The following is a 72,089-nucleotide window of genomic DNA, read 5'->3' on the forward strand; positions in this document are numbered from 1 at the left end:
GGTACTCCAGGGGGTATTTTCCAACTGGATAACGCTCGCCCACATACCGCTGTTGTAACCCAACGTGCTTTACAGAATGTCGACATGTTGCCTCTATCACCAGATCTGTCTTCGACCGAGCATATTTGGAACATTATTTGACGACAACCTCAGCGTCATCCACAAACAGCAGTAACCGTCTCTGCGTTGACCGATGAACTGCAACGGTCATGAAACTCCACCCCACAAAGTGACATCCGGTACCTCTACAACACAATGCTTGCACATTTGCATGCTTACATTGAATATTCTGGCGGTTACACCAGTTATTAATGTACTGGCGTTTCACGCTCCCATTGACTTATCTCGCACTTACATTAACCGGTGATCTTGCAATATTAATTAATACGAGGGGTGTTTTTTAAGTAAGTACCGTTCTGAAATTAAAAAACGTGCTAAGATATCTCAATAATTTTATTTTTAAATGAAAGCCTGTACCTTACTCTACTTTTTTACATAATTTCCGTCAATATTGAGGCACTTGTCATAACGTTGTACCAATTTTTACATACCCTCGTCAATAGAAGTCTGCCGCCTGACTCGATAACCACTGCATCACCACTGTTTTGACTTCGTCATCGTCTCGAAGATGGTGACCGCCCAGGTGTTTCTACAAGTGCAGGAACAGATGATAGTCACTGGCCGCAATATCGAGGCTGTACGGAGGATGATCTAGAGTTTCCCATCGAAAAGATGTGATGAGATCTTTGGTCTGATTCGCCACATGCGGACAGCCATTGTCTAGCAGCAAAACTATGCCCTTGCTCAACTTCCATGGACTGTTGCTTTGATTCTGGTGTGACGTAGGCCACCCATGTTCCATTTCCCGTAACAATTTGACTTAAGAAATCATCACCGTCCTTGTGGTACCGTTCAAGGAAAGTCAATGCACTGTCTAAACGTTTGGTTTTGTGCACATCCGTCAACATTTTCGGTACCCAACGTGCGCACGATTTTCGGTAATTCAAGTGCTCGGTCACAATGCCATGCAAAACACTACGAGAAACATTAGGAAAGTCATCCCGCAAGGAGGAAATCGTAAATCATCTGTTTTCTGTCACCTTATTGTCCAGTTCCTGCACCAAACTTTCATTAACGACCGAAGGACGCCCGCTCCATTGTTCATCATGCACATTTTGCGAGGTGCCGGGGCTAGCAGTGTATTTAACACTAAATTCTTCTAGAATCTACATATGTAAATGATGCTCTAAGCCCCCCCTATTCTAACTCCGACTTTTGCTGTTGCACAAGGATTAAAAAAAAAGAACGCGAACTGACTCTAATCAACCCTGCCAGTGGAGTAGAAGAGAGTTTGGCACCTGCAATAATTTAATTTGATAAATAAGTTAAATAAACGAAGGTTTCATTAACATAGTGAGGAATGATAGGGTTGCTCTACCGATTAATCGAATGAAAGTTCTGTCCAAAATAACAATATGATTTATTATGACTAAACACAAAATAATAAACAAAAACACATGAAACATTTACAATACATCAAATTGGCTCAAATTGGATACTCAAACAAACGCTGTGAATGTGAAGTTGTCCCTAAACTAGATTGTGAGGATTATGACGAAGTGGTATGTGGAGCCAATTCCTTGCAACTCAAATCTTAAGAGAAGACACATAGCCAACCCAACATTAATTGCTGCTATCCAAGACAGAACAAAGTTAGAAAAAGACGAACAGACGCGCTCTGCTGAGCTCTGATTATCACCTAGGAAAATCCCTGTCTGCCGGTGCTGCGGACATACATTACCAAACTGTCTTCTTAACTGCAAGAACACGATTTGGCGTACCGGAGGCGATGGCTGGTTGCTTCGACGTCCTCGACCGAAAGGCGAGAGCCGACTACCTAGAGCATCCGTACAGGCCGAACACACAACATTCCCGCCCCCACGACAGTGGCCGTGGTTAAACGTTCCAATCAGCAACTCGAAAACCGGCGGAAAATTCCACTCCATTGCCGGAGCACTACCATTCCACCAATGGAGATTCTTGGCGCCAATTTCTGCGCTGATTTTGCTACGTCACGGAGCTATGCCCTGAGCAAGCCAATCCCAGTTACTATTTTGCAGAAAGCGCGGGAATTTTCCCGCCACAACTGCCTGGGTACACAAGCCATTCCCACGCCTCGCTGGTAGCCCGCCAGAAAGTGTTTCCGCTAAGTTTCTGCGAAGTAACGGAACCTCTATCCCAGCCGCTACTTCAGACCCCTCCGGGCATGTCTTTTGACAATGTCGGCGTCTGCAAAGCATTCACTCGACTTCCTCACACCCGTCGGCTTAACCCTTTCCAGATCAGCAGAGCCCGCCTGTCACCGGACCACCCGGGTGACGAGAGACGCTGCGTGAAGTCCGCGTGTGAAGGAATAGCGACTTTTCACTGCATGCAATTAGAGGGGAAAATCGTAAGATAGAAATATGAGAGGGGGCTCATGCCACATCTCAATTTGTGCGGCCATCTTTAAATGCCCTCACCCACTTTCTCACCATTTCATCACTCATAATATTTTCTCCGTAAACTGCACAGATTCACGATGAATATCGATCGCTTTTAGGCCTTTAGCACTAAGAAATCTTATAAGATCCCGTACTTCACAGTCGGCGGTACTCACGGTTATCGGAGGCATCTTAAACACTCAGTGCACAACGTAAACAAGGAAGAATCTTACTGTAATGGCCTCAGTGCGTAGATTAAGGTACAGGCTTTCATGTAAAAATAAAATTATTGAGATATCTTAACACGTCTTTTTTTAATTTGAAAACGGTATTTACTTAAAAAACACGCCTCGCATATAACCCAGATAAGTGTATCTCTGAATTTTCATCACTCGACATTAGATTTTTTTGTTTCGCAGCTTTTTCTCCGTTAATTTATTAATAGGGTGGCCTATTGAAAATGTGCTGATTCCTGTGGACCACCCTGTACGTATTTGTTCTTAAGCTTCAGTTGTTTCGACCTGTAATATGGAGACTGTCTTATAGACTTGCTGCAGTGTGTGGACAAACAGGAGTCCACCAAACAGCTGAGGCAGAATACACTAAGAATACACTAAGAAGCGTATCTGGTGCGGCTGTTGCTCTTCGCAGGACAGGTCTGGCGTGCCTTTTTATGTCGGCAAGTCGTTAGGCAGTTTCTGCTCGTGCCCCGCCCACCACCACCACCACCACAGCGACCGCCTAATGGAAATATACGCGGGCGATATCGCGCAGCCGACGAGTTTCTTGCGAGCGCGGTTTCCGCGGAGTTTCTTCTTCTTTTCTGCGCCAGACGGCGGCCGTGCGGAGTGCGGGGGAGGCGGGCAATGAGTCCGCAGGAATAAATAAGCAGCCGAGGAGCGACGCGAAAAAAACACGAATGCGGAATGTTTTCCTCGCCGAGATCTATCGGCGGAAGCAGCGCCGGCGACTTCCTGTTGATACACTCCAGTCGCTGGAAGGGCTGGAGAGAAAGAGAGAGAGGCAGGAGCGCACGGGCCTGCCCGGTGGCTGGAGGATGGGAGGCAGCGAGGGGTGGAAGCGGACATCGAGGACTCGCTCGGGGGATATTTTGTCCCGCGGCGCTCGTCTCGTCCGGCCGTATCTGTCCCGGCGGTGTTTGCTCGCTTCTACGTCGGCTGCTCGGCTCGTAGGAGCAAATACACGCCGGAACTGAAAGGAAACAGGGATGATGTAGTTGCCTGCAATTATTCTGCAGTGAATTTCATGGCTGCCATGTGGACGTCCTGGGTTCGAATTCCAATAGTAGCTAGGATTTTTACTCCGTGGGAGGACTCGTACAGGGTGCAACCAACCTCACGATGCCATTTGAGGAGCTACCTGATATTTCAGTAGCGGCTCTGCGGTTTCGAAAGACTGCTAAACGCCTGTGAGAGCGTTCTGTCGTGAGGAAGAGCAGATGAATTTGCGCCAGTGTGCATGCCTTTATACGTCAGTTCGTCAAATAAGTTCAAATAACTTACGGGTTTGCTGCCGGGTGACGTCGTCGAACATCGTCGATATTTCGACAGGAGCACACCCTGCCAGTCTCAAGGCGCAAATGCAATGAAGAAAAAATGTGCAAGCAAAGGAAGACTGATGGTACGTTGGGACATTCTGTTTATAGGAAGCCCACCCACTCTGACTTGTATCTACGAGCTGATAGTTGTCACCATCCAGCTCAGCGTGAAGGGGTACATTGCACCTTGGTTCACAGGGCCCACGTTATCTCAGACCCTGAAAGTTTGGCAGCTGAGCTAGCACATCTCGAAGTCACCTTTCGTCAGAATGGTTATAGTGAGAGGCAGATCAAACGTGCGTTGCGCCATCAGCCTTCTGTGCAACGGGTGAGTGACGATAGCAACGAAGTGGCACATAAGTCTATGGCCTTTTTGCCTTACGCAGTAAGCATTTCCAACAGGATTGGCCGTATTTTGCGGAAATATGATGTGAAATGTGTTTTTCGACCACCATCTAAGATTAAGGCCCTGTTGGCGTCCGTAAAAGATGATCTTGGTTTGCGTAAGGCTGGAGTCTATCGTATTCCTTGCAGTTGTGGCATGTCATATATTGGCCAGGCAATCAGGACTGTGGAAGACCGATGTATTGAACATAAGCGTTACACACGCATACAACAGCCGAGCAAATCCGCTATTGCAGAACATTGCCTTGACACCGGTCATCCGATGGAATACAACAACACGGAGATTCTGGCTTGCACGTCCAGCTATTGGGATAGTGTTATTAACGAAGCTGTTGAAATGAGACTATCAAGCAACCTTATTAACAGAGATGATGGATTTTGTTTAAATGCTGCTTGGAATCCGGCTCTGTCTCTCATCAAAAGACAGAGGGACAGAATAAGTGCTACCTCACCTATTGATTAATAGTAACTATCGATATTTCTGATGTTGGTTATCTTTGGTTGTGTTGACACTTGTTCTGTGTGTGGTGTCTTCCTTGTTTCTCCTCTGTGAACCGAGGTATTAAATTTGCTTGCACATTCTTTCTTCCTTGCATTTGTGCCTTGAGAATGGCAGGGTGTGCTCCTGTCGATATATCGGCGGTGATCGACGACGTCACCCGGCAGCAAACCCGTAAGTTATTTGAACATTCGATTCGCCAGGAAAAGTTAAGGTCTCACTCGTCAAATAAGGTTTCGCATGTCACTTACTAGGTTGTAAGATAGTAGTTGTTTGTCCGTGTGGGAAATTTTACATTATTTTTTTTTTCCTGTGTGACTACCTCGTACTTGATGTTCTAATTTCATCTGAGCTCGGATGTTCTGTTCTCGCTATGTCCGAAAAAACTAAGGGCAGATACACGTTCAGGTGGCGCGAGCAGACGATAATAAAGCGGCTGACCCTCTGCAGTTCGACTGAGGTGCAACACGGCGAAAAAGAAACAAATGAAGAACAATCTTTTTACTGTGTAAAGCCTGTGAGTGTGTGGGTTTTATTCTGTCAAGTTGCGCAATGGACTGATCCAACAGTGCCCTTTGGCTCCTACAGAAATCAGACAGACGCTCCTAATGTACCAACAAGAGCTGCTTAAAAAACGTTCAGCAACAAATATCTTCTGGAGTCGTCCGCTGTAAGGAAAAGACACAAAAATATTCTATATTCTTACGTAACTAATGGAATACTTGGGTACTGGAGTATTGCTAGCTAGTGTAAGAAAAACGGTAAACGAACGAAAAATATTTATTGCAAAAATTCTGAGAAATAAAATGAAACTTTCTCTTATATAAAAAATAATGAACTTCTGGGTTCTTTTCGGAACAGTAGATTGCCTCTTATGGATAGGAATGCTATAATTTTACAAAGTATGCAAAGGTTCTTTTCTACCTTTTCTTTAAGAATGTTACTTGGCAGAATGGCTGAGAGCTGCGCCTACGCAACTTGAATAACTTTTCTAGGTACGGTGAAGGCTGTCACGTGAAAAATGTATTGGAGTGTACTGTTATGGAGGACGGATGGGGCTCGCATACACTATAGTGCACAATACAGTGAGCTGCGACGACTGCTGCCTGCTGACAAATAAAGCAACTATCTGTCCTATCTGGATTGACCTTCACCAGTCAAACTCTTCCTACGCCTTGATGAAGTCAAGGACTCCTATCCACCCCTAGTCTAACTATTGGTATGGTACACTGGTCAGATAACCAGTCCACTGCAATGCCACTCGATATTCGCTCGCAGGCGTTTAACTAGTAGTCTGTGCGTGTTCACACTGCACAATAAGTGTGGCGCCCAACACAGTGCACAACGCTTCATCGCGAGCGACTCAATATAGTGTGTCACTCCGATTCGCTAACGACAGAGTTGCTCTCCCAGTGAAGTACTGAGGAGAGACTTTGTTCCTCACTCTTTGCGTACACGTACGAGCGCACTCGCTCTCGTTATGTGTTCCTCCTCCAAGAGCAACAACGGAACGGCTCCTTTTTCTGAAAAAGCTGCAAGGGCATATCATTCGCTGCCTTCCCTCACTCCTCTGGCTCTTTGCATCAGCAATATTCCGCCAATCAGCGTTGCTCTTTTAAATGGGAGAATGACGTTTCGTTTAAGTCGACCAATGCGGAAATCTGTAGCATCTCCATTAGGCATATACTGTCCTCCTGTGAGAACTCCATAACTACGCAGTCGGTCCATGAAAAAATGTGTCTTCTGGGCGCTCCCACACAATGTAGCGGAATATACTTTTAAGTCGAACGTGGGGGTCGTTATCCCTTCGCTCCGGCAAAAGCTGTCTTTTCTCTGGGCAGTCGCTTCGGCCGAAGTAGGTATGTCGTTGACCCAGCCCTCTGACGGGACAGTCTTCCCAGCAGGCTGGTTTCCTCTTTAGAACAAAAATTCCTGCGGCCGTCATGTTGTGTACGCTAGCCTCGAATTTTTTCAATGTCGGTGTGCACTTGCGATTTACTTATTAGATTTGCATATCGCTTACGTGAGTTCATACAAAATTGAGTCTAACTTATCGAGTTTGGGTTCGAATGAAGCGTCTTGATGTGCAGAATACGATTGTGAGGACGGAATATGTAAGAAATGAAGGTCGGGAGACCACGCCACCTTACAAGCCGTAATGAGAACAGCATGGGTGTGTGTGTGTGTGTGTGTGTGTGTGTGTGTGTGTGTGTGTGTGTGTGTGTGTGTGTGTGTGTTGTTCTTAGCATAAGTTAATTTATGTAGTGTGTAAGACTAGGGACGACGACCGAAGCAGTTTGGTCCCTTAGGAATTCACACACAATTGAACAACTGAGCACAGCAGCGCCGCAAAGTAGTACGCTGCATAAACTGACAGCAGATACAAGCAGTACTATACGCTGCGAACTTCAAAATTCTTTCTGTTCGGTGGAGACCGGGAGGGGGGTGGTGGTGGTTGAGACATCAATGGAATGAAACTATAACTCTCATTGACTTAATTTGCTGGCCACAAATACCGCACAGAAAGTAATCAGCATGGGTGATATGCTTTTTTTATCAACCATCCATTAACTCAGTGGATGTAATGTCATTGAGGAGTGTTAAATTCGGAGCAGGCACGTCTTGCCGCAGGCAGCGCCGTTGACAAACGAGCGCTATTAGCAGAGAGGTGGAGGAACAACTGCTGGCTGACAGCGCCTACGGGCAAGGAGTGCGGGAGTTCGCGGGCACACGGGTCCGCTTTAGCGTATTTGCCGACCCCGGTGTGGATACTGCATCTGCACAATACGTAAAATTTCGTTACTTCGAAACCTATCTGGTGCAGTAATGTCAACAGCCAGTAGTGTATATCAGCTGCCACGCAGAACAATCAGTTCACCTTCGTGCTGCTGTGTGCAGCGGCGGACAGGGATGCCACGTGAGGAGGGCCTATGGAGAACAGACGCTGCCTTCCCACAGTACTTCACGTGCTCCGCGCAGGCAGCGGCTATTAATCATGCGGCCAGGTCCGGACGGCCAGGGTCCTGCGTCGCGTGAAGCCGGCGCTACGAGAGACCCAGCCTTTGTCGGGGGCGGCGGAGGCGGAGGAAGCGCCGCATCTCCGGCGGGGGCGGCGTCCATTGTCGCCGAGGCCGGGTCATCCCGCCCGACGCGCCGCGCGCCAGATACATCACGCGCGCTCAATTTCCCACTTTCCTCCTCCGCCGCACCACGCTTCCCTCCAGCTGAAGAGGGACCACGTGGATAGTGCCCGGTGGCCGGTGTCATGAGTGCGCTTCTGTCACTACGTCTCCTGGAGAAGGAGCAGATACGTTTCTTGGACGCAAGTTGACGGTTGAGGCTAAGGGAAACCAGTATTCTTATCACATAATGAAGACTTTTACGACTGGATACCTTACAGGGTGACAGTTATTGAACTATATGAAAAACGTTAATTAATTACCTCAGGAAGCCTAGCATTTGTTTCCTCGGTACGGGATTCCTGAAACAGAGATTTCTGAGCTGGGGACTGGTGAGCGGGACTGTTCAGTACTGCTGAAGTGAAATGAAATGTCGTAAAGCGAGGGCCTCCCGTCGGGTAGACGGGTTGCCTGGTGCGAGTCGTTTTAGTTGACGCCACTTCGGCAACTTGCGAGTCGATGAGGATGAAATGATGACGAAGGCAACACAACTCGCCGTCCCCCAGTGGACAAAATCTCCGACCCAAGCGTCAATCATGGCATTCTGTCTCGCTGACCACTCAGCTATGTGGGCTGACTGAGCGCCGCTAGTTCTCTGTAAGCTCTGGGCGAGCTTCACAACCACCGTGCGTTGCGGTGGCGGAACGTTGTATCTTATAGGGATCGGGATCGTGGCTTAAGAGGATGTGTACTATCTTTTGGTTCGAAATATCGATTTTTTTAAATTGCATTTTTGGATCCATAAAAGTGTTTAAAATCCTGTCCTGAAACCCTTTTTCCGAATACAGAACGGAAATGTTTGTTATTCGCGGTTTAACAAAAAAATGCACCTGTCTGAAATCGGCCTTTTTCACGCACCAGTTTTATTCTTTCGGAGGACGAGTTATTGTACCGGTGCTTGGGAGGAAACACAAAAAATTCAAACGAAGGTTTGAAGGCGTGTGTTTGGAAGTCAGTCCATAAGCATTTGCATTCTGGTGCGTAGACTGTGGAGATTGAAACTTTCCTGGCAGTGAGCAGCTTCAACGAAGGGTATTAAGCAATTACGAAAACCATGACAACGATGGACGTCACCCTGGGACTCTACTCGACGCAGTTCGCCAAGCATTCGGACGACCACCGGATTCGAGCGGCCGAAAACCGCTTGTCACCGGCCATACGAGCGGCTCTGGAGCAGCGCAGGATGGCCCAGATTGAGAAGAACGCCCTCTATGAGGAAGAGGAAGGAGTAGTTTCGGACCCGGAATAGCAGATTGAACGTAAGTTGCATAATATTGCATTTATATGTGATCAAAACTTCAAACGCGTTTTTCTCGAATTGACGTTTTCTTATCGCACGGTATGTTAACTTCAAATCTACTGAACCGATGGGCATGATTCTTTGTTTCCGACGAAGCTAACTAAATTCTCGAGGAGTTTTACCACATTTAATAAATAAATATTTTTACTTGGCCGATGAAGTCGAAAAATCGATGAAAAAACCCTATTTTATTCAAATGGCCGCCATTTTGTTTCCTATTTTCCAAATAACTTAAGCGAGGTAAAACTCCTAAAGAATCTTATATACTTCGCTAACGTCAACTCAATTCTGATTTCAGACGAGCCAGCTGACCTGTGACATACCTCCCGTGCAGATATACATCGAAATTTTGTTTCGTTCCGACGACACTTCCGCCTTTTCTCTTCGACATTTCCGGTCAAAAAAATTCCAATTTGTAGAGGAAATATCAATAAACATTTTGACCAGATTTGACACTGACATCTATAACACATCCCGAGAAAACAAATCTCAAAGAACGTCCTCTTTTCGGGCCACAGTTATAGTAAACCTCCCTTAATCACTCAAACAGCATACATGGTCCAAACTGCTACACAAAAAACCTCAGTCTCGAGGTGTGCTGCGTGTCGATGAGATGTATGGCTTTTTCACTTTAACAGTCATTAGGGGGCAACATCTGGGGAAGCTGCTGCATCTCTGTTGTGTAAGTCTTACCCAAGCATGCAGGACTAAGTCTGGCTGGACCCTTATATTCCTAGCTGATCGTGGGACCTACGTGGAACCCTCGAACTTAACCATTTCACCTCCCAGTGGAATGGTGGTACCGCGGCTGGGCATGAACAACCAACATCACAGGAGGATTCATGTATCTACATCTACATCTACATCTATACTCCGCGAGCCACCTTACGGTGTGTGGCGGAGGGTACTTATTGTACCACTATCTGATCCCCCCTTCCCTGTTCCATTCACGAATTGTGCGTGGGAAGAACGACTGCTTGTAAGTCTCCGTATTTGCTCTAATTTCTCGGATCTTTTCGTTGTGATCATTACGCGAGATATATGTGGGCGGTAGTAATATGTTGCCCATCTCTTCCCGGAATGTGCTCTCTCGTAATTTCGATAATAAACCTCTCCGTATTGCGTAACGCCTTTCTTGAAGTGTCCGCCACTGGAGCTTGTTCAGCATCTCCGTAACGCTCTCGCGCTGACTAAATGTCCCCATGACGAATCGCGCTGGATCATGTCTATCTCTTCTATTAATCCAACCTGGTAAGGGTCCCATACTGATCAGCAATACTCAAGAATCGGACGAACAAGCGTTTTGTAAGCTACTTCTTTCGTCGATGAGTCACATTTTCTTAGAATTCTTCCTATGAATCTCAACCTGGCGCCTGCTTTTCCCACTATTTGTTTTATGTGATCATTCCACTTCAGATCGCTCCGGATAGTAACTCCTAAGTATTTTACGGTCGTTACCGCTTCCAATGATTTACCACCTATGGCATAGTCGTACTGGAATGGATTTCTGCCCCTATGTATGCGCATTATATTACATTTATCTACGTTTAGGGAAAGCTGCCAGCTGTCGCACCATGCATTAATCCTCTGCAGGTCCTCCTGGAGTACGTACGAGTCTTCTGATGTTGCTACTTTCTTGTAGACAACCGTGTCATCTGCAAATAGCCTCACGGAGCTACCGATGTTGTCAACTAAGTCATTTATGTATATTGTAAACAATAAAGGTCCTATCACGCTTCCCTGCGGTACTCCCGAAATTACCTCTACATCTGCAGATTTTGAACCGTTAAGAATGACATGTTGTGTTCTTTCTTCTAGGAAATCCTGAATCCAATCACAAACCTGGTCCGATATTCCGTAAGCTCGTATTTTTTTCACTAAACGTAAGTGCGGAACCGTATCAAATGCCTTCCTGAAGTCCAGGAACACGGCATCAATCTGCTCGCCAGTGTCTACGGCACTGTGAATTTCTTGGGCAAATAGGGCGAGCTGAGTTTCACATGATCTCTGTTTGCGGAATCCATGTTGGTTATGATGAAGGAGATTTGTATTATCTAAGAACGTCATAATACGAGAACACAAAACATGTTCCATTATTCTACAACAGATTGACGTAAGCGAAATAGGCCTATAATTATTCGCATCTGATTTATGACCCTTCTTGAAAATGGGAACGACCTGCGCTTTCTTCCAGTCGCTAGGTACTTTACGTTCTTCCAGCGATCTACGATAAATTGCTGATAGAAAGGGGGCAAGTTCTTTAGCATAATCACTGTAGAATCTTAAGGGTATCTCGTCTGGTCCGGATGCTTTTCCGCTACTAAGTGATAGCAGTTGTTTTTCAATTCCGATATCGTTTATTTCAACATTTTCCATTTTGGCGTCCGTGCGACGGCTGAAGTCAGGGACCGTGTTAAGATTTTCCGCAGTGAAACAGTTTCGGAACACTGAATTCAGTATTTCTGCCTTTCTTCGGTCGTCCTCTGTTTCGGTGCCATCGTGGTCAACGAGTGACTGAATAGGGGATTTAGATCCGCTTACCGATTTTACATATGACCAAAACTTTTTAGGGTTCTTGTTTAGATTGTTTGCCAATGTTTTATGTTCGAATTCGTTGAATGCTTCTCTCATTGCTCTCTTTACGCTCTTTTTCGCTTCGTTCAGCTTTTCCTTATCAGCTATGATTCGACTACTCTTAAACCTATGATGAAGCTTTCTTTGTTTCCGTAGTACCTTGCGTACATGATTGTTATACCACGGTGGATCTTTCCCCTCGCTTTGGACCTTAGTCGGTACGAACTTATCTAAGGCGTACTGGACGATGTTTCTGAATTTTTTCCATTTTTGTTCCACATCCTCTTCCTCAGAAATGAACGTTTGATGGTGGTCACTCAGATATTCTGCGATTTGTGCCCTATCACTCTTGTTAAGCAAATATATTTTCCTTCCTTTCTTGGCATTTCTTATTACACTTGTAGTCATTGATGCAACCACTGACTTATGATCACTGATACCCTCTTCTACATTCACGGAGTCGAAAAGTTCCGGTCTATTTGTTGCTATGAGGTCTAAAACGTTAGCTTCACGTGTTCGTTCTCTAACCATCTGCTCGAAGTAATTCTCGGACAAGGCAGTCAGGATAATGTCACAAGAGTCTCTGTCCCTGGCTCCAGTTCTGATTGCGTGACTATCCCATTCTATACCTGGTAGATTGAAGTCTCCCCCTATTACAATAGTATGATCACGAAACTTCTTCACGACGTTCTGCAGGTTCTCTCTGAGGCGCTCAACTACTACGGTTGCTGATGCAGGTGGTCTATAGAAGCATCCGACTATCATATCTGACCCACCTTTGATACTTAACTTAACCCAGATTATTTCACATTCGCATTCGCTAATAACTTCACTGGATATTATTGAATTCTTTACTGCTATAAATACTCCTCCTGACGCAGGACTTATTCCTCTGTTTGTAGTAACGGAAGACGTGCTGCTGGACAAGCTGTGTTTTTAGTAGTTAGATGAAGGAGGACAGAATTAGAAAGTTTCATCTTTCTCCATTCAAAGGGTTTAGAGGACATTTTCGATTCCCGGCGGGGTCAGGGATTTTCTCTGCCTCGTGATGACTGGGTGTTGTGTGATGTCCTTAGGTTAGTTAGGTTTAAGTAGTTCTAAGTTCTAGGGGACTGATGACCATATATGTTAAGTCCCATAGTGCTCAGAGACATTTGAACCATTTTTTAGAGGACGTTGCTGGCTGGCACTTTAAAATCTGTAAAGGAGTTACGAAATGGGACTCAGTGGGTTAAACTTTCAAGTTCCCAATAAGCGACATATGGAACTGAAACGGCGCCACACAACACCTTGAACTACAGCACAGGCGCTGCGTCATGCAGAGATATTGTTGATATTTCCAAAGAGGAACAGAAAGGCGAATTGGCTCAAGAATGTGTCGTTGATGTGCAAAATATAATGAAGTGCCTAGAAGGTAAGCTGGTCAGATCAGCACTTTGGACACGCCACTTTAGTGTGTAACGGATAAGTCACTTCTGGAAAATATGGTAAGGCCACCTATGAAGTCGTCGTTTGTTCGTGTCCTCTGCAGTGTGTCAACTGGTCTGGGGATCACCCTGTCGAGAGTAGAGAGAGAACGATACAGAAGCTCAAAACAACGAAGTGATCTGTGTGCTCATGCAGATTCCTACTTTCGCTACATTCTTCGCTTGAGCTCTTAAAACCCCTATTTCGAAAGCTGATGCCACCACATAAATGGAGGTTATTCGTGTCAGTACTAGTACCTGCATTTGTCAGTGATGTTATTCCAGAGTCCAAACATTCTCCATAGAACACCAGATAAGGCCGTAGCTACCTATACTGAAGATCTTCTGGCTCCTAAAACGGTAGATGCCAGTGAATACGCCACCACTGTTATTACCACAACTGGAACCGTTGCTTCAGAGCCTCCTCAGGCAAACAACCCAAATGGAAGGCGTCAGCTGCGGAAGAAGACCAAGTGCAAACCATCAAATCATGTATTGTCTCTAACGGTTCTAATGATTAGGTTTTAGAGGCAATGGAACACAAAATCTACCTGGGTCAACCATCTAGCCCCCAGACTAAGTCTCCATCCATCTCAGGACAGGAGCGTCCTCTCTCCTTGTCTTCCCAGGAAAGACATTGTAAACCTCGTGACACCTCTGTGCTACAAGGCTGTGCCCTTCATCGCAACGACGACCTGAAGACAGAAAGGCCCAACTGAAGGGTAGCTGTGTTTTGTGAGTAGCACTTACCACTGTTGTACTCTGTCGCTTATTACTAACCTGCAAGCAGGTACCATTTAAATTCATATGGATCAAAAGCTCACTGCATGCTCTTCCTATTTATCACCAGAGAAAGCGATGGAATTTGAGATTTTCGTAGATCTTATGACCCAACTCCTTCGACCATTTCACCTATTGAGGGACCTAGATACCTGTAACGTGTTACGCTCCTCACATTCAGCTTGCCATAGGGGTTGAGTTTGCGAGACACTCACCAAGTCTCAGGAGTTGTATGTCCTCCACATGGGCAGCCCAACTCATTTCTCTGCTGTTACTGTATTGCGCAGAGCCTTAAACCTAACTTTTTGCTATTCAGCCTCATCGCGCGTCATTTCCATAAAATAATCACTCAAATGATTTATGGAATATGTAACTGACTAATTAAATGGGCCGCGCTGAGTGGCCGTGTGGTTTGAGGCGTCATGTCACGGATTGCGCAGCACCTCCCACCGGAGGTTCGAGTCCTCCCTCGGGCATGGGTGTGTCTGTTGTTCTTAGCACAAGTTAGTTTCAGGAGTATGTAAATCTAGGGACCGATGACATCAGCAGTTTGGTCTCTTAGGAATTCATACACATTTTAATTAACTGGCTGCTCTGTCGTTTCTCCTGACAGTGTCCCCAACATCCGGTTACCTCAGGAATTAACTGTGTTCGATGTCGTGTTACATGCTGTCTTGAGGGCACTGGGGCATATGAGATGTGCAACAAATGCTAAAGTCCTCGTTTGTTCCGACTCCCTGAGAGTCATTACATCTCTACAACACGAGTACTCTGAGGGTAAAATAGTCCAAAACATCCAGAACGCTCTTCACCTACAAAGGCTGGAGAATCAGGAGTCCTTTGTTCTGGGTATCAGGAAATATGTTTATTAAGTGGAAAGAAGTGACAAATTTAGAATCCAAGGAGCCAATGGCCTTACTGCAGTGGTAACACCGGTTCCCGTCATATCAGCGAAGTAGAGCGCTGTCGGGCTGGGCTAGCACTTGGATGGATGACCATCCGGTCTGCCGACCACTGTTGGCAAGCGGGGTGCCCTCAGCTCTTGTGACACAAACTGAAAAGGTAGTTGATTGAGTAGTAGTGGCTGCGGTCTCTTAAACTGACATAAGGGCGGGAGAGCGGTATGCTGACCACGTGCTCCTCCATATCCGCATCCAGGGATGCCTAAGGGCTGAGGATGACACGGCGGCCAGTCGGTACCACTGGGCTTTCATAGCCTGGTCGGGCGGAGTTTTGTTTAGTTGTTTTAGAATCCAAGGAGGCATGTCACGGTAATCAGGTAGTTTAGTGTGCTATCCACTAACTATTGATGTACAGAGGCTCTCGTGTATGGGACTAAGACAGACGCAAATAGTAATGTTCGCATCGTGGCCGTGGCGTACTTCCTTCCCGTTCCGAAAGAACCTTTTCAATTGTCGTCGCGTAGGACATACCCTCTGACTCATACGTTCTTGCTCCGGTGAGAGGACCCTCTCCCAATTTGCAGTGCTTGTGGCATACGGATTACAGCGCGCCACGTTTTATTTGACTGTATTTCGTATTCGGCCGAGAGGGCAGCAGCTAATTATCGGACGGATTTTCCCTCTATTTTAGCTGGCAGTCAAACGTAAGTGGCACGCATTTCATGGTTTGTGAAATGTCCAACTTGTTCCCTAAAATTTTTAGAAGAAATTTTTAATATGCTAGCAGCGTGGATCACTCACCCGCGTTTTACTTTAAATGGTCAGCCAGTCATGTATTACTGTGTATCTGTTTTAATTTTCCTCTTCTCTCACAAATGTTTTAGAACATCTGACCATTTACAGCTATACTGCGGGATGTTGACTGTTGTTATTGTGCGTTTGATCATGAGCGTGATGTGCCTGATTGAACTATTTGATGCAATCAGTATGCGTACAAATTTAAATTTTCGTGGACTTCGGGTATTCGGTTAATGTAACTGGAGCAACTTCGTGAAAGTACCTCTGTGTGTGTGTGTGTGTGTGTGTGTGTGTGTGTGTGTGTGTGTGTGTGTGTGTGTGTGCGCGTGACCAAAATTTGGGCACTTGGGAACGGCGCGATTCCTTGCATGCCAACAGTACAAAAAGTTCCGGAACAAAATTTTGTCCTAGGCTTATTTTTAATAGAAATGAAAATCAAAGAAAGACAACTTGACGGCACTGTAATCACTTGTACGACAAGTATCTTCTTTCAATGCTGTGTAGCTGTGGTGCACACTTGATGCAGTGGCTGGAGATTTTCATGTGAAAATAATTCGACTCTGGTTCTAGTCCTAATTTTTATTTTATAGTGTTTCTAATTTTAACTGCAAAAAGGAAAGTAATGCTGACAGTAGACCGGAAAACAAGGAAGGGTGGTGTGGTTCGAAGAGAACAGAGTACATTAGATATTTAAAGGACAAATACGTTCTTAACTGTCGAATAACAAGACGATTATGCTCTCGTCTATATGCTAATATCGAATAATTGCACGTATTTTTGTACAAGATATTGCTGCAGTTGTTGTATAGCGCTTAATAAGGCAGATACAGTACCACCCAGTTGAAAATTAGAAGATTAAAAAAATTACTGTTGGACTTGATAATGAACTCTCGAACTCCACTATTGTAACGCAGAACTCCACCATCAGCATTAACTGCAGTGCACGGCAAGACAGTATTGAACGACGATACCTGTTGTAAATGTGATTTCCGTGTCGCCAAACTGCCTGTCAATTCTGTCCATTTTGCACCAACAACATGCGTGGGACTAAGTTTTGTTAGAGAGGTTTGTGTGCTGGGAATCGCCCTGTAGTGTCCGGAGGCGCGAATTTTGATTCGTCCTTCGTGTTCTAACATTCTGCGTGGTGTCTGTTGTTCTATGTCGTGTCTCCCTACAACTTTCGCGCAACGATGCTCTGAGCGTGTTTTTTAGGGAATTGACTAGTTTGAACCTGGGACCTGTTGCTGGTAAGGAGACGCCAGACCACACATGACATGTAGAGTTCAGAAGAGTTCAGTGGGACTAGCGATGATATAACCAAATACTTAATGATTTCAGCGTCAGCTCCACTGCACTCCCTGTAAAAGAATCTTAATACTAATTAAATTTAGTGGAAGGGGTTCAAGGCTTTCCTATTTTTAGTTAGCTGGTAAAATAACGTCGAAAAAGCAGTTAAGTTTACCATTGGAATTTTTATTCTACTCACAAAACATTGTTTATAAATTGCGCTATTGATAAAAGGAAATGTTTTAATACAGGATGATAAAAACCAACTGCGTTCAACAAAAATGTGAACGAATATTCCCTGAGTGGGTTTCCAAGTTCTGCAATGGATCGAAGGATGACCTATGCCATATCACATCTATAATCTAGGTTTAAATTAAGTTTCACAAAAGAGAAAACTATCAAAATGGTCTACAGTGACCCTCAATTATCTTTAATTACTTATCTAACCTGTAAATTGCAGTTGCTGATGTGGCTTCTCAATAATTATATAACAGAAAAATCATCGCGTTTCAGATTTTAACTTAGGTAGCAAATGTGAATACCATGAGCTTTAAGTGACGATCGACACTAGTATTACGTAAAAAGGGGATGTAACAGATGAGACTTCTGCAGTTCTGAGTGAAGCTTTATGCGCGCTTATGCGGCATCGCGTGCGTTCACTACCTTGTCGGTGGTTAGTCAGCGTCAGGGAGCGGCGGTCGGCACAGCTCCACGCATCTCGCCGTCTCGGAAGCAACTCCCTTCTAACTTCTCCTCACTACAATTTACCGAAGTTGGTTTAAAAAAAACTATGTGACTGTGTTTTCATCTGACCAATGAGGGTCTCAATGTTAACCTTAAGCTCTGTCTACAAAAATTCTATCTGTCCAATGAGAAACGTTACACTTTTCGTGGTGGGGCAATGTTTTTAACGTTTTCAACATAACAGAGACGCGAAAAAGTCTCACGCTAAAACTTGCGGCTGGTGTGACCCTTTTAGTGTTATCGTAAGATCTATGCTGTTCTTCTCGATGGCTCTAGCTTTTAACATGGGCTGGGGGGTGGTCCTGGTGGTTAGCTGGCGACGTGGGTGTCCGTCCCTTATCGTAGGGCCTTCTAGCTTAACACGGTTCTGCTCTCGGCCTCTGTTCTCGTTTCTCCCCTCGGAACTGCGTCTGTCTCACGGTGGGAAGGTATGACATGCATTTAGGCATTCTTGTGTTAGTCTGTGGTATTCCATTTGCTCACTCGTTACTCGTATTACTTTGGTTAATTTAATATCACGATTTATTCGGAGCTATGTGACATACTACTGGATTTGCTTATCATGTCAGGGTTTTCATGGAAGGTGTTGGATTTGCCTGACACCTTACAGTGTACTGACGTCAGGTACCCAGTAGTGATCGCTTTTGTTTACTCATCGCCCGACAAGTATCTGGCGCACGTGTCCATCAGCAGCGGCTTCTGCTTCACAAGGAATATCTTTCGAAATACATTTATTTCTAGAGTATAATTTTTCGTATTGGTTAATTTAACTGCTGTTTTTAGAGCTTCGTGACTCAGTCGGTAAAAACTCAACCCTGATAGGGTCGTTTGTTGCTCGTCTGCTTGTCCGTCTCTTTACGCACCTTTGTCTCAGGAATGGGAACAGGTATCAAGTAGCAAGTTGTGGCAAATACTAATATCTGCGGTCTCATGGTGGTGTAAAAAATTTAAGCTCCCAAGCCAGTGCAGTCAATAGATACGGTCATGTATGTCACATATTTTAATATTCGTAAGAACACTCACCAAAAGCTTTAGATGAAGTATCTACACGGTGGTCGTAAATTGCCCTTAATTGTAGAGGGGAATGAATAGATAATATTTTGTACCGGAAACCATGTCCGAAAACAGAACTGTTCCGTACTACAGCCATTTGAAAACATGTTGGTAACTCGACCACTGTTACAAGTACCTAATAGGGCGTGACCAAGTACATTACTTGTTTTATTAATAGCTAGAGAAGTTGCTCGTTTACTCGTTGACAGGTTCCCTTCAACAAGATGCAGTACGGCCTCTTCCAAATCGGGTGTGCGGCGTCTCCTTGGAGAACCACGGTCACGCCTGGTGATGGTGAAGGTACCCTATCTCGAAGCCATTGAGTAACTGGGTATGCGATGGAGACGATCTTGATAAGGGCGACGAGCGGTTCTTCCATTGCCGTTAGCTTCGCCATACAGAAGGATTATGTCGGCGTATTGTGTAAATATATAGTCTGCCATGTTGTTGTGACACTTAACCCGCCAGGTTAGCCGAGAGCGCGAATGCGCTGCTTGCTGGACTCGGGTAGGCGCCCCGGCCCCGGATCGAATCGGCCCGGCGGATTACCGACGAGGGCCGGTATGCCGGCCAGCCTGGATGTGGTTTTTAGGCGGTTTTCCACATCCAGCTAGGTGAATACCGGGCTGGTCCCCAAGTTTCGCCTCAGTTACACGACTCACAACATTTGAAAACGTTCGCACTGGGCATCCGGCCACCCTCTGCAATTAACACAGCCAATTCCGTAATAACAAAGCCAACCCCGCGCTGGAGCGGGACAAAGGCCTCGAGAAAGAGATAAAAGAAGAAATTTGTTGTGACACTCACAGAAGCGTTAGTAGGTCTCGAACAAGATCAGAGAGGTAGGACAGAAGTCGAATTACGTCAGCTGATCCGACGTAACTACTCTCCGACATGACTACCCTGTTGCATACCTACCTAGCAAACATATTTTCAAACGGCTGTAGCACGGAAACGGACATAGGCTCCTGTTCAAAATGTTATGTACTCACTCCACTCTACAAGTCGTAGAAGTTTGTAACGGGAATTTCCGAATATCCCGTTTAGATGGAACCCTCACCGCTCAAGTCTTACTTGCACTTGTCCGATTTTAATCATATACGGTAACTTGCCTTACATGATGGTTCCTTAGCGTATTATACTATTGAGTAAGAGGACCGAGCGAGGTGGCGCAGTGGTTAGCACACTGGACTCGCATTCGGGAGGACGACGGTTCAATCCCGTCTCCGGCCATCCTGATTTAGGTTTTCCGTGATTTCCCTAAATCGCTTCAGGCAAATGCCGGGATGGTTCCTTTGAAAGGGCACGGCCGATTTCCTTCCTAATCCTTCCCTAACCCGAGCTTGCGCTCCGTCTCTAATGACCTCGTTGTCGACGGGACGTTAAACACTAATATCCTCCTCCTCCTGAGTAAGAGGTATTCAGTCCTTCTTTCATTCACGCTGTCTTGGCTGCATTTGGAAAATCTGTCTGATACTCGTAGTAGATTGTGAAGTGCAGCGCTCCCACCTCTCCCCGCCTGCAGTGTTTACGTGTGGACAGTCGGCAGTGCGCCCCCCTCCTCCAGTCCGTCCATTCCACACTCAGCCGCACCCCTCAGCCACCCTCGCAAACTCCCCTGCTTGGCTCGTGTCCGGTCACAGCGCGCTGCTAATTGCGGCAGCTTCGCCGCAGCTGTTGCCCGCCCTCGGTCAGAAGGGTTGAAGGGACTCCCGCGCGGCCTGCACGCTGGGATTGGCGTCAGCTCTGCGACGCCCGATTGGTCGCGCTCGCGGCGCGTCAGCCCTGCAGGGCGTCACGCATGCGGCCCTTGTATCCGAAGGGGGAATCCCATAAGCGTGGCCGCACACGGCTGGACGACGGACGGGCTGATCAGATTAGGGCGCTCAAGCCCTGTCTCACGAGGAACGAAACTTCGTGTTTGGCTTATGGAAACTGTATTCCTACTTGTTGCTTGCATAGCTCTGGAAATTGTGGACTTCAGCTTTGAGATATTTTGCTATGAAAACCAGCTTATATTGTGCACAGTGCACAGTTCCCTGGATCGATTCCCGGCGGGGTCAGGGATTTTCTCTGCCTCGTGATGACTGGGTGTTGGGTGATGTCCTTAGGTTAGTTAGGTTTAAGTAGTTCTAAGTTCTAGGGGACTGATGACCATAGATGTAAAGTCCCATAGTGCTCAGAACCATTTGAAGCATTTTGCACAGTGCGATATCCGAGTTGCAGGTCATGTGTTATTTTGATTCCAAGGTACCACGAATCCACTTCCTCTACAATGTAGTCAAGACAACCATTTTGGTTGTACACAAATTTAAATAAGAAACCACGAAAACAACGCTAACTTCAAATGGTCGAACTAGAGAGGATATAAAATGTAGACTTGTAATGGTAAAAAAAGCGTTTCAGAAAGAGTAATTTCGTAACATAGAATATAAAGTATTTGAAAGTCTTTCCTGAAGGCATTTGTCTGGAGTGTAGCCATTTATGAAAGTGAAACATTGACGGTAGACAGTTTAGATAAGAAGAAAAAAATGGTTGAAATGGCTCTGAGCACTATGGGACTTAACATCTTAGGTCATCACTCCCCTAGAACTTAGAACTACTTAAAACTAACTAACCTAAGGACATCACACACATCCGTGCCCGAAGCAGGATTCGAACATGCGACCGTAGCGGTCGCGCGGTTCCAGACTGAAGCGCCTAGAACCGCTCGTCCACATCGGCCGGCAGATAAGAAGAGAGTAGAGGCTAATGAAAAGTGGTGCTACAGAAGAATTCTGAAAATTAGATAGGTAGATCGCACAACTAAAGAGGGGGTACTGAAGAGAATTCGGAGAAATGAAATTTGTTGCAAAACCTGACTAGAAGAAATGCTCGATTGATAAGACACATTCTCAGACATCAATGGCTTACTTATCTAGTATTAGTGATAACTGTGGGGATGGGAGAGGAGGGTAAGAATCGTGGAGGAAGACCAAGAAATGAATATACGAGGGTGAGTCAAATGAAAACCTTAAATTTGTAATAACAAATCCAAATTCCACGCCGTTATCCTGTAAGTAGGTAAGCGTGCTACAAACAGCGTGCAGAATGATCTGTAGGTGGCAGCATAGTGCAGATGCACACATACCGTCGCCGTATCAGTATAAAGATGGGCGCCTCACTTGCGACTTGCACCAGGAAACAACAGCGTTCTGTTATTCGGTTTTGCGTATTGAAGGTGTGAAACCTATTGAAATTCATCGACGAGTGAAGGTTCAGTACGGTGATGCACGTTTGTCACAACAGCAAGTTTACGAATGGTTTAGGAAGTTCACAAATGGTGTGACTTCAGTGGAAGATTCTCCTCGTCCAGGTCAGGCACAACGAGTTGTGACTCCACAGAACATTGCAGCAGTTGAAGCCATAGTGAAGGAAAACCGCCGAGTGACACTGAATGCCATTGCAGCATGTTTACAGAATAGTCACGGGTCGGCACACCACATTGTGCATGATGTGCTCCAGTTTCACAAAGTGTCTGCGAGATGGGTGCCATGGCAGCTGACTCCTGAAATGAGCGAACGACGTGTTAATGCTTGTGAAGAATTACTTCGGCGCTTTGAACGAAAAGGTGACGTCTTCCTTGCAAGAATCGTTACTGGGGACGAAATCTGGGTTCACTTCCACCAACCGAAAAAGAAGAGAGCGAGCAAGGAATTGCGCCATTCCCCATCACCAAAACCAAAGAAGTTTCGAACAGAACCATCAGCAGGGAAGGTTATGCTGACTCTCTTTTGGGGCGAAATAGTCGTCATTTTGGCGCATTACATGCCCAGAGGGACCACTGTCACCAGTGAATCATACACAGATCTGCTAAAAAATCAGCTACGGCCTGCAATCAAATCAAAGCGACGTGGATTGCTGTCAGCAGATGTTCTTTTGCATCATGACAATGCAAGGCCCCACACTGCCCGTACAATTTTTGCAACAATCACAGACCTGCATTTTGAGTGTCTTCCTCATCCACCATACTCACCAGACCTTGCCCCCAAGTGATTTCCATATGTTTGGACCACTCAAAGACACAATGGGAGGAAAGAAGATTCGTTCTGACGAAGAGGTACGCCGCGCGCTGCATGAGTGGTTGCGCGGACTACCAAAAGAATTTTTTTCTAAGGGAATTTGTAAGCGCTGGAGGACTTGCATTGAGCGTTGGGGAAATTATGTTGAAAAGTGATACAGCTTTGTACCACTTCTGCACAATAAATAATATTAAAAAAATATTTAAGGTTTTCATTTGACTCACCCTCGCAGTAAGCACAGTCAGAAGGACGTAGGTAGCAGTGGTTATTGAGATATGAAGAGGGTCGCACACGTTACATTAGCATGGAGAGCTGCATCAAACCAGTCTTCGGACTGAAGCTCATTAACAGCAGCTTCAAAGAGACTTCACTGATCATGATGCCTATTAGGATTGCTCCTTTCTATTATGGTGCAGGGAGGTGGTTTTGTTCATCAACATGCTTGAATTTTCAGTTTACGGTAAAATCGTAATCTTCATAAAAAATGTTACCTCACCCACCAGAGTAGCAATTGAAAATGAATATTTAGTTACAGACCAAGGCTTGCTCAATAAAGGCTGATTGCAAAAGTAATAAAAGAATATTTAAATCCAGGGTGACAGAAACAGCCCCAAAAGATATAAATGGTAATAACCATAACATCAAAAATAAGACAGTTAATTTGCATTAGAGAAAACCACGGAAATAGACAATTCAGATAGAATATACAAGATTCATAATACATTCAAGCAAGTGTAACCAGAGGGTTAAATGAAATCACAGTACACAAGAAACACGAAACACAAAATGCAAAATTAAAATAGAAGTTGGTTTAAATGGCTCTGAGCACTATGGGACTTAACATCTATGGTCATCAGTCCCCTAGAACTTAGAACTACTTAAACCTAACTAACCTAAGGACATCACACAACACCCAGTCATCACGAGGCAGAGAAAATCCCTGACCCCGCCGGGAATCGAACCCGGGAACCCGGGCGTGGGAAGCGAGAACGCTACCGCACGACCACGAGCTGCGGACAAAATAGAAGTTGGTCTCCTTAATGGGGTCAACTGGTGGTGCCAAATTATAGAACGACATTAATCACACATGCACTTTGGTACATTGATTACTGCTGTACGCATTGTCAGAAATAATCTTAGCCCATGTATTCAGGAGCAGGCCTGATCTGTTAATCCAAAGATCGGTTAACAACTGTATAATAATCGTAGCCTCGACATTCACAAGAAATACCGAGCCATATACACCACACAACAGTAATGTTTGCTGTTTCTTGTAAATAGAATACCGCCTGTATTGTAGGCTTAACAGTAACTATCTCTGTACCAAGAAAAGAGCTGTAAGAGGTTATGGAAAAAGTAATGAGACTGACATCAATGCGAGCGATCTGACAACGCTGACTTTTCCCTCCCAGACACTCAGTTCTCTGTTAAACTTGGCGGCACAGCCTTGCTCTAAATTCCACTGATCCATTTTCGTAAGACACAAGAAAACCACAGCTACACTGGAAGTCGAAACAGGCGTATGGGGAACTTTACTTGTCAAGAGAACAAGTATTTCGCTGGCAGAAATCATTTTGGAAGTTCGAGAACACTCTGAAGAACCTCCTTCAGTGAGACCTTCATTTTAAAAAACATACGAAAACGTCTAATGTATGCATGCTTCTGTGAGATCAGATCTGCGTTTAACGATAAGGATGATAAGTGACCTATTAAAGACTTTCACCATACATCAAATTTTGACCGAACTTCTGCACGTGCGAAAGGTTTGTGGCAGATTTTTTCCGGGTGAATCTCGCGTCTTAGCGGAAGGACAATCAAAGAAAGGTGTGGTTTGAGCTTCTTGAGAGGACTAAAATGAGCACTGACTGTTTAGTCGGATCACAGGTAATGAATCCTGTATTTTTGAGTTTGATCTTGAGACAAAGAGACAAAGTGAGAAGTGACACATTGAGACCTCTCTCGACCTAAAAAAGCTCGAATGAGCAAATCAAAGACTGAAGCAATGCTGATTTGCTTTTTTGGCAGTGGGGGTATCGTGCATAAAGAGTTTGTTCCTCCAGAACCAACTGTCAGCCAAGTGTTTTACACATGTCCTTGAGAGGCTCAGGAAAAGGGTGAACTGCGTGAGACCGGACATTGCAGACAAGTGGATGCTGCATCAAGACAACGCCCCGTATTATACGGCAGCCTCTGTCGTGCAGTTTTGGTCCTCGAAAGGCGTTCTCGTTCTTCCACAGCACCTGTGTGACTGAACTGAGTCTCTATGATATTTTTTTGTTTCCCGAAATTGAAAAATGTCTGATAAGGACGTCATTTTGGGACTCAGGGAAACATGCAAAACAATGTGGCGGATGTGTTAACGACAGTACCAGTTGCAGCTCTTCAATGGTGCTACCAACACTGGGAACACAGACTCCACCGGTGTATAGCTGCCGAAGCGAATTGATTTGAAGGGGACAATACTGTTGTTTGAAAAAAAAAGTATAAAAGCTTTGGTAGATAAAAATCGGCCTCATTACTTTCCTCACATTGTATTGTATGTTAACCGGGGGCCTAGAAACGACGGAGAGGCTCCGTCCCCGCCGCAGCCGCAGTGGTCCACAACCCCACGACGACTACCGCAGTCCACTTCACCCCTCCGTCGCCCCACACCGAACCACTCTTTCAGGGTTATTGTGTGGTTCGGCCCCCGGTGGAACCCCCAGGGAACGTCTCACACCAGACGAGTGTAACCCCTATGTTTCCGTGGTAGAGTAATGGTGGTGTACGCGTACGTGGAGAACTTGTTTGCTCAGCAATCGTCGACATAGTGTAACTGAGGCGGAATAAGAGGAACCAGCCCGCATTCGCCGAGGTAGATGGAAAACCGCGTAAAAACCATCCACAGACTGGCCGGCTCACCGGACCTGGACACAAGTCCGCCGGGCGGATTCGTGCCGGGGACCAGGCGCTCCTTCCCAATTCTGAAAGCCGTGCGTTAGACCGCGCGGCTAAGCGAGAGGGCTTCCTCACATACCTCGTTTCTAAAACACACACACACACACACACACACACACACACACACACACACACACACAAAAGCCTGCGCGCGCGCGTGCGCTCCTCAATACGCTGCCACCAGTTCGTGCTCTCCAGGAACTGTCCGACACCACAACAGTTCTGGACGTCCCGTACTTCCAGTCTTTGAGACCACGTACACCCGTATAGTCCGCCGCCAACTTACCAATACCTACCCACGCGACTCTTCTACAAGGTCCATCCTACCGAGCTCCTCCAGTATTCACCCTTGCAGCTCCAGAGTATTGAGTCTTAACGTTCACAGCGGCGCTGCCGTGTTGCGTCTGGACGCCGCTGGAGCTGCGCGGCTGGCAATAGCAGCGCCCTCCAGTGCAGGGCGAGAGAACTGCAGCAGCTTCGGCGCCGCCACCTAACTCCACGGCGTTCTGAACTCACGCAGGCAATGCACTTTAAAAACCTAGTATGAACCTTACAATGTAATGTGACAGGGCGGGCCGCCTCTTGACGGCACACTGTCAGCCAGCCACAGCACAGGACGTGTGAAGTCACGCAGTCGTGTTTCTGCCGGTAGCCTACAACGGAACGCCAAGAATGTTTACTGCAATACTTGTTCAAAATTATTTTCACTGTTTTTTAATATACACTACTGGCCATTAACATTGCTACACCAAGAAGAAATGCAGATGATAAATGGATATTCATTCGACAAACTTATTATACTAGAACTGTCAGGTGATTACATTATCAAGCAATTTGGGTGCATAGATCCAGAGAAATCAGTAACCTGAACAACCACCTCTGGCCGTAATAACGGCCTTGATACGCGTAGGCATTGAGTCAAACAGAGCTTGGATGGCGTGTACAGGTATACACGATACAAGAGTTCATCAAGAGTAATGACTGACGTATTGTGACGAGCCAGTTGCTCGGCCATCATTGACCAGATGTTTTCAATTGGTGAGAGATCTGGAGAATGTGCTGGCCAGGGCAGCAGTAGAACATTTTCTGTATCCAGAAAGGCCCGTACGGGACATGCAACATGCGGTCGTGCATTATCCTGCTGAAATATACGGTTTCGAAGGAACGAATGAAGGATAGAGGCACGGGTCGTAACACATCTGAAACGTAACGTCCACTGTTCACAGCGTCGTCAATGCGAACAAGAGCTGACCGAGACGTGTCACCAATGGCACCCCATACCTTCATGCCGGGTGATACGCCAGTACGGCGATGACGAATACACGCTTCCAATGTGCGTTCACCGCGGTGTCGCCAAACACGGATGCGACCATCATGATGCTGCAAACAGAACCTGGATTCATCCGAATAAATGACGTTTTGCTATTCGTGCACCCAGGTTCGTCGTTGAGTACACCGTCGCAGGCGCTGCTGTCTGTGAAGCAGCGTCAAGGGTAACCGCAGCCGTGGTATCCGAGCTGATAGTCCATGCTGCTGCAAACGTCGTCGAACTGTTCGTGCAGATGGTTGTTGTCTTGCAAACGTCCCCATCTGTTGACTCAGGGATCGAGACGTGGCTGCTCGATCCGTTACAGCCGTGCGGATAAGATGCCTGTCATCGATGCCTGTCATCTCGCTGCTAGCCATACGAGGCCGTTGGGATCCAGCACGGCGTTCCGTATTACTCTCCTGAACCCACCGATTCCATATTCTGCTAACAGTCATTGGATCTCGAACAACGCGAGCAGCAATGTCGCGATACGATGAACCGCAATCGCGATAAGCTACAATCCGACCTTTATCAAAGTCGGAAACGTGATGGTAAGCATTTCTCCTCCTTAAACGAGGCATCACAACAACGTTTCACCAGGCAACGCCGGTGAACTGCTGTTTGCGTATGAGAAACCGGTTGGAACCTTTCCTCATCTCAGCACGTTGTAGGTGTTGCCACCGGCGCCAACCTTGTGTGAATGCTCTGAAAAGCTAATCATTTGCACATCATAGCACCTTCTTCCTGTCTGTTAAATTTCACGTCTGCAGCACGCCATTTTCGTGGTGTAGCAATTTTAATGGCCAGTAGTGTATGTTTGTCGTAAGTTCCAGCTTAAGATGGAAACGTGGTAATTTGGTTGTCACTTTGTGAACTTAAGGGATGGAATGCGATATGAAAATGTTGTCGGAATTAAGATTCTGTTCACACTTGTCTGTAGAGTAGTCCTAGGTCTAGGTTCGGAGGGAAGGTGATATTATTAATTCGGGTGTGAGATGGCGAAGCAAACGAATGTTAGTCCATAAGTACCTGTTACACCACTCGCTCACCATGAGCCAGCTGCACTGTCCCGCTCTGCCACATTACATTGTAAGGTTCCTACTAGGTTTTGAAAGTGCATTGCCTATGTACGTTCAGAATGTGGCCTCCATTAAAAAAATGTTCTCTCTTTTGTACAATGTTAGGGGTAAAGCGATCTACCTGCAAAATTTGTAGAATATTACCTAGGCAGGGGACAATTACTTTGTGTAAAGGTTTACAGTGGGTATACCAAAAGATACTTGAATTTACGTGAACCTGAGTGCTCTCACTTTACATGAAGATGGATAAACAACGATGATTGCAGCCCCGTGGAGTGCAACGTTCATGTGGAGAGAGACTGTTACGATAGCTAACAAACACAAGACATGAAATTATCATACCTCATATGAAAATAGCGAAGTCGGCAATACGTCGCAATCGCTAAATATGTATGGAAATTGCCTATGCATACTACATTCCTTGCCCCTCCTCTCTCTGCCCATGTTCTCATCGCCCCTCTCTCTGCGTACATCCCCTCCAGCCGCATCTCTCGGTGCATAACCTCCTCCGCCCCTCCCACCTCTTCATGACCATTTCCCTCTGAAAGTTAAGCAGAGTATCGGGTAAAGAGTTGAAGTAAATCGGTCAAGAAGTTTTCGAGATTTGTTGTCACTACGCTTTCCCAAATGTTTTACAGAAATATATAACCTTTGTCCGTTCAAACGTTCATTACAGTGTCATGCAAAAATCGGTCAAGAACTTTTCGAAATTTTTGGTAACTACTTTTCCCGTATGTGTATTAAATTTTTATTTATATTTCACTGTTCGCCACGAGTCACGGGCTTGAACCTGACTGACTCGTGCGACCGCAAATGCAGTGAGTCCTTCCGACCTCTTTACAGAACTAAGTTTGTGGAAATCGATACCTTTGCACAGAATTTATCTTTGCAGGGAAAAAAAGGCTTAGCACCACCCGAAATAATTTATTAGCGAGAGCTGCAACCGTGACAGACAACTTTCAACATGTAACGCTATTACCTCACACCTATTTGTAAAGTTACATCTTCAAATAGTCTACCCTTTGGAATTAGATCAGGATTGTGAAAGTGGGGAATACAGCCCCATACCTCAAAAGTACAGATTTTCCGTTAATTCTCTATACCGGTAGGTTCAATTGATCCTAAGTGAAAAGCAGCACTGCCGATTTCATCTCCACGTCCTTGACCTACCCGAGTTTGGCATCTGTCTTCAGTGGCGGGATGTGAGACTTCCATTTTTGTCTTTCTCGCTGGAATAGGATTCTAGTGCGTTAACCAGTGCAATGCGTATCTCAGTGTAGTGGCTGTACCTTGCGCGTTTGCGCGGCATGCCATCGGCGACCTCACAGGTGGTAGCACCGAGCACGAGATACAGTACTCCCCTCCCCTAGCCTTCCCGTTAGGCTTCGCTGACGGCCATAAACTCTGCCGCCGCCGGCGCCCCATAACAGGGCGTGTATAACACGGCCGGGTCAGGGCTGAGCTGCCAGATAGGGCGTATCGAGGCGCGCATCACCGCATTAGCGGCTGCCTCCTCCGGGGCAGGCGCAGCTCTTGCAGTGTCTGCTCGCCGGGTGCCTCCGGGGTAGGCGCTATCTGCTCCTTCAAATACCGCCGCGATCCTGGGGAAAGAACTGCCGAGGCGGGTGTGGTCGCTTTCGAGCCGAAGCGCACCAGGACAGTGCTACAGCACGTGCGCCGTTCAGCTCCATCCTTCATATCGCCCAGACCAGGGAATTCTTCGTTAACACCGATAACTGAAAATAGTAGGCGGAAGTGCGAGCCTCCTATAGAAGCAATAGTAACATGCACAGACCAGCCATCCTCCGGCTTCCCACGTTCTGGATGTGGTGTGAACGCCCAACACGTTGTCACCTGCTCGAGATTTTACCATCCTTTGACGGCTATTCAGGGGCGCTCACGGCATCAGCAAATGAAAAGCCGTCCATATTCGCCATTTGCGATATGTTTGTCCCAGGCGCCATTTGTGAGAGTCACTTGTTGTTGTTGTTGTTGTTGTTGTGGTCTTCAGTCCAAAGGCTGGTTTGATGCAGCTCTCCATGCTGCTTTATCCTGTGCAAGCTTCTTCATCTCCCAGTACCTACTGCAACCTACATCCTTCTGAATCTGCTTAGTGTATTCATCTCTTGGTCTCCCTCTACGATTTTTACCCTCTACGCTGCCCTCCAATACTAATTTGGTGATCCCTTGATGCCTCAGAACATGTCCTACCAACCGATCCCTTTTCGAGTCAAGTTGTGCCACAAACTCCTCCCCAATTCTGTTTAATACCCCCTCATTAGTTATGTGATCTACCCATCTAATCTTCAGCATTCTTCTGTAGCACCACATTTCGAAAGCTTCTATTCTCTTCTTGTCCATACTAGTTATCGTCCATGTTTCACTTCCATACATGGCTACACTCCATACAAATACTTTCAGAAACGACTTCCTGACACTTAAATCAATACTCGATGTTAACAAATTTCTCTTCTTCAGAAACGCTTTCCTTGCCATTGCCAGTCTACATTTTATATCCTCTCTACTTCGACCATCATCAGTTATTTTGCTCCCCAAATAGCAAAACACCTTTACTACTTTAAGTGTCTCATTTCCTAATCTAATTCCTTCAACATAACCCGATTTAATTCGACTAAATTCCATTATCCTCGTTTTGCTTTTGTTGATGTTCATCTTACACCCTCCTTTCAAGACACTGTCCATTCCGTTCAACTGCTCTTCCAAGTCCTTTGCTGTCTCTGACAGAATTACAGTGTCATCGGCAAACTTCAAATTTGTATTTCTTCTCCGTGGATTTTAACTCCTACTCCGAATTTTTCTTTTGTTTCCTTTACTGTTTGCTCAATAGACAGATTTAATAACATCGGGGACGGGCTACAACCCTGTCTCACTCCCTTCCCAACCGCTGCTTCCCTTTCATGCCCCTCGACTCTTATAACTGCAATCTGGTTTCTGTACAAATTGTAAATAGCCATTCGCTCCCTGTATTTTACCCCTGCCACCTTCAGAATTTGAAAGAGAGTATTCCAGTCAACATTGTCAAAAGCTTTCTCTAACTCTACAAATGCTAGCAACGTGGGTTTACCTTTCCTTAGTCTATTTTCTAAGATAAGTCGTAGGGTCAATATTGCCTCACGTGTTCCAACATTTCTACGGAATCCAAACTGATCTTACCCGAGGTCAGCTTCTACCAGTTTTTCCATTCGTCTGTAAAGAATTCGGGTTAGTATTTTGCAGCCTTGCCTTATTAAACTGATATTTCGATAATTTTCACATCTGTCAACACCTGCTTTCTTTGGGATTGGAATTATTATATTCTTCTTTAAGTCTGAGGGTATTTCGCCTGTCTCATACATCTTGCTCACCAGATGGTAGAGTTTTGTGAGGGCTGGCTCTCCCAAGGCTATCAGTAGTTCTAATGGAATGTTGTCTACTCCCGGGGCCTTGTTTCTACTTTGATCTTTCAGTGCTCTGTCAAACTCTTCACGCAGTATCATATCTCCCACTCCATCTTCATCTACATCCTCTTCCATTTCCATGATATTGTCCTCAAGTACATCGCCCTGGTGTAGACCCTCTATATACTCCTTCCATCTTTCTGCTTTCCCTTGTTTGCTTAGTGCTGGGTTTCCATCTGAGCTCTTGATATTCATGCAAGAGGTTCTATTTTCTCCAAAGGTCTCTTTAATTTTCCTGTAGGCAGTATCTATCTTACCCCTTATGATACAGGCCTCTACATCCTTACATTTGTCCTCTAGCCATCCCTGCTTAGCCATTTTGCGCTTCCTGTCGATCTCGCTTTTGAGACGTTTCTATTCCTTTTTGCCTGCTTCATTTACTGCGCTTTTGTATTTCCTCCTTTCATCAATTACATTCAGTGTCTCTTCTGCTACCCAGTTATTTCTATTAGCCCTTGTCTTTTTACCTACTTGACCCTCTGCTGCCTTCACTATTTCATCTCTCAAAGCTACCCATTCTCGTTCTACTGTATTTCTTTTCCCCATTCTTGTCAATTGTTCCCTAATGCTCTCCCTGAAACTCTCAACAACCTCTTATGTGAGTCTATTTCCCCATTTCTGGTCCGTATCGTCGCTCGCTAGATTGATTCCCCGTTTATCTTTGGTCCGCTCATATACACTGTCTGTAAAAAGAAAGAAAGAGAGAGAGAGAGAGAGAGAGAGAGAGAGAGAGAGAGAGAGAGAGTGAGAGAGAGAGCTGCCCCTTCAAGGACAAGGGCATTTTATTGACGACTCAGTTAATCACTGTAGGAGTATATGATAACACGCATGTCACACTAAAGAATGGCCAAGTAGTCGCAACAATACATACTGTATCACCCTCTGGCGGGAACTCGGGAGTGTATTCTCGAGTCAAACCATCATAAAGGAGCTGAGTGGCATCCGGCGATGAGCTGTGTAAGCATTTTGCTCCTTTTATTGTAATTCAGCAATGATTCCTGCAGGCTCTGGAAAACGAGAAAGATCCCGCTTCAACATGTCCCATACGTTTTCTATGGGCGACGGATCTAACAGTCTTTCTGGTTACGGCAGTAGTTGTATACGGCGAAGAGCACGGTGCGTAGCAGGAGCCCTATGAATACGTGTTTTGTCCTGCAAAGTCACATGGCATTCCAGTCAAAAAAATGGAAACAAACATGTGAAATGTAGCGGGTACTGGGACTCTGCAGAAGCGCCAAATGTGACAGTGAGTTTTTAACTTGTGGCCTCGTGTGTCATGAAGCCTGGGGTCGGACTTGTTTGTCGTGCGTGAATCCTTTCTGGAATAGGCCGCTCGCCAAGTCCGTTTCATACACATGCACGTCCACTACTCACATTCAGACGGAACCTACTCTGATCACTGAAAACAACACCCTCAGGTCGACTTTTTCACGATACCAAAGTAACCATAGTTTGAGACGTATTCTTAGTGGTAGCCTGGGCAGAGCCACAGGTGGTCTAAACACTGCTACAAGCAGACGGTTCCGAATGGTCCCTGATTACACACAACGACTAGCAAGTGCCCGTATTTCGTCCCTGGATGATGATCGGTCGGACACCGTATAACGCACGTATACTTCCCGGTATATAAACAGGTTTTTGTGACATGTGGACCTAACGTTCCATAATTAACGGAAACAAGACATTGAATCCGAAGATCACTGATCACCGACAGAATATAGTTACAAACTGATCGTTACCGTGCGACTGTTCACTGTGTACAGCCATAGAAATGAAGGAAAAGGTAATTGTTGTGACTGTAGTGACCTGTAGCCGGTCGGGGTGGCCGATCGATTCTAGGCGCTAGAGACTGGAACCGCGCGATCGCTACGGTCGCAGGTTCGAATCCCGCCTCGGGCATGGATGTGTGTGATGTCCTTAGGTTAGCTAGGTTTAATAGTTCTAAGTTCTAGGGGTCTGACGACCTCAGGAGTTAAGTCCTGTAGTACTCAGAGCCATTTGAACCATTTTTTGTAGTAACATGTAATTTTGTACACCAAAATTGTTTGAATGGGTTTAGGTTCCAGAATAGAAACGGCCGCCATGTGCAAAACGAGCAAAAGTTAAACTTGGTAAGTGGCAGTAATGACTTCAAAATCATTCACATACTAGGCAAAAGCGATAATGCTGCAACCGAACAAAATGCATTTGCCCGTCCTTAAATGTAGCAAAGACGTGTAACATCCACACGGAAGATGTTAGTTTGGAACACAATGATGTTAATTCTAATTATGACAACCAATAATATGCAACACTTCATAGATACTGTACTGTATTACGTGACTCACGGTAACGATGCCTGTTTGGGCGTTTGTCTAATTGTGACCAAATTTACTGTTCTGTATTGATTGCTTTTCAAATGATGCCCAAAAAGCTTTCAATTGTGCCAGGAACGGTTTTTCAATACTGACGTTGCGTAAAAATATGAACAAATATCATTTGCGGAACACAACATAAAATCATAAAATTACTTCAACTACAAGGGAGCCCACATACTTTCGCCTTAATAATATAAATTGCATTTAAACCACTTTCGGTTTGAATTGACCATCAGCGGTAGTAGTGCAACACCATACTAACAACTATGGTTACTATTGCTCTATATTAAAACAATTACTTGATTGAAAATCAGCTGTAAGTTTAACTGTTTCTTTTAGATATTTATTTCATTCCTAACTTTGTCAGAAGTTGTAGTGGGGACGCTAGGACCTTGCTGATAGTTCACGACTTGGGTCAATAAAGTTTCACTCGCAAAATTCAGGCTTTGAGTAACCCCATGTGTGAACAAATGTTCCAGAGAAGTTACTATTACACTGGCATGCCAACTACACATTTGCAGAAATACTGGCTGGATCTTATTTTGCCACGAGTTGCTTATGGTGCGATGTAATGCTTGTTCTGAAATTCATTATTGGCAGTAGGCTCTTCCCGATTAGCGAACATCTTGAATAAAATTTGGACCACACAACATACTTCATTATTTCCACAATCGTCTTGCGACGATGTGCTTTGCCCATAAACGTTCTCGTTCTCCTATGTTTTGCCTTGCTACATGTTCTAACACCATTTCCAGTACAACCTCCGTCTGCCATTATCTAGCACACACACCACTGACGCTTCGCAGATGCTCTCCCTGTCCGCACTTCCAGGACTGTGCGCTCTCACGCCAACGATGTTATTGTTACATGAAAGATATCCTTTTTGTTTCATAGAACATAATGTACCTGGAATTGCAAAAGTTCTTACTGCTCGTAGCTGCAAAAATGGTTTTAAAGTCATCAAAACAAGTAGCTGAGAAACGCGTGAGGGATTGGGTTGTAGTGTTACACCGCTGCTTGCACGATGTGTCGATCCTGACATGCGTCTGTACTACACGGACGTCCAGAGTCTGGTCTGCAGGTATGAAAATGATTCACAGACCACTGTCGAAAGCACCTGTATAGTTCGCCGGTAAGAGAGAACTCCAGGCTGTGACGAGACTCATTGCATTTCATGTAGACTTCCCCATACCAGGAAGTCTGCTACATACCTGAACGATGCTTATTGGCACGTGGAGTGAATCGCTTAGGGTGCTGTTGGACATAATGGTATCATGCTCCTTCCCCGTACTTAGAGTATACAGTTGCAGTGTCGCTACATCATCCTGATCACTGTACTCTGTGGTGTGCGATGAAGTTGGTTGGTTGATTCGGGGAGCGGACCAAACAGCGAGGTCATCGGCCCCATCGGATTAGGGAAGGATGTGGAAGGAAGTCGGCCGTGCCCTTTCAAAGGAAGCATTTCTGCATTTGCCTGAAGTTATTTAGGTAAATCGTGGAGAACCTAAATCAGGATACCCTGACGCCGGTTTGAACCGTCGTCCTCCCGAATGCGAGTCCAATGTGCTAACCACTGTGTGTGTACAGTAGGGGGAAGTACAGTTGTGGCAGGTGCCTTCTGTATGCCTTAGTAAGGAGATAGTTCCACATGACGTAACTCGGTGGTGGCGGGCTAAGAGCGCAGTTTATTATAATATCTTGCACGGCGTATGCACGACCTGGCAGCAATAAGCACTCTGATACCGCACGTCTTGTCCATCCAGCGTTAGTGTGCCGGAATCTTTCAACACAGTGCACTCATCGGGCAGTGTTATTCTAACAGTGTACCCCATCCCAAAGTACGTCTTCCAGGGGTGATTTCGGTGCTGACTTTATTCTTATGGACAACAGCATGTGGACAAGCTCTTCGAACGTGAAGATATTCGGCCTTTCCGTTGGCCCCAGCACGTGTGGGATGTTTTAGGGAGACTATTGCGAGTACGTTCCAAACACCAGGTGCCATAAAGCAGTTGTCAACAGCGATTATGAGGGGCAGTATGGGAGCACGCTGAAGATAGTGTGTTGCTGTCCATTGTGATGACAGGGGACGAATATAAACATCGGTCACTTCAGAGTAATTATTGTCTTCAAATTAAAGTGTCATTTCTGTTCATCTCATTTCGTATTGACACTACTGGCCATTAAAATTGCTACACCACCAAGATGACGTGCTACAGACGCGAAATTTAACCGACAGGAAGAAGATGCTGTGATGTGCAAATGATTAGCTTTTCAGAGCATTCACACAAGGTTGGCGCCGGTGGCGACACCTACAACGTGCTGACATGAGGAAAGTTTCCAATCTATTTCTCACACACAAACAGCAGTTCACCGGCGTTGCCTGGATAAACGTTGTTGTGGTGCCTCGTGTAAGGAGGAGAAATGCGTACCATCACGTTTCCGACTTTGATAAAGGTCGGATTGTAGCCTATCGCGATTGCGGTTTATCGTATCCAATGACTGTTTGCAGAATATGGAATGGGTGTGTTCAGGAGGGTAACACGGAACGCCGTGCTGGATCCCAACGGCCTCGTATCACTTGCAGTCGAGATGACAGGCATTTTATCCGCATGGCTGTAACGGATCGTGCAGCCACGTCTCGGTCCCTGAGTCAACAGATGGGGACGTTCACAAGACAACAACCATCTGCACGAACAGTTCGACGACGTTTGCAGCAGCAGGGACTATCAGCTCGGAGACCGTGGCTGCGGTTACCCTTGACGCTGCATCACAGACAGGAGCGCCTGCGATGGTGCACTCAACGACGAACCTAAATACACAAATGGCAAAACGTCATTTTATCGGATGAATCCAGGTTCTGTTTACAGCATCATGATGGTCGCATCTATGTTTGGTGACATCGCGGTGAACTCTCATTGGAAGCGTGTATTCGTCATCGCCATACTGGCGTATCACACTGCGTGATGGTACGGGGTGGCATTGGTTACATGACTCGGTCACCTCTTGTTCGCATTGACGGCACTTTGAACAGTGAACGTTACATTTCAGATGAGTTGCGACCCGTGGCTCTACCCTTCATTCGATCCCTGCGAAACTCTACATTTCAGCAGGATAATGCACGACTGCATGTTGCTGGTCCTATACGGGCCTTTCTGGATAGAGAAAATGTTCGACTGCTGCCCTGGCCAGCACATTCTCCATATCTCTCACCAATTGAAAACGTCTGGTCAATGGTGGCCGAGCAACTGGCTTGTCGCAATACGCCAGTCTCTACTCTTGATGAACTGTGGTATCGTGTTGAAGCTGCATGGGCAGCTGTACCTCTACACGCAATCCGAGCTCAGTTTGACTCAATGCCCTGGCATATCAAGGCCGTTATTACGGCCAGAGGTGGTTGTTCTGGGTACTGATTTCTGAGGATCTATGCACCCAAATTGCGTGAAAATGTAATCGCATGTCAATTCTAGTATTATATATTTGTCCAATGAATACCCGTTTATCATCTGCATTTCTTGTTGGTGTAGTAATTTTAATGGCCAGTAGTGTATTTCAGTTATACTCTGTACTGTACTCTACTGTACTGTACTGTGCTGTAGCAGTTATTCTGCCTTTAAAGTGAGCTGCCTTTTGCTGAAAAGGAAATTCTGTGTAGTTGTTTCTGAATTACCTCACTATCCTGCCACAACTTGGTTTTCCTGAGGTCTCCATCGTCAGCGAACGACGTGAGAGTCCTACTGACTCTGTCTAAAACATCATTATGTACGCTGACGATGTTACCAGTCCTATTCCGTTTTCCAAAGGCACACTGGATGTTGCTTTCGTATCTGTGAACATTCACAGTCAAATATAAAGTACTGGGTTCTGTTAGTCATATGTTCGGCGATTCAGTCGCAGACCTCTGAAAATATTCCATTTAATTATGTCTTTGTTATTAGTGAATGCGTCGAACCTCTTTTGGAAATCTGCGAAGACTGAATTGATGCTTATTGAAATTCCCGACCATGTCTTTCCGTCTGTATGTCACGGCTGCTCTCAAAATCTGCTGTCGGATTTTGCTTCGGTGCTCACTAACATATAGATTGATTGGCAAGGAAGTTTTTTGTGTATAATTTATTTCTGCTATGTCGGTCAAGTTGCCTTGTCGTTCATACTTCGTACTACTTTTGAGAAGGTGGCTATAGTGGTGTCACCGCAAGGCACCACGCTTGCTAGGTTGTAGGCTTCAAATCGGCCGCGGTCCGTCAGTACACATCGGACCCGCGAGTCGCCACTGTCGACGCTAGCAGACCGAGCGCCGCCACTCGGCTGGTCTTACGAGACGAGCTAGCGCACTGGCCAGTTCTACAGCCGGCTTTAATAGGAAGGGTTCACTCGTTACAGCTTCAGACATCTCAACTGCAGAGACGCTAGTTAGCATAGCCTTAGGCTAAGTCAGTAGCTACGACCTAGCCAGGCGCCACATACAGTTTATGCATTGACAATTGATCCATATGTGTGAAGCAATCAGAATTGTAAAGAAGTATTCGCAGTTCAGTCTATAAGTGCACTAGTAAATATTCTTGTATAAACTCAAGAACGACATTCTCCGCTGATGCTGAATTAAAGCTAAGTATTTAATTGTATTCCTATTTACTAACTCCTAATAACCTAAGATGTTGCAGATACATCCCGTCAAGTATAGTTCATTGATCCTCACGTCAGCCTACGCGATCAGCGCGTGCAATAATGGCCACACCTCGTGATCAGACTGAGTCAAATTGCGTGACTCAGGGGGGTCACCATTTTTCCATGAGGCCTTTAGTTCCGCCCCATACATTATTCTGAAATAAACTGGCATTTTAGTTTTTCGCTATTTCGATCTAGCTGTTCAGGTTATTAGACTGTTATAAGATGACGTAATAAGCCGAAAACCTGTCTGTAATAATAAAACAAATCGCAGCTCCTTTGGTTACCAACCTTAAGAATGTAATGTTGACAGCTTCGTGGAAGCAAGGTCTCGGAGGAGGCCAGAATTCTATGGACGCAAAGCGAGTCATAAAGAGTCGCATGGCTTCCCCTCTCCTGTCTTCAGTAACCTTGCAGGCAATTTCTGTGATCCCCGCTGCGCCACCCGGATCGGATTTTTTTTATTTCATCCCCAGAAGATCGGCGGCTTCCAGCGAGATCGCACCCTCCGAAAATGACCCGGCAGCTCACGTTTACCTTCTGCCCGTAACCTTGCGCCTGCACCCTGCCTCCTCCTCCCCATACACACAGACACCTAACCACCATCTCCTGCTTCCCTAAAGACACACCCAAACGCTGCCATTATGCGACCCCGGCATCACGAGGTATATCATCACGCTCCTCGGGCTCTAGCAGAGTGCGTGGCGGGCAGCATAGCACGCGGCGTGCAGGGGAACTGGCGCTTTCTCCGATTGTGCTGCAGAAATACAGCGGCTGTATCACAAATGTTAGACAAAGGGGCGATATACAGGGAGGTTATAAAATCCATTTAACCGTGAATTTATTTCATTTGATCTGTAATAACACTTACTGTTATTTGTCCATAACGTCCTTATGTGCACCGCCATTATACCTGAACAGACAGCACGTTCTCCTGCTCATGCACTTTAAAAGCAAAGACTGTTTCCACGTTGAGCAGCATTGTGCTCCTATTAATTTCAAGTTTTTCAGTGCGCTTTAAGATCGACTTGCAGGTTGTACGTTTCGCAATACAATAAGTCTAACAATGGAAAATGCAGGATGGGATATGAATTCGGTTGCCAGAGACTGCAGTCACGTGGGTGTGAGTTGCGTTTGCGTGCGCGCGAGTGTGTGTGTGTGTGTGTGTGTGTGTGTGTGTGTGTGTGTGTGTGTGGGGGGGGGGGGGGGGTCGATTTTTGAAGAAGGCCTTGCTGGCCGAAAGCTTAACTCTGACGCTTTTTTGTTGTGTATGTCTGCGACTGAGCATCTACGCTATGTGGCAGTGGCAACTTTCCTTTCATAATAAAATAAGTCTTGTAGACTTGCATTAAAAGGTTTCCTCAACATAAATTTCCAGGACTTAATTTTGTAGCTATCATTATGCCGATATTTTCATCTACAAACTCGTGTGAGCAACCTTTTACCGCAATGAAAGAACAAAATCTACCCACAGAAGATCACCGACAAACTTCCACATAAAATATTATTTTCTAAATAAAAATCTTCAGAAAGTGGTATCAGACAGTGATGCTTTAGTGAATAGCAAAATTATCAGTATTCATTGACACCCGGTGTTTTATATTTAATGTGTGACTGAAATAATCACGAAATCACGTTGATTTCAATTTAAATATCGTCTGAAAACGACGGTCGTGGTACGGCTGCATTAGCCGTAACGAATATCACGTTTCGTTCCTAGTCGCCCCGAGTTTTTCTCTTCGTCAATCAAAAGAAATCTGAGTTTCACTTCATTGTCATTTCCCGTCAGTGCAGTAGCCCTAAAAAATAATAAATATTCAATAAAAATACGCTTCACTTGCTGGTAATTTTCTAAATTTCGTCTACAACCGGTTACGAAGGTTAAAGCTTCATCTTCAGATGCCACCAAATAATTAAGAAAACATAAACGTGTTGATGCGGGATTAGCCAGTCATTAGAGATCACATCCACGGACAACAAACGCATCGGAGGCATAGGATCAGCAAGCACAACACTAGTCTGGACAGCACGACAGCAATTCAGATATGCGGCGTCGAATCGCCGAAACGTGCAACGACATATGATCCAACGTACTTTCACCTGTCCATCTGTCTCTCGAACGGCGACCGCAGTAGATGGTAAACAATCTGAGCAGACACAGAAGTGTAAAACTACCTATTGCCAAGAGAAATTATTTCTTTTATGGGTGACAGGTCGTAAGTGATTCTGAATAAAGTGTTCAGTTTAACATGCATCCGTCTGATTGCAGTTTCGAGTAGTACCTATAGACACGTTTGTCCGAGAACAGATGGTTTACTTTAAGAAACATTCAGTCGTCTCTAGCCACAGAGAGGTCATGTCTTATTGTTTTCTTTTTAGTTTTAAGAAAGTTAATGTACTTGATTCTTTTTTTCACTTGAATAGGACTGTTTGTCATTGCGAAGTATGGAGAACCGACGTTTCCGATTCGGCTTCGTCAGTTAAGCAGCAACGGGGAGGCTTTAAATGGAAAACTGCCTGACGAAACTGTCGTTGCTTCTGCAAATACCTGTACACGTGCGTAGGTTTGAAATAGTTTTCCTGAACCCCATCCGATGAGCCAGAAGCTAATATATGTCGCAGTTCCACGCTGAAAAGTCATAGCTGACCCTGTACAGGAAATGAGGTTTTATCTTAGTAACGTAGGTTTGTTTCGCTGCATATAACCTCGGAGCCTCGCAAGAGTGCTATGCTTGGCAATGTTAGCAACGCAATAGCTTGATTTCCAATTTTAGAACATATTTCGCTATCTTTTGTGAAGGGTTTCGACCTCAACGTTAGTAAGCATTACATCACGTGCTCTACTTCTCAAACGCTTTCGGATGCCTCTAAAAGAAGTGTACCATTCTATTTAAAAAAAAATCATACTTGCTTCAATATCTCGATTGATATAAGAGTTGGGACACTTTATCACGTTTCAAATTATATTCTCTTTAGCGCATTATCGTTTGCCGAAAACTTCGTCTCAATATCCGAAACCACAAAATAAAAGGTTCCGTTTCTGTGTTTCCGGAGTCACCTCAAGCAATTACAGCTCGTCGCGTCTTTCAAGCGACGCTCAGTGTCAACATAAAGCGTCGGTTTTGTTTCTCATTACCAACAAAGTTATTTTTAAATGCCCTTTCTATATAGAGCACTTATTCGTTTTGTCGGTATGTGTTAAAAGGAACAGAAAAAATATGAAGAAAAAAGAGCAATCTAGCAGCGACAGAGTAGCGCTGCATGCTTGGCGGTAGCAGTCAGCGCGCACCAGGGCGGCGCTGTCGCTGCTGGAGAACTTGTTATTCTTCGCGTTTCATCGTCGCTGTTAATACATGTCGATAAAACGAATATCGCGCTAGACTAATCTAGAACCACTCTATCGTATGACCACGTAAATATCCGTTAAAAAAAATTGTTCGTAACGAGAAGCAAACTGACGCGTTCCGTCGACACTAGTAGTCGCCTGAAAGATGTGATGAGCACTATTTGTTTGAGCTGACTCCAACTACACAATGTGGAAAGAAAACTGCTGATACCTGCTCATATATATATACATATATATATATATATATATATATATATATATATATATATATATATATACATACTTTCTGGTATTTCCTTGTTTTAATAGCTATGGAATAGCACACATGTCAGAATATATATACAGGGTGGAGAAACATTATGTCACAAAATTTTATCCATGGATAGCTAATGCCAGTAGGAACCAAAATTACTAATGCTGTGTAGGTCGACAACGAACCCATTACTAAACTACGGAAACTTGGCGCCACGCGCTCCGATTGCCCGTGCCCGTGGGATTGCCCTGTTGCCGTCGTCGGTTGACGGGCAGCGCTATGGTTGTCGGTCCTACGTGCATCTGCATCTACGTGATTACCCTGCTATTCACAATCAAGTGCCTGGCAAAGGATTCAATGAACCACCTTCAAGCTGTCTCTCTACTGTTTCTCTCTCGATCGGTGCGCGGAAAAACGAGCACTTAAATTTTTCTGTGCGAGCCCTGATTTCTCTTACTTTATCGTGATGATCATTTCTCCCTATGTAGATAGGTGCCAACAGAATGTTTTCGCAATCGGAGGATAAAGCTGATGATTGATATTTCATGAGAAGATCCCGTGGCAACGAAAAACGCCGTTGTTTTAATCATTTCTGTGACACTATCTCCCCTACTTCGCGATAATACAAAACGAGCGGCCCTTCTTTCTACTTTTTCGATGTCATCCGTCAGTCCCACCTGATGCGGATCCCTCACCGCACAGCAATACCTCAGAATAGGGTGGACAAGCGTAGTGTTCACACAAACAAACGTCCCTCGCCCCGTCAGTGCCCTAACGTGAAACGCACACGCGTCGAATAGGTCTCGCTGTTCGTCTCTGTCTCACGTCAGAGGCATTCACACGTAAGCTTCGCTTCGGAGCAAACATACGTCACCTTCGATTTAGTCATAGAGTAAACGTGGCGGCACAGTGTTCGTTTGAAGGACAACGAAGTGTGGTTTTTGTTTATGGACTAGCCGACGGTAAGGCGCATGTAGCTCGACGGTTGTATGAGGAACGGTACCCAGCAAGACGCCACCCACACCCGAAAACGTTTACAGCAATTCACCGGCGACTTGGCGAAACAGGCTCGTTAGCGGGATATGATGGTGACGCTGGAAGACCTCGAACACGACAGGATATTGCATTTGAAGAGACTGCTTTCGAGCGCTTTGAGGAAGCACCTACGACATGTACTCGACTGGTTGGACGCATGGGGGGGTCACTCATTGGTTAGTCTAGGAGGTTTTGAGGGATGACGACCAGCATCCCTTTATGAAACTTCCTGTCAGGAAGTTTCATATCAGCGCACGCTCCACTGCAGCGAGAAAATCGCATTCTGGAAGCATCCCTTTAGTTTCCACCCTGTCCAAGACCTAAAGCTTGTGGCGGACTATGAACACAATCTAGGATTTTGCCGGTGGTTTCTGCGACGTGTTGGACGAGATGCCGACTTCCCCGCCATTGTGTTCAAATGGTTCAAATGGCTCTGAGCACTATGGGACTTAACATCTATGGTCATCAGTCCCCTAGAACTTAGAACTACTTAAACCTAACTAACCTAATGACAACACACACATCCATGCCCGAGGCAGGATTCGAACTTGCGACCGTAGCAGTCGCGCGGCTCCGGACTGAGCGCCTAGAACCGCTAGGCCATTGTGTGTTTACCGACGAATGCACCTTCTATCGGAATGGCTTTCACAACAGTCGAAATGTTCTTTGCTGAGCAAGGAGAAATTCTCACGTCACGTTCGTCCACGTACACCAGGAACGATTTTCGCTCGACATTTGGGAAGGAATTGTGGGTGACCATCTGATTGGGCCGGTCCGTCTACCTTCTCGACTCAGCGGAGCAAATTACCTTCACTTTTTGCAGGAAACTCTACCCGCCCTGCTGGAAGATGTTCCCCTGGACATATAGCTACGCACGTGGTTTAGCATGACGGGGCGCCCGCACATAACAGTCATGCTGTGAACTCTTCGACGGCCGGGTAATTGGCAGAGGCGCTCGTAGGACATGGCTCCCGCGATCACGACACCTCACGAACGAAGAGGAATTAATGGATCGCACAACGCGCCATCAATCACATCAGGGAAATGCCAGGGATCGTTGAAGGAGTTCGTCAAAATACCGTTCGGCGTTAACAAGCTTGTGTCGTGTCAGAGGGTCTCCAGTTCGAGCACCTGCCTTACGTACACAATGTCCTAGCTACAAAGAAGGCCCTTTTCAGGGCCGACACGATTTGTAAAAGGCTTTCTGTACCCGAACTGTTGGCGGGTTTGCGGGTTTCTTCCCCTCACGTCTTACCGTGAAACTACAGTGGATGTGTCGGGATCCCGGCGGATTCGTCCCCAGAGTGGAATGCTGGCGCGCTACCACCGAGTGTGCGGGCCGCCTTGGATACATCGCGATCTCCCACAAGCAAAGCATTCGCTGTCATGCGTTGTCCAGAGCATCCGGCAACAGGGCAATCCCGCAGCCAATCGGAACGCTGGGTGCCAAGTTTCCATAGTTTAAACATTGTGCGTTGACGGCCTACAAAACATTAGTAGTTTTGATCCCTACTGGCATCAGATATAAAAAAAAGCACTCCGTCTTCAATCCACGAGTGGCCTACCGGGACCATCCGACCACCGTGTCATCACCAGAGGAGGTTGTGGATAGGAGGGACGTGGGGTCAGCACACCGCTCTCCCGGCTGTTATCGACACCCCCGGGATAACAAGGCCGCCCAGCAGTGTTAGTGACGTCACACTTAGCGGCCCATAGCCGACGCAGCAGTCCACGGACACTTCCGTACAGCCGCGCCTGGTGCTAACGATCTTGCGTCCGTCATACAGGAAGCAGCGAATTCGAACCAAAGACCAAATTATATATATTCTTGTAAACAGCATAAAGGTTCATAACGAAATACCGATTACATAGACGGACAGGAATAAGTTTAATCGATTGAGCAACTTTGCCACCATTTTATAATTGTCAGAACACTATTTAGCCTTAAAACTCGCATACAGGTGGTGACAAATGCCAACTGACAGCAGGACTTAACATTTTCAAGCTATTACACTGAAAGTAAATTATCTTAAACACTGTCACACATAGCAGAACCCTCACACCTTTCGTTTACAATAAGGTAACAAGAGTTCGCTTTATCTCATAAAATACATGACTATTGTGAATTTACTCATATGTTCATGGTGACAGCTCTTTTCAAGAATTTTTACATGTGTATCCCCAGTAATAAAGAATGGAAACAAAAGATAGACATCAAATATTCTCCTTTTAACATAGACATCACTGAACACAAGATTCTGTCTTGCACTGTGATACTAAGGGACTGCTCTTTCCTTTAAGAAAAGCCTGGCAATTTGAAGTTCACTCTGCTATTGAAGATACACTTCTTGAAACAATATTAAAAATGTTATGAAAGGTAAGGAAATGAAAAACAACCAAGTGCATTACATGTAAAAATGTGAGCAAACGGCTGAGGCTCTCTTTACTTACCATTTTCAATCTCTCTACAGCTTATTTCCTTTTCCACGTAGAAATCACCAACTGCAAGTCTCATTATTGCTGTCTGTTACTAACAAAGTGCTTTTCTATTTAGAAAACCTGACAATTTGATGTTCATTCTCGTACTGAAGATAAACACTTTTCAGAGTAGTTCTAGAACCTATTCCTGCCCGTATATGTAATCGGTATTTCGTTATGAACCTTTATGCTGTTTACAAGAATATATATAATTTGGTCTTTGCTTCGAATTATAGTTCGCTCCTTTCTGTGTGACGGACAGAAGATGGTTAGCATCAGGCGCGTCTGTACGGAGGTGTCCGTGGACTGCTGCCTCGGCTACGGGCCGCCTAGTGTGACGTCACTAACAGAGCTGGGCGGCCTTGTTATCCCGGGGGTGTCGCTGTTATGATAGTATTCTTGACCGAAGCCGCTACTAGTAGGTCGAGTAGCTCCTAAATTGGCATCACGAGGCTGAGTGCACCAAGAAAAATGGCAACAGAGCATGGCGGCTTGATGGTCACCCATCCAGGCTCCGGCCACGCCAGACAGCGCTTAACTTAGGTGATCTGACGGGAACCGATGTATCCACTGCGGTAAGGCCGTTGCCTCTAGCATCAGCTATACAGGGTTAAAATTTCTTGACACAGTTCCTCTCCCTTCCTCCCCCCCCCCTCTCTCTCTCTCTCTCTCTCTCTCTCTCTCTCTCTCTCTCTATATATATATATATATATATATATATATATATATATATAATGGGGTGTGGACATCGGTTAATACTAACTTCTCACTCTGCTAGCTTTGCCTTCATAATGTGGTCGTAGTCATAAGTTCCGGTATGCATATTTGAATTATGCGCTAATTGACAGCGAGTAAAAACAAAGAAATACCATCATTACTCTATGTGTGAAGGAAGAGCCTGAGCAGCGTCATATAGTACAAAATAAGGTCCTTCCTCCTCCTCCTCCTCCTCCTCCTCCTCCTCCTCCTCTTCCACCTTCTGTCTCCTCCACTTTTCCGTTGCATCTCCCCCCTCCCCCGCCCCCCTTTATTCCACCCAGCCGAGAGTGGCGCCCACTGGGGATGGAGCTTCATAAATATCCCGCACCCGGCGCTAATGCAGTTTTTGCGGCGTTTTTATCAAACTGCGCAATCACCGTTCGGCCGTTTATTTGGGAGCGATTTATTCGCGGCCCCCACGCCACTGGCCGCCCCATTCCTCTTTCTTACTTCTCTGCCGCCGCACTATCGCCCCCAGGACGCGACGACCAGCCCCCTGCGTGGCTTACTTCCCCTCCCTGGTGGTTGTTTTAGTCCGGTCCGCGCGCGATATTAAGGAAAGCCTCTCCGTGCGGCCGAGCCAGGGAGGCGTTGCTATCTCGAAATGTCGAGGGGCTCTTGGGGTGGAGGGCTACCATACGTGAAGCGGCGTAGTATTTGTGGTTGTATGTCTCCCCGTATGGTGGTCGGTTGAGAAAGAGACGCATGTCCATTAATACCACTCTTGAAATGTGGTTGATCACGACTGCAAAAAAGTATCTGTACACAATGAAAAATTCAATTACGTAACTTGACTTCCTGATTTTCACGAGGCGTTCATTAAAATTTTACGGCTATCGTTTGTTTTATCAACCCCTCAAGTGTTGCAGCATGTCACCAGCTAGGGTATGTCGCCAACGACCGCAAGATTGAAATCCTCCAAAAATGAATTACCGCCGTGGGCCATTATTTTCTCTGGTGATGTTTTCCACTGTAAGCAGATGGAGCATAACTCAAGTCGCTGACTACCGGAAATAAATTCGAACTAAATCCGCAGCCTTATTAATGTATCACGGGGCTGCTCCCCCCAGCGATGCATTATGTATGTGCTGTACGCTACCCCAGGAGCCAGGAATCTTGTGTCCTCGGCCGCTGCTGGTACGTCGCTCGCAACTTCCCTTCCGTGCGCCGGCAGGGGAATGACGCCTTATTGCCGGTGACATTTTAAAATGGCTCACGCGACCGCCCCCTTCGTCTTGCTCCCCTGATGCATCCCCCACTTCCCCCCAATGCCCCCTCCAGCCCTGCCCTCGAATGGACAAATTCGGATAATCCTTCATATCCTTCCTCCTCCCCCACGTCACTGCAATGCTAATTCGACGTACATATATTTCTCTTTATTTCCATATTTATGGGAGAGGAACCTCGCGGAGAACTGGGGCTACGGAGAAAAGCTAGAGCAGAGGCAAGCACAAAAGTAAAGGGCCGGAAGGCAGGGAAAAAGAAGAATGCAGACTGAGGAAGAGACGTAAATCAGGGAGTCACATCTTTCGGTGAATATCGCTAAGTCAGCGTAGGGTGCGGTGGTGATATACGCGGTCGGGGAAAAGCGTGCCTGCTTCGTGTACGAGGGATGCATCGTGAGATCGCCACGTCCGACATAAGGATCTGTGACCCCGAGCTGAAGACACTGCACTCACAATCGGGAGATAATTCGTGCTACCATCGCTTAAACAGCACATTTCGTATGGCGAGTCGTGAGTTATTAAGCGAACGAAATACACTGAGGTGATAAAAGTCATTGCATACCTCGATATTAGGACGGACCTGCTTTTGCCCGACGCAGTGCACCAACTGGACGTGGCATGGACTCAACAAGTCTTTGGCAGTCCCCTGCAGGAATATTGAGCCGTGCTGCCTCTGTAGCCATCCGTAATTGCGAAAGTGTTGCCGGTGCAGGATTTTGTGCACAAACTGAAGTATCGATTACATCCCATAGATGGTTGATGAGATTCAAGTCGGGCGATGTGGGTGGCCAAGTCATTCGCTCGAAATGTCGAGAATTTTCTTCAAACCAATGGCTAACATTTGTGTCCCAGTCACATGGACCATTGTCGTCCATAAAAATTTCATCGTTGAATGACTGCAAATGGTCTCCAAGTAGCCGAACATAACCATTTCCAGTAGTGATCGGCTCAGTTGTCCTGGAGAACCCAGTCTGTTCCATGTAAACACAGCCCACACCATTATGAAGCCACCTCCAGCTTGAACAGCGTCTTGTTGGCAACTTGGGTCCATGGCTTCATGTGGTCTGCACTCCACTCGAACCCTACCTGAAATCAGGGGGCATGTGGCGAGGCCATGGTTTCCCAGTCGTGTAGGGTCCAACCGATGAGCGCAGGAGAGGTGATGCAGTCGATGTCGCGCTGTTAGCAAAGCCACTCGCGTCACTCGTCTTCCGCCGCAGCCCGTTAACGCCAAATTTCGCCGCACTGTGCTACCGCATACGTTCGTTGTACGTCACACATTGGTTTCGGTGGTTTCTTCACTCAGTGTTGCTTGTCTGTTAGCACTGACAACTGCCGGCCGAAGTGGCCGTGCGGTTAAAGGCGCTGCAGTCTGGACCCGCAAGACCCCTACGGTCGCAGGTTCGAATCCTGCCTCGGGCATGGATGTTTGTGATGTCCTTAGGTTAGTTAGGTTTAACTAGTTCTAAGTTCTAGGGGACTAATGACCTCAGAAGTTGAGTCCCATAGTGCTCAGAGCCAGAGCACTGACAACTCTACGTAAACGCTGCTCCTCTCTGTTGTTAAGTGAAGGTCGTCGGCTACTGAGTTATCCGTGGTGAGAGGTAATGCCTGAAATTTGCTATTCTCGGTACACCCTTGACTCTGTGGATCTAGCAATATTGAGTTTCCTAACGATTTCCGAAATGGAATGTCTCATGCGTCTAGCTCCAACTACCATTCGCTATCAAAGTCGGTTAATTCCCATAGTGCAGTCATAATCACCTCAGAGACATTGTCACAAATGGTTCAAATGGCTCTAAGCACTGTGTGACTTCACATCTTTTTATGCCTTGTGTACACAACAGTACCGCATCTGTTTATGTGCATATCGCTGCCCCATGACTTTAGTTCCGCCTGTGGTCCCGGGGGTTAGAACAGGCCAGAGATATCCCTGCCTGTTGTAAGATGTGACTAAGACTCACACCTTTCGGCCTTTATGTGATGGTCCCCTGTAGGGTCTGACCTAAATTTTTCAAAATTTCCCTCAAGAGCAAGCCAATAGGGGAAGGGCACCTTGTATGATGCATCGTGTCCATCATGCTTTGAGAGTTTTAGCTCACTTTCTCGTCGAGGTATTGGAGTCGCCCTCATCCTCCATCTCTTGGGCAAGGACACCTTCCTGGTTGCCTTTTCCTCCACCCACTATGCAGTGTCGTTTTGTGCGCCGACGGTGACCACGGAATTCTTTGCACCTCATATCCAGCACGCTAGCCAGTCTGTAGTGGTGGGGCCGCCATATACCATGTTGGTTGTGGCCCCAAGACTACACAGGGATTGCTCTACTGATGCCTGCGCCGTTAACTCATGTATGCCAAGGAGCAGATGCCCGTCATCCTGGGACATCGGGACTCCTGGCAATGGCCATCCCGGCACCCATGGGGAGGGTCCCTGGCCAGAGTTGGTGGCATCAGGGAAGATGATGCGCGATGTAGCGTACCATGTCGTCACTTTCTGGTGATCAAAATATTCCAGGTCTCAGTATAATGCAAGGAAGTATGAACCTAGATCGTTCCCCTCCCTGACCATACCATTGGAGGAATGCCAGGCTAAGGATGGCAGCAAACCTAATTTGCACCAGTAGCTCATATATACGAGAGCTGATGGGGACTCCTTTGTCTTGATGAAGCCTCACTGTTTTGTAGAGCATTTAGAGGAAGAGTTTGAGGAGGTGGAAGGCTTCTCCAAAATGTGGTCAGGGTCAGTCTTGATAAAAACGGCATCCTCTGCCCAGACACAGGCATTACTCGCTTGTGACAGGCTGAGGCATGTTTCCATTACCACCACGCCCAGTAAGTTCTTAAATATGGTCCAGGGTATTATATTCCACAGAGACCTTCTTTTGCAGTCTGACGAAGAGCTGCATGTCAACTTACAGCAACAAGGAGTTCATTTCGTCTGGCGCGTCCATTGGGGTCCAAGGAATACAGAGGTTGCCACCAGTGCCTTCATCTTGGCCTTCGGGGGGGAAACATTACCCAAAAAGATCAAGGTGATGGTCTACTGCTGTGATGTCAAGCCATATATCCCTCAACCAATGCAGTGCTTTTAGGGCTGGAAGTTCGGCCATATGTCTTCCCACTGTACTTCCAACATCACATGTCGAGTTTGTGGATGTCCATCCCATCCCAATACTCCATGTGCCCCACCACTCATCTGTGTTAACTGCAGAGAGCATCATTCCCCTTGCTCACCAGAGTGCTAGATTTTACAGTGAGAAAGGAAAATCACGCAATACAAAACCCTGGACCGACTGGCCCACAGTGAGGCTAAGAGGAAGTTCGAGCCCCTACATGCTGTGGCTATGACCACCTCTTATGCTCCTGCTATGAGAACAGTTATAACCCAATCAGTTCCGTGAATTCCAGTCAGCACCCAGAGCCACAAGACTACATCTGCCCCCTTGATGGTGCGGGACACTTCCCTCCCTGTAGCTCCCGCACCACCTACCTCGGGAGCACTGTCCCTCCAACCATCAGGGACACCAATCCCCACTTCTCAACTGGAGAAGTGTGAGTCTTCTTCGGCTCCTCTCTCTAAGAAGGGATCCCTTAGATCACTCCCTTCCTAGGTTTCTGCTAGTGGGAAAGATGACACCCACCAGTGGCTTAAGTACCCAAAAGCTGATGGTCATAGGGCTTCACGATTATCCTCTGTACTGGAGATGGAATCAGTGATGCTCTCTCATCCAGATAAACCCAAAGGGCACCGAGAGAAATCCACAAAGAAGACCCCAAAGATGAAGGGAATTGCGATGGCACCCACACCAGTGCTACCTACAAGCTCTGCATCTGAGGATGAGGTGAAGATTCTGGCATCCACTGAGGACCTAGATCTCGCCAGACCCTCTGACACAATGGATATAGACTGCTCAGGCAATACGTCGGTGGCAGCAGGTGACCCTGAGGTGTAGAGTGCCTCATTGAGTGTTTCATGCCTTCACGGTCTCTCAAACACATCATCCTCCAGAAGAATTGCGACGGTTTTATCCACCTCCTGGCTCAGATACGGCAACTGTTAAGCTTTACACCTGATTTCTGCATTGTCTTCCTGGAAACCTAGTTGCTGGCAATGCAGACCCCTGCCCTTGATGGCTATAAGGGATATTACAGGAGCCATAGAGACTATAATAGTGTCAATTGAAGTTTGAATTTATGTTCTGAACTCGGTATGTAGTGAAGCTGTGCCCCTATACAGCGATATAAACGGCACCCTTCCCTAGAGCACCTAATAGCCTTTAAGTGGCTCTGTGCCTGCAATCGCCTGCTTATAAAAAGATGGAAACAAGAGTGATGGGAGAGGTATGTATCGATCATTGGGCGCCACACGTAACCTTCTCAAGTCTTGACGATGAACAGACGTCTTTTTGGGTACCAGACCCAAAATGGCGTCCCTAGCATTAACATCAATGGTGTGTTACCTACTGAGGCAGACGCTATTGCTGAGCTCTTCACTGAGGACTATGCTCGGGCCTCTGCATCAGAGAACTACACCCCCCTTCCCCCCCCCCCCCTCCCCCAGCCTTTCGCACCCTCACAATGGCGGATGGGAAGGAAAAATCCTCTCATTCACTACACGCCACAGTGAACGCTATAACGTCCCCTTTACAGAGTGGGAGCTCCTCAGTGCCCTTGCACATTGCCCTGACATAGCTCTTGGGCCAGATCAGATCCATACGTACACAGATGATTTAACATTTTGCGTCTGACTACAAGCGACATCTCCTCTACATCTTCAACTGGGTGTGGTGTTGTGGTGTCTTTCCATCGCAATGGCAGGAGATCACCATGTTTATGGTGCTAAAACCCGGTAAAAATCCGCTTGATGTAGACAGCTATCGGCCCATCAGCCTCACCAACGTTCTCTGTAAGCTGCTGGAACATATGGTGTGTCGGCGGTTGGGTTGGTTCCTGGAGTCTCGTGGCCTACTGGCTCCATGTCAGGGTCACTCTCTTACTGATAATCTTGTGTCCTCGAGTCTGCCATCCAAACACTCTTTTCCAGACACCAACACCTGTTTGCCATCTTTTTTGACTTACGTAAAGCATACAACATGACCTGGCGACATCATACCCTTGCCACATTACATGAGTGAAGACTCCGGGGCCTGCTCCCGCTTTTTATTCAAAACTTCCTGTCGCTGAGTACTTTCCATGTCCAAATTGGTGCCTCCCATAGTTCCCCTTTGCCTTGCAGCAGCTGTAGGGCCGTCTGTCTCCCCTTCTCTGCATGTGGATGACTTATGCATTTCATATTGCTCTTCCAGTACTGGTGTTGCTGGGTGGTGCCTACAGGGAGCCATTCACATGGCGCAGTCATGGGCTCTAGCCCACGGTTTCCAGTTTTCAGACGCAAAGTCGTGTGTCACGCACTTCTGTCAGGCTCGTACCGTTCTTCCGGAACCAGAACTTTATCTTGATTACGATCCACGCACTGTAGTGGAGACATCGATTCTTAGGACTGGTTTTCGACACCCTTTTGACTTGGCTACCTCACCTTCGTCAGCTTAAGCGTAAGTGCTGGCAGCACCTCAATGCCCTCCGCTGCCTGAGTAACACCAGCTGGGGTGCAGATCGCTCTACGCTGCTGCAGCTCTACAGACCTCTTTTACAACGCCGCCTTGACTATGGGCGTCTGGTTTATGGTTAGGCGGCAACCTCAGCGTTGCGTATACTCGACGCAGTGCACCACTGTGGTGTTCGCCTAAGGAGCTTTTAGGACGAGCCCTGGTGGAGGCCAGAGTCCCTCCATTGCAGGTTAGGCGTGCGCAGTTGCTCTTCAGTTATGTTGCACATGTTTCTAGTTCTCCTGCGCATCCTAATTACTGTCTCCTTTTCCCGCCCATGGCAGTTAATCTCCCTCATTGGCGGCAGTGCGCAGTTTGTGTGCGATCCCTTCTTTCTGAATTGGAGTGCTTGCATTTACCACCTCTACTTGAGGTTCATTTACGAACACCTCCATGGTGTAAACCTAGGCCGCGGCTTTGTCTCGACCTTTGACATTGCCCTAAGGACTTTGTTAACCCAGCGACTCTCCGCTGGCACTTCCACTCGATTCTCGACATGTACTGGGACCATGAAGTGGTTTACACCAATGGCTCGATGGCTGATGGTGACGTTGGCTTTGCCTGTGTTCATGGAGGACATATAGAACAGCACTCCTTACCAGATAGCTGCAGTGCTATGACTGCAGGGCTGGCGGCCATATCTCGTGCTCTTGAGCACATCCGGTCACGCCCATGCTAGTCATTTCTCCTGTGTACTGACTCCTTGAGCAGCCTACAAGCTATCGACCAGTACTACCCTCGTCATCCTTTGGTAGCGACCATCCAGGAGCCCCTCTGTGCCCTGGAACAGTCCAGTCATTCAATGGTGTTTGTTTGGATCCCAGGTCACGTCGGAATCCCAGGCTGGCCAAACAGGCTATGCGGAATCCGCTTTTGGAGATCGGCTGCTCTGAAACTGACCTGCGTTCAGTATTACGCCGCAAGGTTTTACGGCTTTGTGAGACGGAATGCCATAATCTCAGTACGCACAACAAGCTGCGTGCCGTTAAGGAAACTACTAAAGTGTGGAAGACCTCTGTGCGCACCTCTCGCAGAGACTCTGCGGTTCTCTGTCGCGTCTGCATTGGCCATACGTGGCTGATGCATGGTTACCTCCTCCGTCGCGAGAACCCACCTAGGTGTCGCTGTGACTCACGCTCGTCCACCTCTTGCTGGACTGCCCAATTTTAGCCACTCTGCGGCAGACTTTTAGCTTTCCCAGCACCCTACCTTCGGTGTTGGGCAACAATGCCTCAACAGCAGCTTTAGTTAACGTTTTATTCTTGAGGGTGAGTTTTATCATTTGCTCTAAGTATTAGCACATGTCCTTTGACCATGTGTGTCCTCCACCCTAGTGTTTCACGGTGGAGATCTTAATGTGTTGCAGAGTGGCTGGTTTTTACTTTTTATACTCATGGTCAGCCAGCCATTGTAACCTGATTTCTTGTTTTAACCTCTTTTACCTGCTTCTTGCGTCTTTGTGGTTTTCTAGTTCCCTTTTGTCCATTTAAGTGTTTATTGATCTTCAGTCGTTGAGGTTTCTCCTTTCATTCTGTCTTATTCTCACCTTTGTGTCATTGTTTCCTTTGGAACAAGGGACCGATGACCTTGTAGTTTGGTCCTCCCCCCCCCCCCCTTCCCCCCCTCTTTTAAACCAACCAACCATGACTTTTGTCTCCTCAGTGTAGTTCCTCCCGAAATCAATTGCTTCTGAGGCTTTCGAGTGCTCAGTAAAACTGCTGTAAACGTGGCCCCTAAAAGTAGGTCCATGTGGCCTGGCAGCAGATTGTTGCTATATATGTTCAGTATAATCCCAGAATGTCCTAGTTTTTTAATGTTGTCCAGGTTAATGTCTAGGATTGCAAAAATGTCCACAATTTAAGAATTTTCCACTTTTTTTAAAATGTTTCTCATTTTGAGAAGTTTGCACGTTTTGAGAAGTTTGCACATTTTGAGAAGTTTGCACGTTTTGAGAAGTTTGCACGTTTTGAGAAGTTTGCACATTTTGAGAAGTTTGCACGTTTTGAGAAGTTTGCACGTTTTGAGAAGTTTGCACGTTTTGAGAAGTTTGCACGTTTTGAGAAGTTTGCACGTTTTGAGAAGTTTGCACGTTTTGAGAAGTTTGCACGTTTTGAGAAGTTTGCACGTTTTGAGAAGTTTGCACGTTTTGAGAAGTTTGCACGTTTTGAGAAGTTTGCACGTTTTGACATTTTTATAAATTGCGAGTTTTTTTGGAAAAATCTTAGGTCTATATGTTCGACATCGCTTTTTATACAATCTCTCACAGCCGTGCTTCTCTTAGCCTACTTTGCAGCAGCCTCTGACGTCGGTGAGGAGAGCATGGCGAACGGATTTTCCATAACTTTCTACTTAATCATTTGGTAACAGAACAGGAGTAATGTATTTGTTTCATTGTGTGAAGGACCTCGTCTACAAGTTGTAGCCACACTTTCATTTCGATAGTTCGATGAAAGATGCGGCGCAAAGATTCTTTGCGATTAGAAAACGTAAGGAAATGATATTATAAAAATATGTATTTAAAAAATCGTGAGATGGAAAAGTTAAAAAAAACTAGGGATAATGTAATGTAAGGAACATGAAGCTATCCTCTGTGCATTGTGTTTCGTGGAGGGGGGGAGGAGGAATGTAACGCTTCATTTCACTCTCTGCTGTTAAGCTGTTAAGTCCTTCGACTGCTAAGCATCGACTCTATTTTCGTTATGTTCGTGTGTTGTGATAAGAAAGAAACATAACGGTTTTAAAGAAAAAGTTAATTTCTGCTCTGATTTATAAAAAATAAAAGTATTGTGAAATAGTTACAGAAACAGGAGTGCGGTGTATGAACAAAGTTAACTACTTCTGCAAGCAACAATTAATATCTCTGGGCGCATTTACGAGCTAGTCGGTAATTTTCATTATTAATACTGGATTTTACGGAGTCCTCGTTCAGCTCGTGAGAAACTAACGTTTTCACACTTAAGAAAGTGCATTTCAATTGAAAGACTCATAAACATGTGACTAAAATATTTTGAAAACTAATTGATCAGTGAAACACCCTGCTTAACCCGCAGGACAGGACAGATAGAATAAATTATGGAAAGGGGCCAAAATAAGGGGCTGTCAGTTACACTCGAACATATAAATTTATTATTTGATTAAACATTACAAGAGCCCCAAAAAATTTTTAAACACACAGCTTTAATCTTTGGGACTTAATTACCGGCTGAAAGCCACTTTAATTTAAAAACGACTGAAGGCCAATAACTTAAAACGCAAGCATTAATCAGAAATTTCAAAGGCAAGCTTTATCTTAAAAATGTTCTTTAGTTAGGATGAAGTAAACAAGTTAAATTCAAATCTGCTGAAGGCCGAACACTTACAACTCCAGAACATTAATTTTTTTTAAATATTTCTTACGTGAAGCAGTTGTTTAATTTAGGCCGAAGGCCTTAAGAACAAACAACTGAAACTCAAACTGGCAGAAGGCCGTAGATTTAAAAATTCAAAAATTTTTTAAAATGCCAAAGGGCTTACGTGAAAAAGTACTTTAAACTAGGATGAAGGCCATAAGAGTGAAACAACTCTAATTTAAATCACCAAACCGGCTAGAAGGCATACAAGTACCAACAACAAGAACAAATTAAAAAAAGAAAACTAAGGAAGTAAACACAAGGGCGCCCAGATGTTCAAGGTCGGCCTGTAATTGAAACACTAACGCTCCCTTAGGTGAGACAGACAGTCGGCCACCCATTCACGATCAGACGACAACCCAGCTGACCGACAGTCAGTGGACCCACCGACAAGATAACTTCCACTTCACCCGACCAGGAACAACGTAGAAGATATTGGCGCCCACAACCGATCATACACGGAGCTGTCAGACTACACACCGTGCTGGACAGCAACAACACGTTGAGGAAACTACACTGCCTAAAATTTACGTCAACGCCCAGGGCAGGTAACCAGAACGTTAACGGCCACAAGGCAGAAGATTCCGCTGGTCAAATAAAACTTGAAAACCACCTTGTTGCTCGCGGGAATATCCCAACAGCAGACAGCCAACTCCAAACGACACAGTGTGAACAGTCTTGACTTGCTGGTAGGTTAAATCAAAACTCAACTTTCGTGTCGAGGGTCGGTGAACCACGGACCTCGTAGCAATGGGAACAGCACCACACACTCCGACACCGCGTAGAGACCGCCAGCGGGCCCGGCCAAACTACGCCCCGCCGAGAATTCCTCACTGCTCCACGCCAAACGACCGACTCCTCAGAGTCAGTACGCCGACAACATTTAAAATAACCTGTCAGTCAAAATCACACCAACTACACACAGTTTCACGAATACTTGCACGAAGAACTAGACGATGCTAGCGGCAGTGGCTGTACAATGACAGGGACGAATCACGAGTCGGCACACACAGACAACCCATAAGCGATCGCCGGCCACATACACGTCGTCCGGCAGGACAACCGACCGACGACCCCACCCAATCATGTGTGTGGGCAACCGCCAGGCGAGTCACGACGGACCGGACCTCACTGCTGCCGCGCCCCCACTTAACTTGTGCCGCGTGCCAACTCAAACACTGCCAGGTCCGAACTAACTCGCAACACACGACGACCCGGAAGTAATAGCAGTCCAGCAAAGATAATACAGGAGGTCCTATATCGATAAGCGCTGCTGCTGCCGCTCACGGGCAGGCAAGGCAGCAACTCACTGACCCCAGTAATTGAAAATTAACATAACGAGGTGGCAGTACGGTTAAAAACATGTTAAATAAGAGATGTCACGAACACGAGCCACGAACGGCTCACTTACTTTTATTTCGGTGCAGCTTCTTCCATAGAACTGTTTACGTGTGTCTCATACTAAAATTAGGCTGGCTACGGAACTTTATAGTGACAAATTCATGCCGGCAGCGGTGGTCCAGCGGTTCTAGGCGCGCAGTCCGGAACCGCGCGACTGCTACGGTCGCAGGTTCGAATCCTGCCTCGGGCATGGATGTGTGTGATGTCCTTAGGTTAGTTAGGTTTACGTAGTTCTAAGTTCTAGGCGACTGATGACTTCAGAAGTTAAGTCCCATAGTGCTCAGAGCCATTTGAACCATTTTTTGACAAATTCATTTAAAGAGGTAAATAATAAGAGTCTCTACCGTTGGTGTGCTGTTCTGCTTGTTTGATACCAGAGATGCACTCGCCAGAGAAACAACGGACGTGACTAACTCGCACGCACGTTCAACAACGAAGGAGACGCACAAAGTTTTTTATCATCTCTATGCGATTTTTACCTCATCGTTTAGCAGTGGGCAACAGCAACAACAATACACATTTTTGAAATTGTGCAATGACAGTAGCAATGGACATGTTTATTGCACACCGTTTACTGGAGAATTTTCTGTCGTACTTCAAGGAAATAGTGATATTAAAGACCACGTGAAAATAGCTGCACATGGCAGTGCTATTAATGCTACTGCACCGCCAAACGTGAGAATATTTTTTTAAAGCCAAACATGGAAATGAAGTGTACTGCTAAAGATGCTATATTTTTATATCACACTCCTAGACACGTACACCATTTCTGAAAAAGTCGTGTCTAGTTCAAAATAAAACTGAATACACCAAGTTAATGTTCTAGTAAACTGATTTAACTAATTTCAAAAATATGTCCTGCATTGGAGCAAAAAAAAAATCGTAATATGTCCTAGTTTGGATCCATAAACAGTATGGTAAGCGTACTGTGTTGTCTTTCAGAACTCGATCTCGAATGCTTGGGATGTTTGTCCCTGTGGGCTCTATTTGAAGACTCTAATCTCCATCAACTAAAGTGGAGCAACTTTTTCTGACAACATTAACAGGGTCCTTTTTCAGTGAACTGTGAAGAAAACGCTTAGAGTTCATCCTGCAGTCGAGTAGCTGCACGCGAAAGCGGGCTTTCTGATAATGGGCTTCACTTTAAGGGAAATCGCCAACTTGGCGCAGATGGTTGTATATCAGTAGTTACCTCTGAGACAATACTGCTTAGTTTGTGTTAACTGACGACTCTTACGTAATAACCGAAAGCTGCCACCACCTGAACTGAAGGCAATTCTAGTACACCCCGTGCACTGTAATCCTAGCTTCATCGTCTAACTCCAGGTTGTGTATCACATGCGACACAAAGAATGTCCTCTGCAGTAAACTCAGAGATGGTATCAAAGTTTATCTTAAGATGGTTAAAGACTGATGAGTGTCGCATGTCAACATGGTGAAACAACGTCCACTTGATAAAAGAACTACACGGCTAATATTTAAGAGTACATAACATTTGACGGCAGCTTGAAACCTGCCTTGATTTCAATTCCCAATGTTGAACAGACATTTTCCGCTGTAAATTTAAAAAAAATTTGCTAATCACAACAAATCTGTAATATAAGAAGCGTTTAAGTGCCTCGTCCTGTAAGAATACTGGCGATAAGTACCGTGGTCTGTTGTTTCTCCATTGCTTTCCTGAACAGCTCTGCTCAATTAAAACCTTTCACTTAAGTTCTTTAATGAAGATAATCTCCTACACTCTGGATCACATTTGCCCTCAATCTTTCGTCCCTTAAAGTGTTAATTGCAAGAGGTTGTATTTTTTGTTGAGCATTATACGACCAAAATATTATAGTGTTCTCTTTTTTGATGGTACTGGAAATCCCGAAATCTTTGTTTATATACCACTGCACCACAATATGTGTGACTCTATCTGTTCATAGTGTTGTTAACGCCCTTCACTACACCCCCCTTTCAGATACCTCTAGTTTCGTGCTCAGTTCTGCGGTAACTGTCTAGGACTCAACTCCACTGAATAGGACCCTGAGTATGTAGCATGCAGATAGCCGAGTGAGGACTGTAACATTGTCACGGCTACTCTCAACCCTTCCTTGTTTTTCTGGAACGACCGTCTGGGCTATTCAGTTCTGGAGTAAATTTCTTAAGTGAAGTACCGGCTTTCGTATTTGACGCCCCAAATATTTATATGATGAAAATCTTTCGACCTTACCTGTACCAGGTGCAGGAGTACCCAGAATTTCTTCTCGGTTTCTGCTAACAGTCAACCACTTTGTCTTCTTGACGTTTAAACATAAAGTAGTGGTATTGCTTTGTCCAGGGGCAGTGTTTAGTAGTTCTCGCAAATCTTCCAGCCTGGTTTGCATGGATAATGGTACCATCAGCCGTGACAGATTGTCACAAAAAATTTTGTTCTAAGCAGGTGATCAATGACATAATTATTGCACGCGAAAAATGTAAGAATTAAAATATATGTGCAGTGAAAATGAGCACTTACCTTTGGTTGTACAACTGTGGGTTAGAGCGTAGGTATCTCATATGCATAGATATAACTAGTCTAACATTTCTACGTTTACATCTGCACCTAAATTCACATCTACATCTATACTCTGCAAACCACCTGGAGGTGCATGGCAGAGATTACGCCCCATTATACCAATTGCAACGGTTTCTTCTCCATTCACGCATGGAGCACGGGAACAATTAATGTCTGAAATTCTCTGTGTGTGCAGTAATTATTCTAATCTTATCCTCGCGGTCTCTGTGTGGGCGACAAGAAAGGAGGTTCTAGTATATCTCTAGAGTAATCATTTAAAGTCAGCTCTTGAAACTTTGTTAGTAAACTTTCTCGTGATAGTTCCCTCCTGTCTTAAAAAGTCTGCCAGTTCAGTTCCTTCATTATGTCTGTGACATTCTCCAGCGGAATAAACGAACCTGTGACCATTCGTGCTGCCCTTCTCTGTATAGGTTCAGTATCCCCTGTCTATTACGGGTATCACACACTTGAGCAATATTCTAGGATGGGTTGCACGAGTGATTTGAAAGCAATCTCTTTTGTAGACTGATTGCATTTCCCCAGTATTCCACCAATAAACTGAAGTCTACCACCTGCTTTACCGACGACATTTTATATCCCTGCAAAGTGTTTGTATGAGTTGGCCGATTCCAGCAGAGTGTCAATGATATTATAGTCATCGATAGTAAAACTTGAAGCCCTGTTCAACAAAAACTTTCTCGTAGCAATTCTCAAAGACAGACTTCACAGACATGTGCCAGGACTTGCAGATTAACCTGAAGAGTCTAAACGGTTGTCGCTAACTCTGGTGTCACGGGACACGGTACTCATCTCGCTGCTTGCTATGGACTAGCTGTGGATCGCAGCGTAGTCTGGAGTAGAAGTAATCTTGTAGCTATGTGTCGCTTTGTTTCAAGACAGGCAACCAACGGTGGTGCGGAGAACTTCTGTGGGCGTGTCTTGTTACTAACGTCTCAGTTGTATGGCCTGCGATGCTCCGATAGCAAGAAGCATCTTTGTGGGGTCGACACAGACGCCAACTGTACGCCTATCGACTGTATCACATCAGCAGCACATTTTATGTTACGTGTGATAACTCCATTAACCATCACTCCTCGATACACTAATTCAAGAGCGTCTCGTTATATCTTTTCAGAAAAGACGTTGAAAAGCAAGGAGGAGAGAATGCAGCCACGCCCAAATTCTTTCATAATTGATGCTTCTTCTGACAACTGACCATCGACACGCACACCAACGCTTTGACTCTAGTACAGATTGCCGATCAATCAGATATTACAGTCATCTCGTCCTAGTCATAGTTCACGTAAGTATGCATCAATTAGCGATACAAAACAGTATCAAAAGCTTTTTCATAAACGATGAAACAAACAGAAACATCGACATAAGCATTGAGACAGTGGTAGATGGTAGATGAAAGCGGAGTAACTTTTGCCGAGTCCCACAAGTAGTTCTGAATGCAAAGTGATGGTCTCTCATGCTCTGCTCATATTTACGATACAGCATTTTAAGGACTTACACGACAACTAACTACGTTTCTTTTGAGTGTGATCATGATCGTTCTCTACATTCTCAGTCTACCTAACGTGAATTACGCCGGCCGCTGTGGCCGAGCGGTTCTAGGCACTTCAGTCTGGAACCGCGCTGCTGCTACGGCCGCAGGTTCGAATCCTGCCTCGGGCGTGGATGTGTGTGATGTCTTTAGGTTAGTTAGGTTTAAGTAGTTCTAAGTCTAGGGGACTGATGACCTCAGATGTTAAGTCCCATAGTGCTTAGAGCCATTTGAATTTGGTAATGTGAATTACGAGGTCCACTTGAGCAGAAAAAAAATTCAGGCCAGGTGCAAGCGCGCCATCAGAGCTGCAGAGTAGCGAAAAGCACAGAATGATTTAGAAAGTCCTAATATCCGCGGATGCGAATTAAAGACGCACCGATGCGGATAAGGGCCTGGCGGGTGTGATAACATCTTTATTGCCCTTTCCGACCTTTAGTAATGGCATAGTAAGACCGGGAGTAGAGTCTATGAGATGAGGTGCCTACGACGTGTTTAGAGAAAGTGGAAGGTGGCGAGATATGGTGGGAGTGGGTGGATGGCATACTTAACGTAGTTGTCAGAGGGTCATCATGATTGTATTTTCGCTCATCGATGGTACACGTGGCGTTCTGACCGACACTGGGATAGAATTCAGCCCTTACAGACGAATGTAAATGAAGAGGTACGCTACCGAGGCATTCTGCTCGACGCCAACTGGGAGTGGAACCTACGGACAAAGCGGCGATCTCTGCCGTCACAGCCTACGCATCCCAGGCTGTTTTGGACAGAAACGTGCAAGCGCGCTCTCGCGTCTGCGTCCAAGTCGGGAAGCGACAACTCAGCGTCGACTGCTTCCGGCCGGAAACTTGTCCGAGACGGCAAAATACACAGCGCAGATAGTCGCGCCGCTCCTCCGGAAACGAAGGAGGAAACAGACGGGGTGAGCAGGATAGGGAAGGGAAGGGTGCCCTGTGAAAAAAGAAAGGAGAAAGAATATACTGGTGCGCAGAGGGGAAGAAAAGGCTGCGAATTTTCGCGACGCCAGCAAGAAAATCCTTTGTGCCCAGAAGACCAAGACAGGGAAGAGGGTGGTGAGGAGAGGGGGGAGAGGCGGGGAGGGGTGGTACAGATACAGTGGGCGCGCGCCCCGTGCATCGCGAAGAAAAAGAAATGGTCCCAGACCTGAGCCGCGCGGAACAAAAAAATAAAATAGGAGGACGACGCGGAAGAGAGAGATATAGGGTGGGAGGAGTGGGAGTTGGAGTGGGGAGGGGGAGCGGTGGACATGAGGCGAGGCAGGAAGGCGGCCAGGAAGAGGCGACTGCCGACGCAAGCGGAAAATTCTAATCTTGATCAATTTATTTCGCCCGCGCGCCACGTCGCACTGGGCCGCGCCGAGCTGCGCCGAAGGGTCCCCGTAGCAGCCCCTCTCTCCTAGCTCTCCTAGCCTACCAAGTGCGTTCATGTGTAAGTCCAAGTCCGTCTGGCTGCCCGGATGTGTGTGTGTGTGTGTGTGTGTGCCTCTGACAAGAATTGATAACAGAGTTACAGTCATTACGATGCAGCTCTACTGGTCGATGAAAACAGCGTAACTTCATCGACGTTAAAAGCTGAGGCATTAAGCCACATCAAATGCCTGTTTAAAACATTCACCTCTCCTAGGACACCAGAAGACTCCTGAAGGGGATCTCGGCACAATGGTTTAGACTAGAAATAGTTTCGATCATGTCTAAATCAAAGACACTGGGTTTGTCATGGTATTACAATTTAATAACAAGGCTGCACTTTTTTCCGAGGCTGCATTCAGACAACTAGGCCCCACCATCTGATAAATTTTGTGCGGGCCGTTGTGCTCCATTCAGTCCACTTCGCCGGTACCAACGGTCGCTACGGCGCAAAGAAAACTGATCACACAGCTGAAGCAGTCGGCTCCGTTGCCCATGCAACACTGCGTCGAGGTGGGCCTGAGTGGAGGTGGTCTTCCGTTCCTTGTGTAAGAGATACAGCTGTGGTTACTTCTTGAAATTCTAATACATGATTTTTCGAAACGAAAAACTATAAACATTTTACTTTAGAGAAGCTAAAAGAAAAGATGTTACGAAAGATATCTTCAACCTTTCGCGGCCCTGTCAGCAACTGTATAAATATTAATTTTAATAGAGAACAGCCTCAGTTGCAGATAAGTTTTACATCCTGACGATAATTTATGGATCTGTAGTTTTAGCTTGACGATGCCCACTATGGACAAACGATAGATACTGTTACTCTGAAGAAGGTTGGGTTATCCCGACCGAAACCTAGCTAAATTTCTAGGTAAACGGTGCAACTGAGGCTGTTCATTATTAAAATTAAAATTATTACGAAAGATAATTGTTGACGATTGTTGTCCCTTTACTGTTCAGGCTGGTGATTTCGGAAAGTGGGCCGGCCGTCGTGGTCGAGCGGTTCTAGGCGCTTCAGTCCGGAACTGCGCGACCGCTGCGGTCACAGGTTCGAATCCTGCCTCGTGCATGGATTTGTGTGATGTCCTTAGCTTAGTTCGGTTTACGTAAGTTCAAGGGGACTGATGACCTCAGATATTAAGTCCCATTGTGCTCAGAGCCTCGGAACGTGTCATCGAGTCCTATGGGTGGCGCGTCCAATTATTACTTTGTTACACGAGTTAATTGACGTCTCGGATGCTACTAGCCGATCCATCAGTCTCATAAGAGTTCTAACTTTTGTTTGCGGCTTTATACTGTATGTCTGTTAATTGGCAGGATTACTTCGATACAGTTTTTCTATGTTAAAGTAGTCTGATTACATGTTTCACGCAGCGCCTGCTATAATAACCGGCCACAAAGTATCCTACTAATAGGCTGATAGATTTCCATTATAATTTGCCTGTGTGTTACGAGGACTGTTCGGGAAGAAAGGTCCGATCGGTCGCCACATGGAAACCACTGTGAAACAAAATTGTTTCATTTGCAGCAGCAGCTGCTCTACATATTCACTGCTGCGACTTAGACATTTGAGGTAGTATTGTACCAACTTTCCAATACCCTCGAAGGCAGCAACCTGTGCTTCGCGCCAATTCTCTACACTGGTCTACAGCTCGTTGTCTGTGTCAAAATGTTGTCTTCACAGCCAGCGGTTCATGTGATCGGAGATAAAACTCGGGGACAGCTAGTTACGGGCTATATGGTGGGTGATCGAACACTTCCCGGTCGAGAATTTTCGTGAAGAAGAAACTCCATGCAAGTTACGTTACGTGGGCCGCACGACATCAGGCGAAATCACTCACCAGACCCTCATACGTGGCAGGAGACACTATTTTCTAGGCATCTTTAAGTGCTCACTATGCGCTCGGAACTCAAGAGAGTTAAGCGACGCATGCCAGAGACACTGTCCAACACATCTGTGCAAAGCTTCTTCAGATTTCCCTCTCACTATTTCACCATTTAATGTCATGTTTGTGTTACGTCCATGTTACTATTCGTTTGTTTCGTCTACGGCGTTAAGTGTCGGAGGAGTCAGTTTTGCTGGAGTTTTCATCTGAGCTAACCGATTCGTCTCCCTGTCGTCTAACACGATGTTGATATGGTCTCATTCCTTCATAAATAGACTGAAGCGCCAAGGAATAGGTATGCGTATTCAAATACAGAGATATGTAAACAGGCAGAATGCGGCGCTGCGGTCGGCAACGCCTATATCAGACAACAGATGTCTTGCGCAGTTGTTAGATCGGTCACTGCTGTTACAGTGGCAGGTTATCAAGATTTGAGTGTATTTGAACATGGTGTTACACTAGGAGCACGAGTGATGGGACGCAGCATCTCCGCCCGCATCTCGTGGTCGTGCGGTAGCGTTCTCGCTTCCCACGCCTGGGTTCCCGGGTTCGATTCCCGGCGGGGTCAGGGATTTTCTCTGCCTCGTGATGGCTGGGTGTTGTGTGATGTCCTTAGGTTAGTTAGGTTTAAGTAGTTCTAAGTTCTAGGGGACTGATGACCATAGATGTTAAGTCCCATGGTGCTCAGAGCCATTTTGAACCACAGCATCTCCGAGGCAGAGATCTAGTGGAGATTTTCCCGTACGACCATTTCACGAGTGTACCGTGAATATCAGGAATTTGGTAAAACATCAAATCTCCGACATCGCAGAACCGAGCGAGGTGGCGCAGTGGTTAGACACTGGACTCGCATTCGGGAGGACGACGGTTCAATCCCGCGTCCGGCCAACCTGATTTAGGTTTTCCGTGATTTCCCTAAATCATTCCAGGCAAATGCCGGGATGGTTCCTCTGAAAGGGCACGGCCGACTTCCTTCCCTAATCCGATGAGACCGATGACCACACTGTCTGGTCTCCTTCCCCAACCAACCAACCAACCAACCAACCAACCAACCATCCGACATCGCAGAGGCCAGAAAAAAATCCTGCAAGAACGGGACCAACGACGACTCAAAGGAACCGTCCATTGTGGCGGAAGTGCAACCTTTCCGCAGTTTGCTGCAGATTTAAATGCTAGGGCATCAAGTGTCAGCGTAGGAACCATTCAACGAAGCAGCATCGATTTGGTCTTTCGGAGCCGACACAAAGCTTTACGTCTCGCCTAGGCCCGTCAGCACCTACATTGGACTGTTGATTGTAAACATGTTGCCTGGTCGGACGAGTCTCGTTTCACATTGTATCGAGCGGATGGACGAGTACTGGTATAGAGACTACCTCATGAATCAACGGACCCTACATGTCAACAGGGAACTATTGAAGCTGGTAGAGTCTCTGTAATGGTGTGCGACGTGTGTTGCATTGTGCAGTTGGGTTGATATGGGGCCCATGATACGTCTAGAAACGATTCTGACAGGTGACACGTACGTAAGCATCCTGTCTTATCATCTGCATCCATCCATATCCATTGCGCATTCCGACGGACAATCCGACACCTCACACGTCCAGAACTGCTACAGAACTGCTACAGTCTTCTGAGTTTAAACACGTCGGCTCGCCACCAAACTCCCCAGACTTGAACATCATTGAGCGTATCTAGGATGCCTTGCGAGGTGCTGTTCACAAGAGATCTCCACCCCCTCGTACTCTTACGTATTTACGGACAGCCCTGCAGGATTCAAGGTGTCAGTTTCCTCCAGCACTACTTCAGACATTAGTGGAGCCCAAGCCATGAAACGGGTGTATCAGTTTCTTTGGCTCTTTATGTAGAATGTTCCACTTTGGAGATTTGATCTGTATTTGTTAAATGGATCCTGTTTGTCTACATACCTGTGGTGTTCTTGCAGTGTCCCTGTGGTAATTTCTGGTATATTTCTGAGTAAACGGCTATACCGCTCACAGTACAGAGCTATATGTTCAGGAGATTCATATTCCCCACATCCTAGTGGCCGCTGACGGCAGGCTAAATATACTGCAAATACAGAGGAAAAGGGCCTCGTCCAACTAGGAAGTAAACGGTGCCACGGCATGTTCCATGCGTAAACGCTCCCTGATGTTGGAGAAACAGGTGCAGCCTAAGTCCGTTATCACTGAGGTCCGACCCTCGTTGCCAGATGTGCAGCTGTCAAGAATTTAGTACCTGTTTCTGCTCGATACTTTCTCCTGTAATTTTTCAGACCTTATCACCTTTTTACGTTTTCAGGCAGTAGGATTCAGCTAGATATTTGGCGGTTATATGTACTCGAAAGACACCCAACACTACACTCAGTGCCTTTACTGAGGTAGTAATGAATGTCCATGATAGCCTCAGGAACTCACTCCTCTGTACACACCTCACAATTACACATTCGTCGCAGGAACGAGCCTGTGTGTCCAAACACTTTCCGCAAAACCTACTACTGATTCATAGAGGGGGCAGTGGTATGATCTGATGTGCATGGTGATGGGTAGTCTGTATTTTGTGGTATTTAAACCGTCTAATTTTTGTAAAAAAAATTCTGCGTTACTTGTAGTTAGTTTTATGTATAGACCGAAGTTAAGATTGCATCAGCATGTACTCTCAAGTGCCATCTGATTGCCTCTCTTTTGATGTCTTGTTGTTCATATTTATCGATTTATCGCTGGTTGTCTCTGTAGTGTACCTTTCGTTAGTTTCACATACTTGGGAGAGATTATAGAGAAAACAGAACTGAACGCAACATCCAATGAGCAAATGATTAGAAAACTACAAAAAGCATACAAACTTACATGGAACCATCACAACAAAGGAAGTATTTCTGTCAACGCCAAATTAACACACTACAGTACAGTAGTCTCACCAGGGGCCTTGTATGCCTGAATGCCTCAGAAACAACAGTAATCAAGGGAAGAACGAAAGTCAAGGAGATAGAAAAGCAAGACAGGAAAATACTGAGGCAGATCTACGGGCTTGTTCGGAGAGAGGCGATCTCGATAAAGAGACCAACAAACGAATTGTACCAACAGACAAAGACGATTAAAAACTACACCAGGAAAAGGACAAAGTTCTACGGACACATACGTAGGATGAACGAAAATAAATTGACCAAGAAAATTTTTAACATAGTGACAAGTAACACAATGAAAACCAACTGTGTAAAGGAAACGATGAAAGACCTCAACATCTCCACACAAGACATGACAGACAGAGAAAAATACAGAGAAAAAGTGAGAAAATAGAAATTTGAGTAAACGCTGAAATAGAAGAAAACAGGAAAGAAGTGGTCAGAAGACAGGAATCAGAAACAGTGAATATGTGAGAGGTTTTTGGGAAGAAAAAAGAAATAGACAGCAAAAATGCTATTAAAATCGACTGTGTTTTAGACAACTATGCAAAATAAGGTAATCATTGATACCAGACATAGCTCTGGTTGTAAGTGAAGATACCTACAATGTGGGTCAGTTCGTTCATGTCTTAAACTCACAAAAGTCAGCTTTCACAACTTGAAATGAGTGAAAATGAACTGCTACTACAAGAAATAGACATTACTGCTCATGAAGTGAATTAAACACTGTATCTAAAATTCCTTGTGGGGAAGTAGGACGATAAAAGAAGTTGGTGTTAATTCACAAACAAGATATCAAGATGCTTAGTTGAGAATCATTTGCATTTAGCTCTTTCGTACTTTATATAGACTTCGAAGCCGAACATCTGACTTATTTAGCACAATTTTGCTCTTTATTTCTTACTGATTTATTTTCCGGGGCGATTAGAAAAAGTGTGCAGTGGGAATAATGTGTAATGTTGATGACAGCATGTCTTGTAGGTGTCTCTGCAAATGTTTAGGAGCTTTACACTTCCTCCCTATACTGGTGGCAATATTCTCAATAAGCGAAATGCGACAGACTCACCGCAAGGTTTTCCAGCGATCCAAGAATATACTTACATATTTTATTCACGATAAGGGGGGCACTCCACCAAAAAATTGAATTTCCCTTCTTCTTTGCCGGTATCTACCGAATTTTAAAATTGTGTCTATGACGTAAAGATTTGAAGTGTGGACCCTCATTGGTTTCTGAGTTATAAATTTTTTAACAGATTTTTGGTACCAAGGCCTCAAATTTCATATTCAAGATTATTTAGGTACGTTCACAGGATATTTTTCAACACTCCCATATCCACATTTCATTAACTTAGTGTCACTATTTTTTTCGGTTTCAAACATAAACTTTCTTTCATTATCGACATATAAATTTGATAAGAAAATAGACGAGCTACGTTGTCTTTAATAGACTAGTTCCTGCAAAAATGACGTTGGGGTTCGTTAATTTTTATGATAAAAAAGCTGGCATCGAACTCAGAAAAACAAACATCCAGGAAAATGGGTTTTAAAATTTTATGAAAAAAATTAATTCTAGTACGAGACACACACCTTTTTAAAATACATCAGCACCACACGTTTTCCCCTCATGCTCCTGTCGTTGCTTCTTGTCGTTGTAATTTCAAGACCATAGTAGCATTGTTCTGGAATTTTTGTTTCTGCAGGCTGCACGTTCCGGACTGCTGGATCCGTCATTTGTCTCTAGATAAGCAGATCATCTTCTGGGTGAGCTAGGACTAGTAATTTCTTCAGTGTTTAGACACTCCCTACTGGACTGATCAGCAGCTTCTACAAGACCTAAAAAGTATCTTACATTTATTTCGTTTTTCTCTCTGGGACACTTGGACCAAATGGCACTATGCTAACTTTCATTTTCGTTTTGTGTCTTTCCATCAGCGCACCTCTCTAGTAGTGCATTAGGTGCACCTGTGATGGACAGGTACTATCCTGACCTCTTTGACAGCTGTCAGTGTGCCACGGCTCCTCGTGCAGTCCCTACTTCAATATTTCGTAGACGTGCTTGTAATGTGAAAACATGAAAATCATATTTGGATCTAAGAGGAAATGCTCCAAAGATGTGGAAATACCCACTAAATTTATTTTTTGAAAAATATTCAAGTTTTAGGGTGTAGTCTCCTCTTAAGGCTACAAAATCTTTTAAGACATCAGATAATTAATTTCAGTTCGTAACAATAATCTCCAGTTAAATAAGGCACAGAGGCAATATGACATACCGAATTACAAATTGAAGGCATCATAAGTCAATGCAAGCATAAACGACACAGTGAAATACCTGACCACACTGGTCGTTAATCATATCGAGTTGGAGTAAAGTAAAAGTCGTTCGGTCATTTCTGCATATAATGCACGGAATTAACCTGTCAGAAGAAAGGAAATGCAAGATAACACTCTTAAAATTTCCTTTGATTTTCTTTAGCTTACTCGACGAAATTGCTAGTGAAACGCAACCAGAAGAGGTGCGAAACACGATTCTTTAACACAGGGACTTAGTAAAGCAAAACACTGGATGGAGAGAACAGCGGACCTGCCATAACTACTGCACTACACGTGTCTTTTCGTCAGGGACTCTGTCTGCGCCTTCGCACAGTGGCCTGTGGGCACAAAACAGAGGCATGTGTCACTTTGGATCGATGCGTGCGCTTGCTTGCCTCTTGGTGTAACGATCGCATGCACCTAGTGCGCACGGAAAAAGGCACAGGTGGTCACATTTAGAATAGCTACGAAAATGGACCCCATACTTACCAACGAAGCGGTATGTAGAAACACCGAAAGAATCTCTATAATAAAAAAAATAACTAGAACTAACAAAAAATGTTCAAATGTGTGTGAAATCTTATGGTACTTAACTGCTAAGGTCATCAGTCCCTAAGGTTACACACTACTTAACCTAAGTTATCCTAAGGACAAACACACACAGCCATGCCCGACGGAGGACTCGAACCTCCGCCGGGACCAGCCGCACAGTCCATCACTCCAGCGCCTAAGACCGCTTGGCTAATCACACGCGGCTAGAACTAACAGTGAAAATGGATTCCAACAGATAAAGTAAACCTATACCCGCAACCACTTTACCTGAAGAACAGTATATAGAATTCAGTTACGCACAAACCAAATACCCGCTTCCATGAAAGATCATCAAACCCTCTATTATGACAACTAACACAGAAAACCGCCACGTTAAACGATGCAGATATAGACCCGTTAGGGGCTGAAACACGAGATAAAAGAAAAGTTTGAAAGAACTAAAACAAATTAGAGGAACAAAACTAAGAGAACCTTTCTGAGGTGTTACGGAGTTATCCCTCAACGCTAGGGCAAATCACACTATCAACAACCAAACTACCTTTCGTAA

This window comes from Schistocerca piceifrons, chromosome 10 (assembly GCF_021461385.2).
Source record: "Schistocerca piceifrons isolate TAMUIC-IGC-003096 chromosome 10, iqSchPice1.1, whole genome shotgun sequence".
Lineage (NCBI taxonomy): Eukaryota > Metazoa > Arthropoda > Insecta > Orthoptera > Acrididae > Schistocerca > Schistocerca piceifrons.